The sequence below is a fragment of the Malaclemys terrapin genome, chromosome 20 (assembly GCF_027887155.1).
Source record: "Malaclemys terrapin pileata isolate rMalTer1 chromosome 20, rMalTer1.hap1, whole genome shotgun sequence".
NCBI lineage: Eukaryota > Metazoa > Chordata > Testudines > Emydidae > Malaclemys > Malaclemys terrapin.
The window spans coordinates 13,142,998-13,212,559 of NC_071524.1; the positions used below are offsets into that span (position 1 = coordinate 13,142,998).

At 59.7% G+C, this 69,562-nt stretch overlaps 1 protein-coding gene across 3 annotated transcripts; it reads right to left on the bottom strand.

The window, feature by feature from the left end:
• Positions 1-4,410: 4,410 nt before the first annotated feature.
• EML2 (EMAP like 2) lies at positions 4,411-46,856 on the bottom strand. Of its 3 annotated transcripts, XM_054009933.1 has the most exons (22): positions 46,774-46,856; positions 34,925-35,107; positions 33,904-34,036; positions 31,768-31,881; positions 27,835-27,863; positions 27,425-27,554; positions 25,973-26,122; positions 25,552-25,621; positions 25,141-25,251; positions 24,294-24,389; positions 24,078-24,212; positions 17,331-17,430; positions 16,691-16,845; positions 16,249-16,374; positions 8,601-8,732; positions 8,423-8,490; positions 7,814-7,902; positions 7,056-7,153; positions 6,617-6,704; positions 5,698-5,793; positions 4,915-5,045; positions 4,411-4,551 (listed from the first exon to the last, which is right to left on the bottom strand). In XM_054009933.1, the coding sequence occupies exons 1-22, from the start codon at positions 46,838-46,840 to the stop codon at positions 4,426-4,428; spliced, it is 2,427 nt and encodes an 808-aa protein (XP_053865908.1). In that variant the 5' UTR covers positions 46,841-46,856; the 3' UTR covers positions 4,411-4,425. The 3 variants fall into 3 exon arrangements, with proteins under 3 accessions (XP_053865908.1, XP_053865909.1, XP_053865910.1); XM_054009934.1 differs by lacking the exon at positions 31,768-31,881; XM_054009935.1 differs by lacking the exons at positions 31,768-31,881; positions 33,904-34,036; positions 34,925-35,107; positions 46,774-46,856 and adding an exon at positions 29,269-29,372.
• Between the last annotated feature and the right edge of the window lie 22,706 nt (positions 46,857-69,562).

Below are 69,562 nucleotides of genomic sequence, written 5' to 3' on the forward strand. Positions count from 1 at the left end.
CCGATGGGCCGTCGAGAGGAAGCTGCCCGAGTCCCAGCCGTGGGCCGTGCTGCCCTGTGGTATCCCGCTGGGGGGTTACCCCGCCCGAGCCTCGGGGCAAGCAGCGATTCATGCCCCGGCGCTGCTAGCGGGTGGGAACGGGGAGCCCTGCCGGTGCTGCACAAGGGCTGGGCAGGACGGGCTGCGGCCGAGCGCCGACGTTCCCTTCGCGGATCCCTGGCAGGGACGGCGAGAGCCGGGCTGGATGTGGCTACACGGTGCTCCTTGCACCCTTCCGCATGCCCAATGTCCATGGCACTGCCAAGGGCAGGGGCAGCTAGTGCAGGAGATGTTCCCTAGGGGGCAGAGGGGTACGCCGCACCTCCTCTGAATGGCCCTGGCAGGGCGGGCTGGAAGCCGGCTGTCAGCACAAACAGTAAATCGCCACCATCCCGAGATCTTGTGCCTCAAAAGCATTTGGCCCATTTCCTCTCCAGCGCTCGGAGCCGGGATCTTCTCCGGGTCCCTGGGGTTCATGCCAGGGCCCATCACCGGGGTCTCTGGACAACGCCGGTCAGAAGGAGCTGTTTCCCGCCACTCTGCTGGTTTGTGTCTCACAGGCTTGGCAGGCCCCCGGGGCTGAGATGCCGTAACCCCCTGCGGGGGGCGGGGGGGTGTGTGTGGCACCGTCACTCAGCTGTTGGTCCCTGCCCCCGCCCCCCGAAATCACCATACAGCCCTGGCCACGTTCCAGAGGGGCCTGGTCCCAAGGGTGGGCTAAGCACCTGCTCTTGGATGGGACCCGTCCCCGTCTGGGTTTTGGCTATGTGGGGTGGTACGGCAGTAGAGTGCCACCTCGTGCCCCCCAGCACTGAACCCTAGAGGGGCTGATCCTGCAGGTCTGGGCCCTGGGGGTGCCGGAGGCTTTGTCCCCCAATAGTGGATGTAGGCTGAGCTCCTGCTGGTTATTTAGCCCCAGTCTGACGTCCAGCCCCAGGGGGCGACGCCCAGCTAGACTTGACCCCATCGGGGAGCCCCGGGGCCTCCAGCTGGCTCCATCCACCCCCTGCAGATCACTATCCTGGCCCTTTCCCTTCCCAGCCCTCTGCCCCCCGTGTCGTCTCTGGGCCCATCAGTAGGGTTGCCGGGTGCCCGGTTTCCGACCAGAACGCCCAGGGGAAAAGGACCCGGGTGGCTCCGGTCGACACTGCTGACCGGGCCGTTAAAAGTCCGGTCGGCGGCGCAGTAGGGCTAAGGCAGGCTCCCTAACCGGCCCCGCGCAGCTCCCAGAAGCGGCAGCCTGTCCAGCTCCTGGGGTGGGGGGGGCAGCCACAGGGGCTCCGTGCACTGCCCCTGCCCCGAGCGCCGGCTCTGCAGCTCCCATTGGCCGGGAACGACAGCCAATGAGAGCTACAGGGAAGGTGTCTCCAGGTGGGGGCAGCACGTGGAGCCACCCGGCCGCCAGAGAGACCTGCTGGATGCGAGCGGGAGCGAGCGGGTTGAGGAGGTGAACGGGGAGGCGGGCGGGGGTGGGGGGGTGAGGAGCCCCCCTACCAGAACCTCCCCCCAATGCCTCCTGCCCGCTGGCAGGCCTCGCCAATCAGCGGCTCCCCTCCCTCCCAGCGTCTCCCACAGATCCCACATTTCGCCATGTCAGGAGGCGCTGGCGGGGGAGGGGGCAGAACTGGGGGGGGGGGAGGGGCAGGGTGGGAAGAGGCAGGGCAGGGGTAGGGCCTTGGGGGAAGGGGTGGAGGGGGGCAGGACCTGGGCAGAGCGCCCCCTGGCAGATTAGAAATTTGGTGCCTAGGGCCTGGGCCATGCACCCCCCCAGGGACAGCCCTGCCTGCGCCCCAACCCCCTGCCCCAGCCCTGAGCCCCCTCCCCCACCCCAACCCCCTGCCCCAAGCCTGCGCCCCCTCCCACAGCCTAAGCCCCTGCCCCAGCCCTGAGCCCCCTCCCGCGCCCCAACCCCCTGCCCCAGCCCTGAGCCCCCTCCCGCGCCCCAACCCCCTGCCCCAGCCCTGAGCCCCCTCCCACGCCCCAACCCCCTGCCCCAGCCCAGTGAAAATGAGCGAGTGAGTGTGGGTGGGGGAGAGCAAGCCATGGAGGGGGGAGGGGGGATGGAGTGAGCAGGGGCGGGGCCTCAGAGAAGGGGTGGGGCAAGGACATTCGGTTTTCTGCAGTCAGAAAGTTGGCAACCCTACCCATCAGGACAGATGCCCCCCACCCCTGAGTTGCCCCCCTGGGTTTTCAGGGTCTCCCTGGTAACAAGGGGCCTAGATTCCAGTACAGGATATGTGTGTGTGGGGGGGATTGCCTCTCTCCCCCCAGGCCTGGAGGCCTCCACGGGTGCAGCCCCTGGGTCCCTGCCAGTGAGGGCGTCACCCGCTGCCGCTCCAGCTCTGTGCCCCCAATCCCGCTGCTGTGGGGCCTCCCCCCATTTCCTGTCACCAGGGCACCCCCCACACGAGGGGCCGGCAGTCCCCAGGGGCTTGTGAGCAGGGGAGGGGCGACGGAGCCCCCCTCATGGCAGCCCCATGGCTGACAGGTCGTGTCCCTCCCCCAGGGGGTGCAGGCCAGGGCTCTGCCGCCAGCCCTGCCCAGCCCCTCACCCCACAGCCGGGGGGCGAAAACTGCCCCGGGGTTTTTTCTTCTCTCAGAGGGGAGTCGTGCGGCTCAATGGCACCACCTAGGGGCTGCGGCTGGGACGTCGCTGCTTGGCTCAGGGGAAAATGGGATACGCACCAGCAATTCATTCCACCTCCCCGCCGTGCATGAACCCGAGTGTGTCCCCCCCCAACACACACACACACACACAGAGCCAGCCCCTGAGTGCGTGCCCCCCAACACACACACACAGAGCCAGCCCCTGAGTGCGTGCCCCCCAACACACACACACAGAACTGGTCCCTGGGTGCATCCCCCCTAACACACACACACACACACACAGAGCCGGCCCCTGAGTGCGTCCTCCCCAACACACACACACAGAGCCAGCCCCTGAGTGCGTGCCCCCCAACACACAGACACAGAACTGGTCCCTGGGTGCATCCCCCCTAACACACACACACACAGAGCCAGCCTCTGAGTGCGTCCCCCCCCAACACACACACACAGAGCCAGCCCCTGAGTGCGTGCCCCCCAACACACACACAGAACTGGTCCCTGGGTGCATCCCCCCTAACACACACACACACAGAGCCGGCCTCTGAGTGTGTCCCCCCCAACACACACACACAGAGCCAGCGCCTGAGTGCGTGCCCCCCAACACACAGACACAGAACTGGTCCCTGGGTGCATCCCCCCTAACACACACACACACAGAGCCAGCCTCTGAGTGCGTCCCCCCCAACACACACACACAGAGCCAGCCCCTGAGTGCGTGCCCCCCAACACACACACACACACACACACACACACACACACACACAGAGCCGGCCTCTGAGTGCGTCCCCCCCAACACACACACACAGAGCCAGCCCCTGAGTGCGTGCCCCCCAACACACACACACACACACACACACACACACACACACACACAGCCGGCCTCTGAGTGCGTCCCCCCCAACACACACACACAGAGCCAGCCCCTGAGTGCGTGCCCCCCAACACACACACACACACACAGAGCCGGCCCCTGAGTGCGTCCCCCCCAACACACACACACAGAGCCAGCCCCTGAGTGCGTGCCCCCCAACACACACACACACACAGAGCCGGCCCCTGAGTGCGTCCTCCCCAACACACACACACAGAGCCAGCCCCTGAGTGCGTGCCCCCCAACACACACACACACACACACACAGAGCCGGCCCCTGAGTGCGTCCCCCCCAACACACACACAGAACTGGTCCCTGGGCGCATCCCTCCTAACACACACACACACACACACACACACGGTTCAATCACTTGCCTTTATTGGCTGGGCCGGGCGTAGAAGAGCTCGGTGCCCCCGCTCTTTGGAAATACAGGTTCATGCTTTGGCCCCTGCCCTTCGCCCCCTTTCCCCCCCCCGGCGCCAGGGACGCCAGGACCACCCCCACGTCCACTGCAAATACGGCTGGCTGGGGAGGGGGGCACGACCCACATGCCCAGCAGTCTGGTGGGGGTGGGGAAGGGCAGAGCCAGCCCCAGTCCTGGCTGGGGGGTACATTCTGTGTCGCTCTCCCATCCCCCCCAGGAAGGGGCACATGTCACCCTTGATTCCCCCCCCCATTCCCCAAGCAGCTTCCTCCCCAGTCCTTGGGGGGGGAGGGGAGCTGAGCCCCCTAAGAAAGGGCACCCTCCCCAACAAAGTGCCCCCCCCGGAGTCTGGGCCTGCCCCCCGGGCCCTGTCCCGCCCCAGCCTTTCAATATAGCTCTGAATATAGACTCAATACATATATAGATCTCTGGAAAATACAGCCCCCGCCCCCCGCCCCATGCCGGCCCCCCATGCCCCGCCCTCTAGACGAGACGCCATTGCAGGACACTGGTGTCGGTGCCGCCGGTGGAGAGCAGCAGGCTGTCGTCGGGCAGGAAGGCAACGTTGGTCACGTGGCTGCTGTGCCCGCCGGCCGCGTGGCTCGGGGCCTGCCAAGGAGACGGGCGGGGTCAGGGCCGGGAACCTGCGGCAGCCGGGGCCATGGCTGGGGGGGCCCACGGGCGCTAGAGGGGCTGGGTTGTGGGGGAGGGCAGGGAACGACCCAGAGGAGACTCAGCCTGGAGAAGGGGCCCCCACAGCTAGGGGCAGTGAGAGATGGGGGGGGAGGGGCAGTGCTGCAGCACCGGGGACATGGCTGGCACTGGGGGCACCAGGGGGTGGGGCATGGGCTGGCACTCACCCACAGCTGGCATGGGGCACCAGGGGGTGGGGCACGGGCTGGCACTCACCCACAGCTGGTGTGGGGCATCAGGGGGTGGGGCACCGGGGGTGGGCACAGGGCTGGCACTCACCCGCGGCTGGCAGCAGGGGTAGGAGAACAAGTGCACTTTGCCGAAGTCGTCGGCGGAGGCCAGGAGTTTGCCGTCGTGGGAGCGGCACACAGCGTTGATGTCTGTCCCGTCCGCGCCCTCCGGCCAGATCCCTGCCAGGGCAGACAGGGCAGGGCAGGCCAGGCCTGAGCACGGGGCCACCACAGAGCCCCAACTCCCGCTCCCTAACTGAGCCCCATCCATCCCCCGGCCCTGCTCCCCGACCAGCCCCCCCAGCCGCACCCGCACCCCAGCCCCACTCCCTGACCAGCCCCCCGAGCCCCGCTCCCCGACCTTCTGCCCTACACGCCCAGCCCTCTGCACTGCTCCCCAACCTGCCCCCGAGCCCTGCTCCCCAACCAGCCCCCCGAACCCCGCTCCCCGACCTCCCCTCCAGCACAATCCACTCCCCAATCCCAATACCCAACCAGCCCCCCGAGCCCCGCTCCCCAACCTTCCGCCCCACACCCCCAGCCCCGCTCCCCAACCTGCCCCCTAAGCCCTGCTCCCCAACCAGTGACCCCATCCCCACCCCCGCCCCTAGCCCCCTCCCTGAGCAGCCCCCCCCACCCCCTCGCTTCCTGACCAGACCCCCAATCTGCTCCACAACCTTTTACTCACCTGCCACCCCCAGCCCCTACAGCCACCCCCAGCCCTGGTCCCCAAACAGCCCCCCAGCACAGCAGGACCAGCCACGCCCCACAGCCGGGGTGAGCGTGTCCTGAGTGGGGCTGGCCCCCAGCTCCCTGCTGCCCCGGCACTCACCGAAGACCCCGAAGCCCAGCACGCAGCTGGCCGTGGCCCACTCCAGGTTGCGCACGGCCCCGGCGTTGGGGATCTGCCGGCAGGTGGTGGGGTCCCCTGGAGACAAGAAGGCCGGATGAGCAGGGGACCCTGCCCCACAGAGCAGCCCCAGAGCCCCCAACCCCAACAGCCCAGGATACTCCCCTGGCTGCGGGGGTCTCCCTGTGCCGCCCCGGGGGGGGGCAGTCCCATAATCCCCCCATTATGGGGGGGGACCAGGGTGCAGCCCTGCCACCAGCCAGCGCCAGGAGTGGAACCCAGGAGTCCTGGCCTCCAGGTCAGCCCTGAGCTGGCTGCACCTTGGGCCCCCCAAGTACGTTCCCGTATTAACCGTTTACTCCCCAGGCTGAGGATGTGGGTGTCTCTGGGCCCCGCAGGGAAATGGGGGGCCCTGGGCTACCCACTGCCGAGATGCCCCACTGGGGACACGGGACTATTTCTCTCCTCCCAGGGGGGAAGAACACGCCTGCCCCTGTTTTGATTGGTCACTGCCACCTTGGGGCCAAAGCATCCCAGCCTTTAAAGTGTGGTGCCCAGCAGGACCCCAGCTCCTGGCATGGTGCCCAGTTGGGCCAGGCTCCTGGTACAGCCCCCAGCGGGCCCTGGCTCCCCGGCCCGATGCCCAGAGCCTGGCCCGGAACCCAGCGGGGCCCGGCTCCCCGGCCCGATGCCCAGAGCCTGGCCCGGCGCCCAGCGGGGCCCAGCTCCCCGGCCCGATGCCCAGAGCCTGGCCCGGCGCCCAGCGGGGCCCGGCTCCCCGGCCCGATGCCCAGAGCCTGGCCCGGCGCCCAGCGGGGCCCGGCTCCCCGGACTGATGCCCAGAGCCTGGCCCGGCGCCCAGCGGGACACGGCTCCCCAGCACACCCCAGGCCTCACTCACAGTACAGGATCTCGTAGTCCCCAGAGTTGGTGACGAAACAGCTGCTGTCGGCTGCCCAGTCTAGGTGAGTGATGAAACTGGAATGACCCTGTGGGGGAGGCGCAGAGGGGGTTAATGGGGGTGGTAGGGTGTCTGACCCTGGGGGGCAGGGCAGGGGGCTAGCGGGGGTGGGACCGACCCCAGTGGGAGTATTGGCCTGGGGTTCTGGGGGTGCCTGTGCTACAGAGAGAACAAGCATCTGGTTCCAGAGGGGCACCCGGCTCGCTCCCCGCCCCCAGCCAGGGCAACCCTGTGGTGAGCCTCGCGGGGTACACGCTTGGCAGTGCCCCCCACTGGCCACCCCCTGCGCTGCAGGGCGAGTGGCTCTGCCAGCCCCATGGGCGCCCCTCCAGCAGAGCCCCGGCGAGGGTCCCTCCTTCCCCGCCCGGCCCCCACCTACCGAGCACTTGCCGACGCGGCTGTACTTCCTACCGCCCTCGGAGACGCCGTAGACGTAGACGAAGTTATCGTGGGAGCCCACGGCCAGGTAGCTGCCATCTGGGGGCACAGAGAGGAGGAGCTGGGCAGAGCCACACGGGCTAGCAGGGGCTGCGGAGCAGGGCCTGGGCCAGGGACGGACGGCGGGACGCCCCTCACGGGAGCCAAGGGGCTACTGGAATCGGGGACGGGAAGGGCTGAGGATGCGTGGTCAAGGCAGGCATGACAGGGTTGGCTCCCCCAGCTCTGCCGGTGCCCCTCAATCCCGACCCACAGCCCCTGCTGGCCCAGCCCTGCCCCCCCGAGCCCTGCCAGTGCCCCTCACTCCCGACCCACAGCCCCTGCTAGCCCGGCCCTGGGCTCCCCACCCCCAGCTCTGCCGATGCCTCACTCCCGACCCGCAGCCCCTGCTAGCCCGGCCCTGGGCTCCCCTCCCACAGCTCTGCCGATGCCTCACTCCCGACCCGCAGCCCCTGCTAGCCCGGCCCTGGGCTCCCCACCCCCAGCTCTGCCGATGCCTCACTCCCGACCCACAGCCCCTGCTAGCCCGGCCCTGGGCTCCCCACCCCCAGCTCTGCCGATGCCCCTCACTCCCGACCCGCAGCCCCCTGCCAGCCCAGCCCCGGGCTCCCCCAGTTCTGCCGGTGCCCCTCACTCCTGACCCGCGGCCCCTGCTAACTCAGCTGCAGCTGCCCCCGCAGTGCGCTGGGTGTCCCCTACCTGGCGAGAAGCTGACGACGGAGATGGGCTCGCTGCCGTCCGTGTGGATTGTGACCAGGTCCCGCGTCTCCGTGTCCAGCACCAGCCACCTGGCGGGGAGAACGGGACTGTGGTCCAGGGACCCTGCACCTGCCCAGCATCTGTCCGATGGAACGGGGGGGTAGAAGGGCCTGGCACCCCCTCTCCTATATAATAATCCTTCATCTTGGGGTCTGGCCCTCTGTGGGGCTGGGATCTCAGGAGGGCGGGTGCTCTAGGGTGCAGGCCCCCGAGTTGGAGCAGCAGCAGCGCGTCCTGCCCGCAGGCAGCACGGCCGGAGCCGGCTGGCGAACCCCACCCTGGGGGTGCCCAGACACAGCTGCCCAGGGACGGGGGGGTCACTACAGCGCCAGCTCCCGGGCCAGGCCTGAGCTCTGCCAGGCACTGGGGCTTTGCTGGGCGCCACCACCGTCAAGGGGCTGCCGGCTTGGGGGCAGCGGCACGGACCCAGTGCCCTCCCCCACCCCACGGGAACGAGGCTCTGTGCCCCACTCCCCACCTTGCCCTGGGCTCCCCGTAGGGCTGCAGTGCCCCCCCAGGGCCAGCCCCTTCCACGCCCCACCCCCATACCTTCCCGTCACCGTCCCCACCGCCAGCACGGAGCCGTTGGGATGGAAGCCAGCCGAGCGGGCCGCGTCCTGGGGGGCAGAGAGAGACAGGTTCACTCCAGGCCTAGGAGAACTGCAGCCAATGCCCCACCCTCACTCTGTGGGACCCTCCCAGCTGGTGGGTCCCCCAATCCGCTCACCTCGATGGCTTTGCTCCACAGCGGCCGGCGGGTGGCCACGCTCCACAGATGAACCTGCCTGTCCTGGCCGCAGGTCAGGAACTGGTCCAGGCTGGGGTGGGTGGCCAGGCCCCAGAGCTCCTCTGTGTGACCCTGGGGAGAGATGGGCCTGCTGAGTGCCCAGCCCTTCCCACCCAGGGCTCCCTGGGACTCAGCAAGGTGAGCATAAATCCCCCTCAGAGATGGGGATAGAACCCAGGAGTCCTGGCCCCCTCCCAGACCTGGATAGAACCCAGGTGTCCTGACTCCACAAACCGGGTCGCAACTGTTTTCTATGTGTCCTGTGTATGTCACTATGGCTGTGACCCCCACCTTGCCCCGCTCCCAAGCGCTCACCCCCACACCCAAGGCCCTCATAAGCCCTCCCCTCCTCCCAGGTGACCATAGAATCACAGAAGTGTAGGGCAGGAAGGGACCTTGAGTGGACAACTAGTCCATCCCCCTGCACTCACGGCAGGACCACGTAATAACTCGCCCGCCCCTGCCAGCTGCTCGTCCAATCTGCTCTTAAAAACCTCCAGGGACAGAGATTCCAACCCTCCCTCGGCGATTTGTTCCAGGGCTTAGCTACCCTGACAGGAACTTGTTCCTAATGTCGTACACAAACCGCCCTGGCTGCAAGTTAAGCCCATTGCTTTTTGTCCTGTCCTCAGAGGTTAACGAGAACAATTTTCACCCTCCTCCTTGTAACAACCTTTTATGTACTTGAAACTGTTATGTCCCTGCTCAGTCTTCTCTTCTCCAGACTAAACAAACCCAGTTCGTTCAGTCTTCCCTCATAGGTCATGTTTTCTAGACCTTTCATCATGGACTCTCTCCAATTTCAACAAAGAAATGCAGTAGGTTAAGTGATGGTCACATAAACAGATTTAAAAGTCACTGTCATTGAACAAAAAAACTTCAGAAACAGACTTCAAAGAGAAACAGCAGAACTAAAATTCATTTGCAAATTCAACACCATTAATCTGGGTTTGAATAGGGATTGGGAGTGGCTGGCTCACTACAGAAGCAGCTTTTCCTCTCCTGGAATTGACACCTCCTCATCTATTATTGGGAGTGGACTACATCCACCCTGATTGAATTGGCCTTGTCAACACTGGTTCGCCACTTGTGAAGTAACTCCCTGCTCTCCATGTGTCTGTATATAATGCCTGCATCTGTAGCTTTCACTCTATGCATCCGAAGAAGTGAGGTTTTTACTCACGAAAGCTTATGCCCAAATAAATCTGTTAGTCTTTAAGGTGCCACCAGACTCCTTGTTGTTTTTGTAGATACAGACTAACACGGCTACCCCCTGATACTCTCTCCAATTTGTCCACATCTTTCCTGAAATGTGGCGCCCAGGACTGGAACAATACTCCAGCTGAGGCCTAATCAGCGCGGAGTAGAGCGGAAGAATTGCTTCTCGTGTCTTGCTTACAACATTGCTGCTAATACATACCAGAATATTTGCTTTTTTTGCAAGTGTTACACCGTTGACTCATATTTAGCTTGTGATCCACTAAGGCCCCCAGATCCCTTTCCGCAGTACTCCTTCCTAGGCCGTCATTTCCCATTTTGTACGTGTGCAACTGATTGTTCCTTCCTAAGTGGAGCACTTTGAATTTGTCCTTATTGAATTTCATCCTATTTACTTCAGACCACCTCTCCAGTTTGTCCAGATCATTTTGAATTTGGATCCTATCCTCCAAAGCACTTGCAACCCCTCCCAGCTTGGTATCGTCCGCAAACTTTATAAGTGTGCTCTCTATGCTATTATCTAAATCACTGATAAAGATATTGAACAGAACCGGACCCAGAACAGGTCCCTGCGGGACCCCACTTGTTATGTCCTTCCAGCATGACTGTGAACCACCGATAACTACTATCTGGGAACGATTTTCCAACCAGTTATGCACCCACCTCATAGTAGCTCCATCTAGGTTGTATTTCCCTAGTTTGTTTGTGAGGCGATCATACGAGACTGTATCAAAAGCCTTACTAAAGTCAAGCTATACCATAGCTACCGCTCTCCCCACCCCACCCACAAGGCTTGTTACACTGTCAAAGAAAGCTATCCAGTTGGTCGGACACAATTTGTACTTGACAAAGCCATGCTGACGAAGTCGGGGGGGTTCTTCTTTTCTGTGGAGTTTCAATGGTTTGCATGCGGAGGGAGTGGGACTCAGTTTCCCTGGGTGTTACTGGTTTAACGAGGTGAGGGGAGAGGGAGTTTGTTGTTACAGAGGACTGGAGAGGGAACTTGGGACCCCAGCCGATGGCCTGGAGGATGGATACCCCAGCGACCGGTGACCCGGAGGCCCAGCTTAGGAGACGCAGCCGGTTCTGGCCAGTGGGAGGACAATGGGCTGCAGAGTGAGGACCCAGTGACCTAACCAGCCGGTTCCAGCCATAGGACAGAAGCGAGGAGAGGAGGCTCCGGTTTATGACCCGGTTTACCTGGAGAGAAGACACCGGACAGAGGCGGGGCCTGGGGCCGGTGATATCAGATGCCCAGCTGGGAAGCAGGGGGGCTCTGAGCTGGAGAGGGGGAGCAGGCAGAGCCCATCTGGATGCAGAGAGACTGGGATGTGCTGGGCTGAGGGAGGCCAGACCTGAGACCCTGAGAGTTTCCTGTGCTGTGTTCAACTTTCAATAAACCCTCCTGTTTTACGCTAGCTGAGAGTCACTCCGGTCTAGAGAACGGGGTTGCATCAACCCCTTCGGGAGTGGAGGCCTGGGGGGTCCAGAGCGAGTGCACTCCCTAAGAGGGCTCACGGCGAGAAACAGGTGTGCTAAGGCTCTGAGAGGTGCGGCTCCAGGAGGTGGAGGGGCCTGACCCCGAGAGAGAGTGGACCCCCAAGAAGGGCTGTCACACTGAAAGGGGCACCCCCACGGACCGCATGGGGCCAAGAGTGGGCACGATCTGTGAGTCCGTGACAACTTATCACCTTATTATCTTCTAGGTGTTTGCACATTGATTGATGGCCTATTTGCTCCATTCTCGTTCTGGGTACGGAAGTTAAGCTGACTGGTCTGTAATTCCCTGGGATGTCTTCATTCCCCTTTCTGTCGATGGACACCATACTTGCCCTTTTCCACTTCTCTGGAATCTCTCCCGTCTTCCATGAGGCTTTGAAGATAATCGCTAATCTCCTCAGTCAGATCATGGAGTATTCTAGGCACCCCCGACCCGCATTTGCTCCCCACAGCCTGATGCCCCCAAGAACCAGGCTCAGGATGTGGCATGTGACCCCCAGTATCCAGACCCCAAAGCGCAGAGAGCCCCACCCACACCCCGCCAACCGAGAAGGCAGAGGGAGGGGCTGAGCCAGCACAGACCTCCTCTTTTGGCTGTCAGGGAAGTCTCAGCACCATTTGTCCTGCTCCAGACTCCTACTCCAGGGCATGGCAGGGCATCCTGCATGGGGGGCGGATATGGATACCTGCGCGGGTGTGGGGTGGGGATGGGTACCTGTGTGTGTGCGGGGAGGGGATGGATACCTGCGGGGAGGGAGGGGGAATGGATACCTGCTTGGGTGGGGATGGGTACCTGCGGGGGGCGGAGGTGGGGATGGATACCTGCAAGGGGGAGGGGATGGATACCCGTGGGGGTGCGGGGTGGGGATGGGTACCTGGGGGAGGGAGAGAGAGGGGGAGGGGATGGGTACCTGCAAGGGGGAGAGGGGGAAGGGATAGGTATGTTGAAGTTGGAATTTTCTGTAAACTTTTAGTATGAATACTGTGTGTTCCTCAGTTTCCCCCTATGCTGCACTGTAACCAAGGGGTCAAGAAAGGGCTGGTTTCTCTTGGTAGTGGCCTAGAGATGCAGGTGTGAATGGCGCCTGGCTGTCTCAGGTTGGGGGCCCGGGTCAATGGAGAGTCCCCGAAGACAATAGTCAATCCAATCAGCGGGACACTTGGTACCTAGCAACTAACGACCATGGAGGGCTCCCCCTACGCAGAAAGTTAGCCAGGTTTGAGCAGCTGGGAACGGGAGGGGCCAGGTGGGACGGGCCTGGGAACTTGAACAAAGATGACACGGAGGGACAGGCTAGGAGCGAAGAGGGTCACACTGCTCTGCTGGGCTCTAGGCTGACCACAATGGGCCTGGCGGTAACTTTCTTCTCTCGACTGACCAAACACTTCCTATGCTGGGGTCCAGTCGACTAATACAGCCGGCTGTTTAGACAACGCTGGCTGAGCATCCCTGCAGATGCTGAGTGAGGGGCGTTGCTCCCTAAGATTGTACAACTGTCCCTCAGGGTCTGCCTCAGTGGGTCTGGCGGAGTAGATCTCACAGTGGGAAGCACAGGGGCTGGTGGCCCAGGTCCAGCCTAGGGAGGTGGTGACACCGCGGAGCCTGCTCTGGAGGAAGAGTGAGACCACTGAAGGGTGCCAGAGCACCATCCCTGCTGATCCATGACTGGTGGTGGCAGTAGTGGGATGCTGAATACACAAGAAGCCGTTTGCAGTAAATGACGTGCAGCAGTAAAACAAGGGCAGTTAAAGGAAATGGCGTAGAACCATCTCCCTAAGGACATCACAACCCGGGCAGGGAGACAGGGTTAGGCGTTGGGATGCTCAACAAGGAGCGGCTGATTGCACAGCTGGAGAAGGACGATGGGTCCACGAAGCAGGTTCCAGACCCCAAGCGGGTCTGAGAGTGGCCGAGGCAACAGCTGGGCAGTGACACAGAGCAGCTGAGGCGGCAGCAGGACGTCCTCGAGACCTGGTTCCCCATCCAGATCTTATGACCTGGCTTCCCACTGACAGATCTGAAGTGGTGGGAGCTGGAGCTGAGAGGGAAGGAGCCGTAGGACCCAGAAGAGCAGGGACTGGAGATGGAGGAGTGAGAGGACCCTCTGAGGAGCAAGTGGGAAAGGCCCCGGGATGCCAACTCCACAAGGAGCCTAGATACCACATTGTTGCCCCAGTTTAGTGGTGGTGGGGAGCATGATATAGACGCCGACCTCCCTGCCTGCCTTTGCCCGGGCCTGTGATCTGAACCCGGCTGTCTCACCCCTCCCTCAGCCCCAGAGCCATATGGGGGGATGGGGTGGAGACTGGGGACGGTTCAAACAGGCTCCACTGGAATGGACCCTGCGGCATGGAGGAGCTGGTTTCGGGGCGTGCAAAGACACCTACAGAGAAGCTGGAAGAATCTCTCCGCAGCAGGGGCCCCCAGGCTGGAGGAGCCGGGTAACCTGGCTGGGTTGGAGCTGTGCAGTAAGATCTGTCCCCACGAGCTTAAACCGTGGCTAGCGGACAGGGAGCCGAAGGATCTGCCCAGTGCTGGCTGGCTGGCAGAGGAGGGGGAGGGCAGCAGGGCCGGGTATGGAAAGAGACTGGCCTGAGCATGGGTCTGGGGAAGGGGGAGCCAACGGTGGCATCCCAGGAGGGGGACTCGGGGAAAGCCACAGTTGGGGGAGTATCCGGGGGGGGGGGTCAGACCTCCTCCAAGGGACCTCCCTGACCTGAGGGTAATATCTGCAGGCGGACAGGGTGTAAGTGGGCCAAATGCCCACGGCTGGTTTGGCCAGGACAGAGGCTGAGTCACGCTCCGTCAGCCCAGGCAGGTAGCCTGCAGCTCAAACCCGCAGAGTGAGCGACGTGTGACTGAGCGTGGGGAGGAAGCCGTGACCCAGGCAGCTCCTGGGGCACAGACAGGCTCCCACTCCACGTGTCCGGTTGTACTCCCCCGGGCTCAGACACACCCGAGTGGGTGCGGTCGGCGGGGGAGACATTCATAGGGTGGAGAGGTGCTGGGACAGAGAGAACCCTGCTCAAGCCCTGTGCAGCGTGACCCCACCCGACGCTGAAGGGCTGGGACCTGGGGCGAAGGGGCCAAACGTGAAGCCATTCGCCCTCGGATCCCCGCGGCTCAGGAAGGATTGGGGGGGGGGGGCTGGTCCTTGGGGCTCTCCAAGATATCAGGTTTGATGCCCTTGAGGGAATGACTGTGTCGCTCTAAGACAGGATATCCAGACCCAGCTTCTGAGTCACGCCAGCCAGGTGAGATGCAGCTATCCCTGAGGGAGGGGGGATTTTCCCCCTGGCTCAGGGCACCTGCCGGTCTGTAACCAGACACCTGGATCCGGTCCCCGCCCAGCTCCACACCGCAGATGTGAGCCACACCCCAGTTCCCAGGAGACCCCAGCTGAGCCTGGGCACATGCAGGCGGGGCAGGGGGCAGCCAAACCGGTTTGCCTTGTCCACAGGTGAGAGAAGCAGCTGGAAGGCTGTGGCCAGGGAATCCCAGCCCTCCAGAAGTGTGGGGGAGACGAGAGGACTCTGCCCTGGTGGTGAGGGCAACAGGTTACCCCAAGAGGAGAGATGGGCACCTTGCATATGAGCAGCCCTGGAGTTGGGATCCAGGACCAAAGGGAGGCATGCCCATGGGGGAAGGGATAGCTCAGTGGTTTGAGCATTGGCCTGCTAAACCCAGGGTTGTGAGTTCAATCCCTGAGGGGGCCATTTAGGGAACTGGGGTAAAAAACTGTCTGGGGATTGGTCCTGCTTTGAGCAAGGGGTTGGACTAGATGATCTCCTGAGGTCCCTTCCAACCCTGATATTCTATGATGTTGGGGAGCCCCCTGCATCCTGGCCTCACCAGCCCCTGGGACACCAGAGCCCCAGAGATACGGCTGGGGCAAGGAGTCCCACCCCAGCTGCCCCCGAGACAGCTGGCACATGGCGGAACAGGGGTCACTGCTCTCCTTGCTCCCTGGCAGATGAGGGGGGCAGGGAGTGGCAGGACCCCAGACCAGTTTCAAACCCGAAAGGTCCTGGTAGTGCAGCTACCCGGGGTGGGGGAAGGTGGGGCTGAACTTTCCCAGGTCCCTGGCTGAAGCGATCCCGATCAGTTCGCTCTCGAAGCGGGAAATGATGTGACCAAGTGGGAATTTTCTGCAAACATTTGGTATGAATATGTGCATGCCTCAATTTCCCCCCATGCTGCATTGTCACCGAGGGGGTGGGAACGGGCTGGTTACTCTCAGTGGAGGCCTAGAGATGCAGGTGTGAATGGTACCGGGCTGTCTGGGGGCCCTGGTCAATAGAGAGTCCCCGAAGGCAATGCCCAATCCAATCAGCAGGACATTTCCTACCTAGCACCTAATGACCATGGAGGCCCCCCACTGCAGGACCCCAGCCTGCTTTGAGCAGCTGGGAACAAAGGACTGAGAAGAGGCCAGATGGGACGTCTGGAAACGTGACCAAAGATGACACACAAAGGGGGTCGCACGGCTTGGCCGGGCTTGGGGCTGGTCGGGACGGGCCAGGCTGTAACTTTCTCCTCTCTGCTGACCAAGGACTTTCTACGCTGGGGCCAGTTGCCTAATAACCCTGCCCGCGCTGTACGGGTCTGCGTCAGTGGGTCTCGCTGAGCGGAACTCACAGTGGGGCTGGCGGCCCAGGGGTCCGGCCTAGAGAGGCGGTGAAGCCACGGGGCCTGCCCCAGAGGAAGAGTGAGACTGCGGGGGTCCGGCGCATTGACGGGGCCTCCCAGAGACTGTTCCAAAGCTGGGGCCAGAGCCCCGACCCTTTGGGTCTGTAATGATGAGGACTTGCATGGGGGCGGGGGACGACTTGCATGGGGGGCAAGGGAACCTGCATGGGAGAGGGGTACCTGCACCAGGGAGGAGAAGCCGGTGGCCAGCGAGCCCTGCAGCACAGAGTTGCGGGTCGTCCCCACGAAGAGGGTGTCGTCTTTGCCTTCTGCGATGGTGCGCACGGGCCCGAAGCTCTCTGGGACCTGGGGGAGGGGAGGGCACTGAGCCATGGGCATAGCTGGGGATAGAACCCAGGTGTCCTGGCTCCCAGCCCTGCCCCCCCTCCCTGCTCCAACCCACCAGACCCCACTCCCCTCCCAGAGCTCAAGGCAGAACCCAGGAGTCCTGGCTCCCAGCCTCCCCCAGCCCAAGCTGGGGAGAGAACCCAGGAGTCCTGGCTCCTGGGATTCTGCCCACCCTCCCTCCTGCCCCGTGGTGGCTGCGTGGCAGAACACTGCACCCCGAAGGGGACCCTTGAGCGGGGGCAGTAGCTGCTCCCCCCCCACTGACCCCCCTCACCTCATTCTCCTGCAGCTTCTGGTAGTCACGCCCCCAGAGCACGACCCGGCGGTCCTTGCCGCCGCCCGAGACGATGGTGCCATTGCGCAGCACACACAGCCCGAAGACGCCACCCTCGTGGGCCCCCAGCACCGCCTGGCTGATCCGGTTCCCCCCTGCCGGCAAGGGCACAGTCAGCAAGGAGACCCCCTGCTGGGACCCACCACGCCCCCGCCCCTACAGGACCCACCACGCCCCCACCCCTGCAGGACCCCCCATGTCCCCACCCCTGCAGGCCCCCCCCCCCCCCCCGCTGGGACCCACCATGCGCTCGCCACTGCAGGACCCCCCCGCTGGGATCCACCACGCCCACGCCCCTGCTGGACCCCCCCCCCCCACTAGGACCCACACGCCCCTCCCCCACCCGTGACCCAACGCCCTCCCTCCCCCACCCTTGCAGGGGGAGAGGCAGTTGTAATTTAGGGTCCCCACGGGGTGGTTACAGGGTCACTTGTGCTGCTATGACTCCAGCCCCATCCCTCCCCCCCATCCAAATCCAGATGCTCTTTCTGGTAGCTCCTCCCACCTGTAATTCTCCCTCCCCCAGGCAGCCCCCTGCCCTGGGCAGCTCCCACTGCCCCCCACCCCTCCCGGCGCTGACCTTTGCCCCAGATGTAGAGGTTGCCCCCGGAGTCCCCGGTGACCACGTCCCCATTCTCGGTGAAGGCCACGCACAGCACGTACTTGGGCTTCTCGTGTTTCTGGGGGAGGAGGAGGAAAACGCAGGTGACCCACCCGTAACCGGCCTCTGCGGGCTTGGAACCGAGTCGGAACTGACCAGCAACGGGTGCCAAACCCAGCCCTGATGCACGTCTTGTCTAGTGGGAACCGTATCCCACACGGCAGCCTGGCCGAGCTCGATAAGGGGGCTGTGCTGCCGGTGTAGCTGTCCCTCTAACCAGTGATCTCAGAGAGGAGCAGGAGCGGAATGCCAAGCTGCCCGAGAACACTCTTCGGTGCAAAGCCCAACCTGTCTATCTAGGAAACAGCCTGACCCTTCAAAGCACCTGTCATAAACATACAGCTAAGAGTAGCATAAAATCCTTCCATTGCCTGTAAAGGGGTCAGAAGTTCAAGTTACCTGGTTGGCACCTGACCAAAAGAACCAATGCGGGGAGAAGATACTTTCAAATCTGTGGGGGAAGGTTTTTGTTTTGTGCTCTCTTTGTGTGTTCTCTCCGGGACAGCGAGGAACCAGGGCAGGGAAAATACATCCCCCAAAACCGTACCTGAACTAAAGGCCTCTGAGATTACAAATTGTAAGTAATAGGAAGGAAATGCGTTAGATTATCTTTTGTTTTAGCTTGTGAATTTTCCCTGTGCTAAGAGAGGTTTATCCCTGTTTTTGTCATTTTAAAGTTTTGCCTAGAGGGGAAATCCTCCGTGTTTTGAATCTTTTTGTTACCCTGTAAAGTTATCTTCCATCCTGACTTTACACAGGTGATTCTTTTATCTTTTTTAAAATAAACTTCTTTTAGGAACCTGCTTGTTTTTCAGTGTCCTAAAGACCCAGGGGGGTTGATCTGTGCTCACTTTGTAACCAATTGGGTTAGGATATTATTCTCAAGCCTCCCCAGGAAAGGGGGTGTAGGGGCTTGGGGGGATATTTTGGGGGAGATAGGGATCCAAGTGGCCCTCCCTGAATCTTTGTTTAAATCACTTGGTGGTGGCAGTAGTACTCATCCAAGGACAAGGACGGATTTGTGCCTTGGGGAAGTTTTTAACCTAAGCTGGTAGACATAAGCTTAGGGGGTCTTTCATGCGGGTCCCCACATCTGTACCCCAGAGTTCAGAGTGAGGAGGGAACCCTGACAGCATCCGTATATGAAATGACCTGAATTCTACCTAGAGAATAGGAAGAGCGCTCTTTCCGCATCCACAGAGCGTGATCTAAAATCCCCTTCACTGGTACGAGGTTTAGGAGAAAACCCAGGTAAGGTTACACTTTGATTAACCTGGAAATCCAAAGCTGCCTTCAGAAGGGATGTAGGATGTGGTCTATGCTTTGTCTGGGGAGCGCACCATCAATGCATGCAGAACAAGGAGCAATGGTCTCAAGTTGCAGTGGGGGAGGTTTAGGTTGGATATTAGGAAAAAAAATTTCACTAGGAGGGTGGTGAAGCACTGGAATGGGTTAGCTAAGGAGGTGGTGGAATCTTCATCCTTAGAGGTTTTTAAGGCCCAGCTTGACAAAGCCCTGGCTGGGATGATTTAGTTGGTGTTGGTCCTGCTTGGAGCAGGGGATTGGACTAGATGATCTCCTGAGGTCTCTTTCAACCCAGATATTCTGATTCTATGCAGCTCACTGATTCTCCTGGCGGAAGCAATTGCTCATATAAAGGCTGTCTTGGTAGAAAGATGAAACAGGGAACAACCATAACGGCTCACACGGGGGAGACGTGAGCCGAGTTAATACTCAATTCAGCTTCCACGTAGGGACAGGAGGATAAATATTCAATAAACCTTCTACAACGTCCCTCACCAGCTTGTGTGAGAACATGGATTTACCCTGAAGAGGAATATGGACTGATGCAAAAACTGCTAGATGTACTTTCACAGGAGAAAGATAAAAGGGAGTCTAAGATCAATTGAACATGGGTTGAAACTGGGTCCACATTTCTATTAGCTGCCTGTATAACAAATTTTTCCCATTTAAAGTCATAACTTCTCCTAGTACCGGGTTTCCCAGCACTAATGAGAATTCGCTGGACCTCAATGGAACATAACCTTTCTAGGTCCCTCAAAGTCCTATCGCCCTGGCTGTTAGATGTATGATTTGAGATCTAGGGATAGGACTCTCCTCTCCTGTCGGAGTAGGTCCGCTGACAACTGCAGCATTGTGTATTTGCTGTTGGCTAAGTGGAGTAGCTTGGGGTACCACTATTGTCCCCATCACGCTGCCGCAATCAAGATCATCCAGGCAGAATCCTGTGTCCTTCTCTCTAGAACTTTGGGAACTGGGGGGAGATGCAGACACAAGACCTTTCCCCCAATCTAAGAAGAACTGATTTGCCAATGATTGTCTGTCCAGACCCACTCTTGAGCAAAAACGGGGTCATTTCTGATTGAGTCTGGTGGCAAACAGAGCAATGTCCAGAAATCTCCAATCGTTGAAGATACGCCAAAATACTGAATCCTTTAGCGATCAGAGTACTTAGAGAGGTGATAGTCTCTTGTGGGAAGGATCCTGAAAAGGCACGGGACGCATGAGGAAGGCTGCAAGGAGGAAGTGATTTGAACGGGATGGTATAGCCTTCCCTCACTGTATCTAATGCCATCTGTCCAAGGTGACAGCTGTCCATGCATTGTCAAAACCATAGGTGGGACCTTCTGACTTTGCTTCGAAGCTCTCAACTAACACATCAAACCTGTGTCCTGTTGTTCAATAGGGAAGATGTGACTGAGGAAATCTTTGTTCTCAAAAGGGGTTTGCAGGGTTTCTTTCTGTCTTGGTTCTGAAAAGACATTCACTGTTGACAGTAAGGCTGTCTCCTCTGATTCGGGCAAGAGGAAGATGGTGAGATATGTTGCCTGTGATACATGCACTTGAGTGTAGACATTCTCCTTCTACCAGGAGGTAGAAGTTCTTATCTTCCTGTGGATCAAGTCTCTCTCAGTCTTGCCACTGTCTCATCTGTTTTTGCACCAAATATGCCATCCCCTGCAAAGGGTAAGTCCTTTGTTTTATATCAAACGGGACAGAAGATGAACATAACTAAGGATGTCTTCACAGAGCTACTGCAGATGCCACCGAAGTGGAAGTGGTATCGGAGACACGAAATGATCATGCCCTAAGAACATCTTTGGCCTCGTTTTGGCCCTCCTTAATAGGGGCTGATGTTAATTTCCTCTGCCATTCTGGTAAATGTTCAATAGACTTCTGCTCCCATAACTGAAGCTGACACCGAGCCATTACGGCTTGGTAGCTAGCTATGCGCGTGTTTAAGGATGCAGGAAGAAAATGATTTTTTGCCCAGCGTCTCCAATTTCCCCCCGTCTTTATCCATGGAGGTGGAAAGTTGAAAACCTTGATCTAGACTTTCAAGAGCTGCTGCTATAACCAAAGAGTCGGGCTGAGGATGCACATGCAAACAAGAAAATCCCTCATTGGGGATAGGACATAATTTGTGGCCTTTCCAGAAACTGGTTGGCATGAAGATGGTCTGGGCCAAAGGGACTTTGCCAGTTGCCAGAGCCCTTCTACTACAGGCAAGGAGGCTGTAGCCTTGGCAGTAGGTGTGGGACTCAGTTTCCCTGGGTGTTACTGGTTTAATGAGGTGGTGGGAGAGGGCGTTTGTTGTTACAGAGGGCTGGCGAATGGCCTGGAAAATGGATACCCCAGCGACTGGTGACCTGCTGACCAGGAGGCCCAGCTCCATCCGGTTCTGGCCAGTGGGAGGACAATGGGATGTGAAGAGAGGACCCCAGTGACTTGACCAGCTGGTTCCAGCCAGAGGGGAAACAAAGGACGGATGAGAGGAGAGGCTGGGAGGAGAGGAGACCCAGGCGACCCTGTTTACCTGGGACAGAAGACAAAGGACAGAGGCAGGACTTGGGGGACGGTGGTATTGGCTGCCCAACTGGAAGGAGGGGGTCCTGGGCTGGGAGGAGGGAGCAGCCAGAGCCCACCCGGAGGCTGGACAGACCTAGATGTCCTGTGCTGCGGGAAGCCAGGCCTGAGGCCTGAAGAGTTTCCTATGCTGGGTTCAGATGCTCAATAAACCCTCCTGTGTTACGCTGGCTGAGAGTCACTCCAATCTAGAGATCAGGGTTGCATTATTCCCTCTAGGAGTGGAGGCCCCGGGGGTCCAGAGCGAGTGGACTCCCTGAGGGGGCCCACAGCGAGAGACAGGCGTGCTGAGGGCTCAGAGAGGTGCGGTTCCAGGAGGCAGAGGGGCCTACGGCTTAACCTCCGAGAGAGAATGGATTCCCGAGAAGGGCTGTTGCACTGAAGGGGGCTCCCGCCAGGGACTGCACGGAGCCAAGAGAGAGCACGAGTCCTGTGAGTCCGTGACAGTAGGACCCAGAATATTGAAAACTCCACGGGACGTCTCCTCAAATGCTACTGATGCCATCCTACCAACCAATTCGTCAAACTGAATTGCAGCCTCAGAGGGAGACAATGCTGTCGCTACTCCAACGTTGTCATCAGCTGAGCCCCTCTGAGTCTGGAGTATGACGTCGCATTCAAAGTCACCCCGTGGAGATCCCTCCTGGGAATCCTCTTCCGAGAATACCTCCTGGTCTGGGGTGGGGGGGCTGTGACGAAGTGGGGGATTTTCTTAGCGTTTTGCATGAATACTGTGTGTGTCTGATTCCCCCGTGTGCTGCGTGTTTAACGAGGTGGTGGGAGAGGGTTTGTTGTGGCAAAGGACCAGGTGTGACCTTGCCTAGCAGCCGGGACCTCAGACGATGGCCTGGAGATTGGGGACCCCAGCAACTGCTAACCGGGAGGCCCACCCCAGCTTGGGAGTCAGCTGGTTCTGACCAGTGGGACGACAGTGGGCTGAGGAGAGAGGACCTCGGTGGCCAGTTTCAGCCAATGGGGAAACAAAAGATGGAAGAAGAGGCCCAGGCGGCCTGTTTACCTGGGACCGAAGACAAAGGCAGATGGGGGGGGATGCTCGGCTGGAAGGAGGGGGCTTCTGGACTGGGAACAGAGAGAGCAGCCAGAGCCCATGGAGATGGAGACAGACCCAGTTGGACTGGGCTGAGGGTTGCTAGGCCCCAGGGCCCTGAGAACTTCCTGTGCTAGGTTCAGTCGTTCAATAAATCCTTCTGTTTTACGCTGGCTGAGTGTCACTGCAGGCAGAGAACAGGGTTGCATTATTTCCTCTGGGCGTGGAGGCCCTGGGGGTCCAGAGCACGTGGACTCCGGAGGGGCCCACGGCAGAGACAGGTGTGCTGAGGGCTGTTCCAGGAGGCGGCGGAGCCCAGGGCTTAACCCCCGAGAGTGGGCCCCCAAGAAGTGCTGTCACACTGAAGGGGGTTCCTCCCATACGGAGCTGAGAGAGCCCAAGCCTGTGAGTCTGTGACATGTTCTGTAACTCTGAACCGAATGGCCTAGATCTACAGACTGCTTTCCGGCACCGGAGAGTCCAGCCTTCTAGTCTGGTAAGGGGATAGAGAGGAGGAGTTGGCCAGTGCGACTAGGCCATCCAAGGAGGCACAGGCCAGTCCTGCCAACTTCCCCAGTAGGACACCGGATTGCCGGCGTATTACCTCATGCACGAAAACTTCACTTGGGGAAAGACCATCTCTTTGGCACGAGCACGCAATCTCGTTCCCTGTCTGACAGCGGATCCAATCCTGAAGCCGATAGTGTTGGTGAACGCTGCGATGTAGGGATCCTAACCACAGAACGGAGGAGAAAAGGTCTCTCCCGGCGACCCAGGAAGGGTTCGAGGCAGTGGCGGCAATAACCCCGGAGACCTCTCTCTCGGCACCTCTCGTCTCGGTCTTTTGGCCGGCAGGAAATACAATCTGATTGGATCTGAAGAGGGGTGATGAATTTAAGCCATAACCTTTATCATTGGCTTTGTCCAACCAGATCTGAAAATCTCTCCTGAGTCTTCAGACTTCGGATCTGTGAAATGTGAGTGATCCGAGGAGCTGCTGGAGACAGGCTGCAGACTGGCCTCTCTCTTCTGGGGAACGGAGGGAGACGCTCCGAGGATCCATTGGTCGCTTGTCCAGACCCGGGCCAGTGGGGAATGTACCGAGGTTAAAGCCAGATTTGAGGATGAGCTGGGGCTACAGCCTGGCACCGGAGCCAAGCTCCTGTTTCTGATCCGGAAGGTTTCTTGGGTCCGGACATGGTCAGAGCCGATTCTAGTCTCCTATTCTTAGCCTCAGATCCCTTAGAGCTACTGGGTCCCAACGCGTTAGTGACCGAGGCCTCTTGTCACGCAAGAGCCTGCCGTGTGTTCTGCCTCCCGCTCCTGGCACGAGGAGCGAACGTGCTGCACACCTGACAGCCTGCCGGGAAGTGGTTTTCACGCCAGCATTTCAGGTGCCAGGCGTGGGCGATAGAAGATGGGAAGACCATGGGACATGATGAACGTTTCTTAAACCCTGCTTCTTCGCAGGGACCTGCCTCGCCCAGCTTGGGGCAAACACCCCCAGGCCAGGACCCCCAAGTCCCCATTATCAGGTACTTGACCCCCCCCCCCAAAAAAACCCATTACTAGGACACAGGCCTCAGTACCCCCCGACCTCCAACCTTGAGGGCACAGAAACTGAACGCCCTCACCCCTCACGAGGGCAAAGGCCTCCCAACTCCCTCTGGCGCAGCCCTAGTGGCCCCCCCAATTCGCAGCCCCGGCTCAGCTCCCCCGGGCCCCCTCACCTCGAAGATGCCCTGCCGTTTGCTCAAGCTGCCCTTGTCCAGGCTCCAGAAGTAGAGGTGCGACTTCCCGCAGGTGATGAGCAGCGTCGGCTCCGTGGGGTGGAAGGTGGCGGCCAGGACCGACTCGTTTGAGCACTGCGGGGGAGAGCGAGCGTGAGGGGGGGGGCGGGTGCCAGGGGAACGTGGGGGGAGATCTCGGGGGGGGGGGGAAGTTACCTTGACATCAGCGATTTTCTGCTCCTTCTGCCAGTCCCACACAGACAGCACATGCTCGTTGGACTCATCGACGGCACACAGCAGCCCCCCGCCGTTCTGCGGAGAGGTGGGGGGCTCAGGTGGGGGTCACCCCCCACTGTACAGATGCCCTCTGCCTGCTGACCCCCCCACTGTGCACATAGCCCCCCCATGCCCTGTGCCCCCCCACCCTAAGCCCTCTGACCCCTCAACGCTCCCTCCATTCTACTGTCCCAGCCACTCCCAGCCTTCAGACCCAGCCCCCTTCCCTGCTGGGGGGGGGGGGGGGGGAAAGAATGCAGTTGGATCATTGGCTCCCTTTTCAAGGGTGGGAAGGGCTGGCTCAGTAGGGCGGGGGAATCCCCCCCCCCATCTAGTGCAAGGCAGTTGCCCCTTGTGTCCCCCCAGGACCCTGCAACCAGGAGACTCACCCAGGCGAGCACCAGCTCCCCCCCCACCAGGACTGAGAGACAGAAGGGAGCCCCCGCCCCCCACTCCTTGCACCCTAGAACCCCCCAGCCCAACAGACTCCTCCTGCACCCCCAGAACCGCTAGCCCCATGCATCCCCTGTAGCGCAATGCAGTCCCTTGCACCCCAAGACAGGGGGCAGAGGGAAAGGGACCGCCAGATGGGGCAGGCCATGGGGAGGGGCCTGCGAGGGGGGAGTGGTGAAGGGGCCAAAGAGAAGGGTCAGGGGAGGTGGAGGGGGAGGTGAGAGGGCACAGCTGAGGTGATGGGGCAGATAATAGGTGAGGGGGCGGGGCCAGGTAACTGGCAAAGGAGGCGGGGCCAGGTCACCGGCGAAGGGGGCGGGGCCAGGTCACTTACGGACTTTGAGAATCCCACGCAGCTCACGGCTCGGTCGAAGGCCCCCAGGCCCAGCACGTGCAGCGTGTTCAGGCTGACCGAGTCCCAGACCCGCACGTGGGGCAGTAGCGGCTGCAGGAGAAGCCGGGGTGGGGGAGACCATCAGCCTGGCCCAGCCCCCGCACTGCTCACTGGGGGCGGGATCAAATCCTCCCAGCAGCCGCTGGGCCCGGGGAGACACCCCCGGGAGACCCCTCCCCCCATCCAGCCCCCTCCCCCACAGCCCAGAGAGCCTGAGGTCTCTCCCTTTGCTATTGCCACCTCCATAACCCCACACCCAGGGACTGGCATTTTCCTGGCACGACCCCCCCCCTCCCCATAGGCATCTGCCCTGTCCCCATTGCAGACCCATGGTGCCCCCCATCTCCTCACCTTGCCGTCCTTGGATGTCCCGGCCACCTGCCCGGTTGCTATGGTGACCATGTCGGGGTGCACAGCCAGGCTAAGGAGAGAGAGGAGCAAGTTCAGGCCCCACAAGTGACACGAACTGCTGGATCTCAGCTCTCCATGGGCGCTGGGGCAGCTCTCCCTCCCCCGCCATCCAACCCACTTTGGGGCAAGACGAATGGGGGGGGGGGGCAGGGACTGAAGTTCTGTCCTCCCCTTCCCCTTCATTTGCTACCCCTAATGCCCTGGGGGGCTGCTTGGGGGTGGGACACGGGGCCTTTCCCCTCTAGGGGGCGCTGGTTCTGATCCAGGACAGAGCCATCTGCTGCCTGTGACACCTCCCCCCAGCAGCACATCCCCACACCGGGGCCCTCCAAGGAATGGCTCACCGGGGGCCCCCCCTCACCACTTAATGTCGTCGTTGTGGCCCAGGTAGTGGCGCTGCCGCTGCTCCTCCACGCTGTACAGCACGGCCACGGCTGCCACGAAATAGACGATCTCCCCCGTGGGCAGCAGGAAGAGGTTGGCCCGGCAGTCGCGGCCCCGGTACCCGTAGCTGGGGCGACAGGTCAAGGAAAAGAGGGGGAGGTGGCTCCCCATCCCCCCTGCCCACCCTGCACCGTTGGGATCTTCAGACTGCGGCCAATAACCCTGCAGCCCCCTCAACTACATGAGAGGAAGAAACTGAGGCACCAAGTGATGCCCCTTCCCAGTCACCCAGGAGTCCTGGCTCCCAGCCCCCTGCTCTAACCACTAGCCCCCACTCCCCTCCCAGAACCAGGAGTCCTGGCTCCCAGCCCCCTGCTCTAACCACTAGCCCCCACTCCCCTCCCAGAACCAGGAGTCCTGGCTCCCAGCCCCCCTGCTCTAACCACTAGCCCCCACTCCCCTCCCAGAACCAGGAGTCCTGGCTCCCAGCCCCCCTGCTCTAACCACTAGCCCCCACTCCCCTCCCAGAACCAGGAGTCCTGGCTCCCAGCCCCCCTGCTCTAACCACTAGCCCCCACTCCCCTCCCAGAACCAGGAGTCCTGGCTCCCAGCCCCCCTGCTCTAACCACTAGCCCCCACTCCCCTCCCAGAACCAGGAGTCCTGGCTCCCAGCCCCCCTGCTCTAACCACTAGCCCCCACTCCCCTCCCAGAACCAGGAGTCCTGGCTCCCAGCCCCCTGCTCTAACCACTAGCCCCCACTCCCCTCCCAGAACCAGGAGTCCTGGCTCCCAGCCCCCCTGCTCTAACCACTAGCCCCCACTCCCCTCCCAGAACCAGGAGTCCTGGCTCCCAGCCCCCCTGCTCTAACCACTAGCCCCCACTCCCCTCCCAGAACCAGGAGTCCTGGCTCCCAGCCCCCCTGCTCTAACCACTAGCCCCCACTCCCCTCCCAGAACCAGGAGTCCTGGCTCCCAGCCCCCTGCTCTAACCACTAGCCCCCACTCCCCTCCCAGAACCAGGGATAGAACCAGGAGTCCTGGCTCCCAGCCCCCCACTCTAACCACTAGCCCCCATTCCCCTCCCAGAGCCAGAGATAGAACCCAGGAGTCCTGGCTCCCAGTCCAGTGCCAATTGTTAAACTCTGTTTGCCGCCCCGGGCTATCCGGCAGGCATCACAAAGTGCGTGGCCTCTAGTTATACTGGTGTAACCAGTCAAACATTTCTGTATAAACAGGGCTCTAGGGATCACAAAAGTTTTGCTTAAAAAATGTCATTTCAAACTTGTGGTTGTTCAGCCCGCCCGCCCCCGTGGAGCCAGCCATGGGGCCCAATCCACCCATCCGTAGTGGGGGGGGGAGGGCGGGCACCACCAGAGGCACTGGCTGGCAGCCCCCAAGCCGCGGGCCAGGGCTCGCAAGCGGCGGATACACCCAGTCCAGCTTCAGCTTCTTGGGTGGCAGCTCCAGCTTGGTGTCCAGGCTGTAGGTGGCGACGAGGGCATCGGGGACATACATGGGGACGGGACGGCCCCGCAGGAACATCTTCACGTAGCCATCCTCTGTGTAAGGACAGGGCTGGTTGGGGCGTGGGGGGCGGGGAGGGAGCCACTGCCCCTGCCCCCCGGCACTCCCTGGCTCAGATCTACCTGCCTCCCACGTCCTGCAGCCAGCCCCCTGCGCACTGCTCCCCACCATCCCACACAATCCAGGGCACAATCTCCTCCCCACACCTGTTCATCAGGGGCCTCCCCATCCTGCCCCCTCCCAGCTGCCCCATAATTCCCCCCCCCGCCTCCCCCTGCCCAGCCCTTTCCCAGCGTGCACGGGGCACCCACTCACCAGCGCTGAAGGTGGCCTCCTTGGGTTTGCTGCAGGCGAGAACCGGAGATATTACATCCAGGGACCCTGACTAGCACGCCATGACACCACCTCCTCCCCCCACCAGCAGGGAGCGGCATCCCCACCCCCACCCCAGCGTGGGCCATGTCCTCTGCACTCGGGGCCAGCAGAGCTGGGGATCCAGACCCCCCAAAACACCCACGGCCACCTCCCTCAGGCCTCTGATGGCCAATGCAAGAGTGTGGGGGGCACCCTCTTACTAGGGGGCTCAACTAGCTTGTCCCAGAGATCCCTCCCCCGCCCCACAGACGCGCCCATCCCCCCTGTGGCCAGGATGGAAACTCCCAGCAGAGAAGGGGTTAAGGCTCCGGGCACAGGGCGGTTCTGCCCATCTGCCGCAGCTTTTATCTTTTATCTTCCCTGGCCAGCCCCACAACTCTTCCCCACTGGGCTAGCCTGCCCCTCCCCCCTTCCCCAGCCAGCCCCACAACTCTTCCCCCACTGCGCCAGCCTGCCCCTCCCCCCTTCCCCAGCCAGCCCCACAACTCTTCCCCCACTGCGCCAGCCTGCCCCACAACCCTTTCTCACTGCTCCAGCCTGCCCCTCCCCCAGCCAGCCCCACAACTCTTCCCCCACTGCGCTAGCCTGCCCCTCCCCCCTTTCCAGGCAGCCCCACAACTCCTCCCCACTGTGCCAGCCAGCCCCACAACTCTTCCCCCACTGCGCCAGCCAGCCCCTTCCCCAGCCAGCCCCACAACTCTTCCCCCACTGCGCCAGCCTGTCCCTCCCCCAGCCAGCCCCACAACTCTTCCCCCACTGCGCCAACCAGCCCAGCCCCTCCCATCCCCCTGGCACCTTCCAGCCCCACTGCCCTCCCCCGCCCTGTTGCACCACCTGCCCCATCCCCATTACACTAGCCTGTGTCATTGCCCCTCTTCTGCCCCACCAGCCTGCCCCCAAGATCCTGACTGTGCCAGCCAGCCCCATAGCCCCTCCCCCACTGCAGCCAACTGCCCCACATCATCAACTCCCCCCCTGCACCAGCCTGCCCCACGACCCCTCCCCCACCCACCAGTCTATCCCATCAGCCTGTCCTCCCCACTGATCCCCATTGCACCAGCCGGCCCCACCACCTGCCCTTCCCTGCTGCACCAGCTTGCCCTGCTCTCTCAGCCAGGCCCCCCCCCCACCTGCCCCACTTCCCCTGGGCACCCTGCACCGCTCCCGACCCCGGCAGTCTCTGGAGAGGCGCATTGGGGCCAGACCCCGCTGCACCCCGGGGGGGGGGGGACAGGAGGCTGAACTCCAACGATGGGGGGACGTGGCTCCCTACAGGCTGCAGCGGCGCCCCCGGGGGGGGGAAAGGGCGGGCCCGGGGCCCCATCAAGGAAGCGCGGGCAGGCGGGGGGAGAGGTGGGGGTGCGGGGGGGTTACCTGGGGCTGGCCCCGGCCCCTGCCCTTCGCATGGTGCCGGCTGCGCTGTGCTGGGGTCCCGGGCTGCGGGGCGGAGCTGCGGGCCCGGCGCTTCCCGGACGGGCCGAGTCCGGCTCCACCCCCGGGAGGCTGGACGGGAGCCCCGGCGCGGTCCCTCCTCCCGGCCCGGCTGCAGGGCGGAACGAGACCTCCCGCCCCAGCGCCGGGACCCGAGTCCCCCCAGCACCCGCCCCAGCACCCGGGTCCCCAAGTCCCCCCAGTACCAGCCCCCCCACCCCCAACACCCGGGTCCCATCCAAATCCGTCCTCTCCAGCGCCTGGCCTTCCAGTCCCCCCCTCCCCAGTACCAGGGCCCCGAGTTCCCCCAGTACCTGGCCTCCCAGAGTCCCAGTCCCCCCTCGTCCCCCAGCACCCCCAGCGCCTGGGTCCCCCCCAGTTCCTGGATCCTGCACTCCCCTGCAGCACCTGGACCCCAAGTCCTCCCCCAGCCCGCAGGTCCCCCCCAATCCCCTGGTCACCCCCAGTGCTCGGCCTCCCAGTCCCTCAGTCCTCCCCAGTGCCCGGATCCTAAGTCACCACCAGCACCCAACCCCCCCCTCCACACACCTCTCCCCCCCACTTCCAGTGCCCAGATCCAGAATCAGCCCCAGCCCCTCACAACCCCAGTACACCAGTGCCTGGCCCCTCACAACCCCAGTGCCCCAGCACCTGGCCCCTGACTCACCACCAGTCCTGGACCCCCATGCCTGGACTTAGTCACCCCCAGTGCCAGCCCCCCCCACATGAAGTCACCCCCAGCCTCCAGTGCCAGCCCTCCAGTGCTGGACCCCCATGTCCTGAATCACCCCCAGTTTTCAGATCCTCTGCTTCCTGTGTCACCCCAGGCCTCCCCCCCGTGCCCGATCCCCATGCTCCAGGTCACCCCCAGTGCCAGCCCCCCAGTGCCAGCCTGAGTCACCCCAAGTGCTAGCCCTCTAATGCCAGGGATTCTGCTCCCCAAGGAATCCCGACCCCCTCCCAAACATGCACCCCTGCCCCTCCCATAGTGCCGGCCTGCCCACACTGCCAGTCACCCCCAGACCCTCCCTACTTCTCTGGACACTCCTAGCAGCAACCCCCCAGTGCTGGGCCCCACCTTCCTGTCCCTCCTGTAGTGCCAGGTCCCCAGGCCCCCAGCCACACAGTGTCAGGCCCCCCACACCCATGAGTCACCCCCAGGCCCTCAGACATCCCTAGGGCCAACCCCCCAGTGCCAAGTCTTCCTGGCTCACCCTCAGCCCCCCATCCCTGAATCACTCCTCCCAGAAACCCTCCAATGCTAGGTCCCCAGCACCTTCAGATACCCCTTCTAGACACCTCCGGTGCTGGACCACCCAACTCCCAGGGCCCCCAGCTCCCCTCAGTCTTAAGTCACCCAAGGACTGGACCCCCAACCCACTGAGCACCCTTAGGCCTCTCCTAACCCCCACAAAGGGCCCCTGCCACCATGCCTCCAACTCCCCCAGAGTCACACTGGGGCCTGAACCCCAACGCTCCCCAGCATCCTGACCCTCCCCAGAGCCACCTCAATGCTGAGCTCCCCCAGTCTGGTGCTGGGGCCTGGTACCCCACCTGCACAGTATGCCCTGCACCTGCCCCCCAACACGAACACCAGAGCCAACCTGGCACTGGGTCCCAGCCGCCCCCCTGGACTGCCCCAGCTCGGGGGGCTTCACAGCGTCCCGGGAGCGGTTTCTCTCAACCCCGTCTGGCTGGGTTGCCCCAGGGCCCATCCCTCTGAGCCTGGCCCACCCCAGTATCCCGAGCTCAGGCGGGGCCTGGCTCCCAACCCCAGTTCCACCCTAGAGCCTGGCTCCGAGCCGCGGGCCTGGCCTGGGGCTCTCCCTCTCCGACCGCTCACAGCCCTGCTGGAGGGCCTGGGTGCCACTTGGTGACTGGCTGGCTGCCCACCCTGTACTGGAGCCTGTCCCAGTGCAGCCTGGCCTGCCCAGCGCCCCATCCCAGCCCCACCGGGGGGCTCTGGGAGACAGGCCTGACTGAACTACCCACTTGCCACTGAACCGCTTCCAGGGACAGGCTAGTGCCCTCTGGGAGCCCTAGGAAGGGGCAGGGGGCCCTGCAACAGGATGGGGGGGCCTGTCCCCAAAGGGTCTCTCTGGGCATCAGGGCTAGTGCAGAGCGGCTTGGCGCCCTCTAGTGGCCGCAATCCGTGTCTGGCCACTCTGGGGCCCGATCCTGTAGCTCCGGCGCAGGGCCTCAAGCCGTCAGATCCTGAGGTCGCAGGTTTGGTCCCCGCCGCATGGTCCAGCAGCGCCGGCGGTTCCTTGGGCGCAGCGCCATGGCACAGCCAGGTCCTAGCGCGGCCAGGAGGAAGCCCAGCCGGCACTGCCGCCAATAGCAAGGAGGACGCAGGGCTCAGAGCACGGGTAGGAGCCTGGTGGAGGGGGGGTGCAGCCGGGGGCAGGGGTGCAGGAGAAGGGTGGGGTCTGAGACACGTACCCTTCGCGCTGCCCACTGCAGGAGCTGCTGGACGAGGTGGTGCGGCTCCTCTGCTCTCTGAAACAGTCGCGTCTGAGCGCGGCCGGCCGCTCCAGGGAGGGGCACCTGTGCCCGCTGCAGGAGAGAGAGCATCAGCCAGCCAGAAGGGGGCCAGCCAGGGGGTGGGGGGCAGCCAGCCAGACAGCAGGGGGCACAGGACATGAGCGTGCAAGAGGCACGGTGTGGGGGAGCGAGTGGAAGAGGAGGGGTGAGGGATGGGCTGAGTACCGGGATGGGGCCGGAGCCCCGTGTCATTGCTGGGGGGCTGCACAGAGGGTCAAGCTGGGCATTTAATTTCCCAGTGCACCACTCCCCTGCCCCCCCATTACATCTGTGAAGGCGCCGCCCCGTCTGTGTGTGACCGGGCAGCAGGGTCCATGGTGAGACACCCCCCCCCAGGAGCAACCGGCCGCGGTGGAGGAGCAGTGGGTACAGCAGGAGAGCAGGCGGCACGAAGCAGGACGTGAGCCCGAGGCTGCTGGCCCCAGGGGGTGCGACGGAAGCCATGCCACAGCGACAGGGGGCCTGGGCACGTCAGCGCTGACAGACGGAGACACCCCCCCTCCCCAGCTACACACGACCCCGGAGCCCACACAGCAACCTCCCCCCCCCCAACACGGGCCGGACACACGGACACACAGACAGCCCCAGCCCAGGTCCCCAGACACACACTGCAGAGATACAGACCCTCCAAAGCTGCTACAGCCCCCCCATGCACTGTACGTATACAGGCACCCAGCACCCCCTGCGCCTGCCTGGGTCCCAGCTACACCCCAGCGTCCAACACGTGCACCCCCGCTCGGCAGCCCTTTGTGAGTGAAGAGCCCCCAAGCAGCCGGCTGGCGCCAGGCGGCATTAACCCCTGGAGTACCGGGCGCTGGGTAGCGGGGACGGGGAAGCCGGTGAAACCTAATTTCCCTCCCACCTGGGGCTGGGGCTGAGCCGGAGAGCACGGGGAAACGCAGGCCCAGCCAGGGTCACACAGGATCTGGCCCCCCCGGCCCCCAGGGACTCGCACGCCGGCTGTGCTGGGAGAGACTAGAGCAGCAGGAGCAGATGTTGCTGTGGAGGATTTGGGGCCCAATCCTGCCCCCACCAACTTGGCGGTGGGGCGGATCGGTGCTGCTCACCCCAGTGGGAGCAGGACAGGATGCCAGCTGGGGTTGTCGCCCCCCGCTTGCTGCAGCACCGCTCACGGGCCTGGGCGCCTGGAGCTGCTCAGTCGGTTCTAGGCCCGTTAGCGGCTGGCCCAGCCCTGCTGCTGCCGCTCCCAGGGGAGCGATGCAGGATGGGTCTGGAGAGACGGGGAGACCTGCCAACAGCATCTTCCCCCCACAGCCGTTGGGTGCTCCCAGTGTCTGAGCCCTCATCTGCCCAGCCAAACCCCAGCACCTATACTGCAGCCCCCAGCCCCGCCCACTGGGCCACGCTGCAGCCCCCAGCCCCGCCCACTGGGCCATGCTGTAACCCCCTACCCCTGACCACTGGGCCACGCTGCAGCCCCCAGCCCCACCTACTGGGCCACGCTGCAGCCCCCAGCTCCACCCACTGGCCACGCTGCAGCCCCCTACCGCCGCTCACTGGGCCACGCTGCAGCCCCCTACCCCTGACCACTGGGCCATGCTGCAGCTCCAAGCCCCGCCCACTGGGCCATGCGCAGCCCCTAGCCCCACACACTGGGCCATGCTGCAGCCCCTAGCCCCGCCCACTGCACCACACTGCAGCTCCTAGCCCCGCCCACCACACCATGCTGCAGCCCCTAGCCCCGCCCACTGTGCCACGCTGCAGCCCCTAGCCCCGCCCACTGTGCCACGCTGCAGCCCCCTAGCCCCGCCCACTGGGTCACATGGCAGCTCCTAAACCCTGCCCCATGTTGTACCACAGCCCTGTAGCACTGCCCACTGGTCCATACTCGAGCCCCTAGCCCTGCCCCTAGCCCCCATCTCTGAGGCTGTACTACAGCTCCCCCTTCCCCAGCTGCCCAGTGTCCCAAGGGGCCTCCCAGTCAAGGAGGGGAGCGTGACCTCCGCCCCAGCAGCCATCCTGCGTCTCAGCCCCCCACCCTCCAGCGCAGGGTGGGCTGGGCCCAGCGCCTACCTTCTCGCGGCACCGTGGGCCGGCTCTCTCTTGGGGGACGACGGGGAGGTGGAGTAGCCCCCGGATCTCTTCTGCGGCAGGATCCCGTTGCTGAGGGTGGGCTTGGAGGGCAGCCCCTTCAGCAGCTGGCACACTGCGGGGGTGGGGAGACAGAGTGGGGGGTGGGGGGGTCACTGCTCAGAGCCCCAGCCCCCGCCGGCCCCCCCACTGCCGGGGAGCTCTTTCCGCAGCCTCCGTTGTTCCCAATGGCGGAGGGGTGGGAAGGGACCCTCAGGAGGTGGCTGGCTCAGCCCCACAGGCTGTGATGGGAGACACTTGGCTGGGCTCACCCGACAGCCCCCCCCCCCCCTCTGCCGGCATGGCCTCAGCCCCAGGGTGCTGGGTGTGGGGAGCGAGGGCAGCACAAGGAGCCCTTACCTCCTTCTACAGCAGGAGGGGTCCAGGCTGAGACCTCGGGAGCGGGGGGCTACCACCAGCTGTGGGTCTGTCAGAGCCGCCCTCAGGGTCTGCCTGTGGATCTGAGGTGTGAGGGAGGGCACACACCTTTGCCCAGGCCCCAGGGGGCTCCGTGGGGCTCAGCCCTTCCCCTCACTCCTCAAGGCGGGGCTCGGCCCCTCCCTCCAGGCGCCGGGGTAACCACCCAGCCCTCCTGGCTCTGCCCTGGCATCGAGGACGGCTCCTTTCAGAGCTGCTGATGGGGAAGGGGGCCGCTGCATAGGTGGCAGGATGGGCCCTGGGCCTGCAGTGCTGTGTGGGCAGGCGGCTCGCCTGGCCTGACCCAGCCCCCTTGGGGCTCTCAGTCTGAGCCGAACATGTGGGGCAGCTGAGCCGGTGCAGGGGCTGCCGGATGTTCCCCACGTCAGGGATAGCTTCAAATGGGGACGAGGGTGCTGATCCTGCTTGGAACAGGCTCGGTGAAGCAGGTGACTGGATCCAAGGGAAGCGAGAGGAGCTCTCTGGGAAGAGAGCACCCAGGGTGTGGGCTGAGCGGCCCAGAGGGAGGAGCTCTGGAGCCCGGTACCTTTTGTGGGCCCCTTCCTCTGCAGGCTGAGTCCGGTCTCTTCACAGGCATTCAAGCGCCGCAACACGTCAGCCAGCGCCGCCTTCAGCACCTGGATCTCGTCTTCCTGCAGCTGCAGCCGCTGCTCCAGGTACGAGATGCGGTCGTCCACCTCCATCCCGCTGGTGCCTGACAGGTTATCATCTGGGGGGGGGGGCAAGCAGAGGGACCGATGAGCCTCTGCCCTGGGATCTGGGCCCCTCCTGCTCCCCCCAACAGAAACGCCCCCCTGGGATCCCCACCCACAGCATAACGTGGTCATCAATGCCCTGGAAGCGGGGGTGGAGGGAGGAGCTCAGACTCTCAGCTGATGCGAGAGTGAGAGGAGCTGCTGGCTCAGAGGTGGGGCCCAGGAGCCCAAGCTGTGCCCCAGCCTGTCGCACGGGCCTGGTAAAACATGACACAGGCTGGACACAAGGGAGCCCTGCGGCCCGGGGAGGGGCACTGAGCTGCCAGTGGGGTCTCTGATCCCAGCTCCTCATATTCTGTGCACTGCCTCACCCTTATTAACTGGGCCCCCCGGCCCCCACCTCCCCACCCGGCCTTAGTGCAGGCAGCGACCCCTCCCGCACAGCCAAGGTAAGCGAGAGGATAGCCAGGGTCGCAGCAGGCAGAGCTGGGAACAGACCCCGAATTCAACAGGCCGAAGTCTCCGCTGTTTTGCTTCGCAGAAAAGACCATGCAAAGCTGTGCTGGTGTAACCCCCGCTAACACGGTTCCTGAGGCTGCGCCGGCCTCCGCGCTAACCGGCATCGTCCTAGTGGGAGGGGTAGACGCTCAGGCTTTCAGGTACAGAGAGCCCATGTCCAACCCCCTGCAGATAATCCAGACAGGCATTGTTACACTTGGCTGTGCTGTCTCTAACCACTAGACCTCACACTCCTTCCAGAGCCAGGGGTAGAACCCAGAAGTCCTGACTCCCAGCCCCCTGCTGTAACCACCAGACCCCATTCCCCTCCCAGAGCCAGACAAAGAACCCAGGAGTCCTGACTCCCAGCCAGCCCCACTCTAACCGCTAGACTATATTCTGCCCCCAGTGCCAGGAACAGAACCCAGGAGTCCTGCCACCCAACACTGCAGTGTTAGTGCACAAACAGGTGGATAAATGGGGAGTGACAGGCATGCTGGCCCTCCCTCTCTGGGCTGCCCCTCTGAAGGCTGGGAAGATTTAGTTGATTTAGTTGGGAATTGGTCCTGCTTTGAGCAGGGGTTTGGACTAGATGACCTCCTGAGGGCCCTTCCAACCCTGATACTCTATGATTCTAGGGCTGACAGCTGGCTGGCTGCTTCTAGAGCTGAGAACAAAGTGGTCTAGCTGTGGGTCAGGGGTTCAAGTCTGCACGATGCCCCAGGCTGGAGCAAAATGCCTCAGAGCCGGCGGGAGGGGCCTGGACTTGCTGATGCCCCGACCGCGGATGCAGGCTGCCCTGTGTTGGTTTAGTTGGTGCTGACAGTGTTCGGCTAACGGGAGCCAGCCCTTTGCCAGGGGGCTGGGCGTGCCCAAGGATCCTATGCCGCCTCCCAGCGATGCCGCCGTGAGGCGCCCTGGGAAGGGCAGCACGGGATTTCCTAGCTGCACTTCCGCAGAGGGCAGCCTCCTTCCCCGAGGTGGCCTGTTAGCGCCCCGGGACTGGCTGCCACAAGGCAGCGCTGATGAGCCACAGAGCCTTTCGCCCGCAGTGCCCTAGGGGTGGGTCCAGCCCAGCTGCGCAGGGACTGAAGGCTGCTAATGGGGGAAGCTCTGGGTGAGATGAGTTTGGGGGGGGTCTCAGCTCCAGTTCCACATCACATGATTACAATTCTGCAGAGAAGCTGAGAGCTGCCGGGGCCATGGGGAGTGACCTGCCTCTGTCATGCCCAGAGGACTGCCCCCGATCCCCCCCAGAACAGGGGTGCTGGCAGGGCTGGGGGAGGGGGAAGCTCACCCAGCTGCTGCCCTGTGGCTAGACAGAGGGGTTCACTCTCAAGGCGATGCCCTTCACTGACACTCGCCTTTACAGTTATATGTAAATTAGATCATTACATAATTGGCACAGGCACCCCAAACGTTGCAGCTCTGGGGATCTGGGCAGCGGGGGAGGTGTTGGAAAGGAGCGTGCACGGGGGTGCAGCCCCTCAACTCGGCCCCAGGGAGACCCCAGCTGAGATGGGGGAATCTGTCTTGATCGGCAAACGCGGCATGCCTGTGAAGGGAGTGAACCCCATGGGGGGAGAGGGAGGCATGGAAGGGGGGACTGGAGGGAAGAGGTTGGCAGGGGAAATCGAGGCTGCATGAGATGGATCCAGCGGGGGCATTGTCCCCCAGCCCCGAGGAGGGAAGGGCTAGAGCTGGGGGAACGGACAACCAGAGAGCGCAGAGTCCTGGGGATTGGGCTGGAGGGGCTGACCCTGTCCCCGGGGATGGAGGGGGTGATTCTGCCCTGGGGGATGGAGGGGCTGATCCTGTCCCCGGGGATGGAGGGGGCGATTCTGCCCCAGGGGATGGAGGGGGCGATCCTGCCCTGGGTGGTGATGGAGGGAGCGATTCTGCTCTGGGGGAGAGGAGGCAATGTTCGGGCCCTGGGGGATGCAGGGGATGAGCCTGCCCCAGGGGGAGTGGAGGGGTGCTCTTGCCCGGGCCTGTGGGGCGGCGGTGGTGGAAGGGGTGAACCGGTCTGAAATGAACGAGATGAAATTCAATACAGACAAGTGCCAAGCACTTCCCTTAGGAAGGAAAACTCCAACGCCCAAGGACAGAGTGGGGCCTGGCTGGGTGGGTGGCAGAGCTGCTGGACAGGCTCGGCTTCTAGTGGATCACAACGTAAATATGAGCCAACAATGGCATGCAGCTGCAGACAGGGCCATCTCACTCTGGGTGTGCTGCTAGGAGTGCAGGTAAGACATGGAAGGTACAGGTAGTCCTCGACTTTACGACGTTCAAGTTATGACGAATGGCACTTACAACGCTTCTACAGTGACACCCTGATTCGACTTATGACGATAGGTTTCGAGTTTACGACACTCGGTCCTGCAATGGAGTCCGACGTTCCGACTTATAGAATCATAGAAGATTAGGGTTGGAAGAGACCTCAGGAGGTCATCTAGTCCAACCCCTGCTCAAAGCAGGACCAACAGCAGGTAAATCATCCCACCCAGGGCTTTGTCAAGCTGGGCCTTAAAAACCTCTAAGGATGGAGATTCCACCACCTCCCTAGGTAACCCATTCCAGTGCTTCACCACCCTCCTAGTGAAATAGTGTTTCCTGATATCCAACCTAGACCTCCCCCACGGCAACTTGAGACCATTGCTCCTTGTTCTGTCATCTGCCACCACTGAGAACAGCCGAGCTCCATCCTCTTTGGAAACCCCCTTCAGATAGTTGAAGGCTGCTATCAAATCCCCCCTCACTCTTCTTTTCTGCAGACTAAATAACCCCAGTTCTCTCGGCCTCTCCTCATAAATCATGTGCCCCAGCCAGGGCCGGCTCTAGGATTTTTGCTGCCCCAAGCAAAAAAAATGTTGGCCGCCCCCCCTTTTTTTTCGTGCCCCCCTGCCCCCGGCCCCGCCCCAACTCCATCCCTTCCGAACCCCTTCCCCAAATCCCCAGCCCTGCCTCCTTCCCCGGTGTGCCGCATTTCCCCCCCCCCCCGATTGCTTCCTGTGGGCCCCCCGTGACCTCCCGCCCTAGCTCACCTCCGCTCTACCTGCTCCCTGGGCGTGCTGCCGCTCCACTTCTCCCCCTCCCTCTCAGGCGAGGGAGGGCGGAGAAGTGGAGCAGTGGCACGTTCAGGGGAGCAGGTGGAGCGGAGGTGAGGTAGGGTGGGGTGGCGCAGGAAGTAACGGGGGGGGGGTAGAGGAACCGCTCCCCGCTCCAGCTCACCTCCGCTCCACCACCACCACCTCCCCCAAGCGCCTGCCACTCGGCTTCTCCTCCCTCCCAGCCTTGCTGCGTGAAATAGCGGTTTCGCGCGTGGTAAGCCTGGGAGGGAGGGGGGAGAAGCGGAGCGGCGGCGGCACGCTCAGGGGAGCAGGCAGAGGCAAGCTGGGGCGGCGGGGGCACTTTTTCCCCATGCCCCGGAGTCGGCGCCTATGATGGCCAGCACCAGAATGCTGCCCCAAGAAATGTGCCGCCCCAAGCACCTGCTTGTTTTGCTGGTGCCTGGAGCCGGCCCTGGCCCCAGCCACCTAATCATTTTCTTTGCCCTCCTCTGGACTCTCTCCAATTTGTCCACATCCCTTCTGTAGTGGGGGGACCAAAACTGGACGCAATACTCCAGGTGTGGCCTCACCAGTGCCGAATAGAGGGGAATAATCACTTCCCTTGATCGGCTGGCAATGCTCCTACTAATACAGCCCAATGTGCCGTTGGCCTTCTTGGCAACAAGGGCACACTGCTGACTCATATCCAACTTCTCGTCCACTGTAATCCCCAGGTCCTTTTCTACAGAACTGCTGCTTAGACAATCGGTCCCCAGCCTGTAGCGGTTCATGGGAGTCTTCCGTCCTAAGTGCAGGACTCTGCACTTGTCCTTGTTGAACCCCATCAGATTTCTTTTGGCCCAATCCTCCAATTTGTCTAGGTCACTCTGGACCCTATCCCTACCCTCCAGCGTATCTACCTCTCCCCCCAGCTTAGTGTCATCTGCGAACTTGCTGAGGGTGCAATCCATCCCATCATCCACATCATAGATAAAGATGTTGAACAAAACCGGCCCCAGGACCGACCCCTGGGACACTCCGCTTGAAACCGGCTGCCAACTAGACATCAAGCCATTGATCACTACCCGTTGAGCCCGACAATCTAGCCAGCTTTCTAGCCACCTTATAGTCCATTCATCCAACCTAACTTGCTGGCAAGAATACTGTGGGAGACCGTAGCAAAAGCTTTGCTAAAGTCAAGATATATCACATCCACTGCTTTCCCCCTGTCCACAGAACCAGTTATCTCATCATAGAAGGCAATCAGGTTGGTCAGGCATGACTTGCCCTTGGTGAATCCAAGACTTACGATGCAATTGTAAGGAACCAATTGTGCTGTAAGCCCGAGGACTGCCCGTAATTGTCCCTTGGGAGGGCTCAGCTGGAGGGCTGGGCCCAGCTCTGGGCGCTGCCCTTTAGGGCTGTTATAGAGCGGATGAGGATTGATTGTTCGCCATGCCCACCGAAGGGGGCTTTTACGCTGCAGCAGGGGGGCTCTACGGTAGAGATTAGCACAAACGCTCAGGGGAGTTCATCTCTGGCTCGGACCCCGAGGGAGGCGGGGGGATCCCTGTCACTGGAGGTTTTTAAGACCAGTTCGCACTGACCCCTGCCAGGGCTGGTCTAGGGTGACTTGCTCCAGGGGGCTGGTGATCTCTGGAGGGCCCTTCCAGCCCCACATTTCTATGATTCTGTCCTGCCCCAAGGCCTGGGGCAGAGGAGCTAATGGTCGGTCCGGGCACAGACCCCTACCAGCTGCTCCCCCTCCTGGGGGCCCAGCATTCTGCTATGAGCCCATCAGCGGGTGCGGCCAGGTCCCAGCAGTTCCCCGTGGCTGGAGCAGCAGCAGGACCCCCTGGTGGCTCGAAGTGAGTGTGTGACAGGCCCACCCAGAAAGGGAGATGGGGGAAGGCACTGAGGGATGGTGGGAGAGCTCACAGGGACGGATGGATGCTGCAGAGGTGTGGACAGACAGAGGTTGTTTGGATAAGACTCACCCCCTGGCTGTCACCTATCCTGCTGCCCCCCAGAGGGGGCCGTGCTGCAGGGCCGGTGCTTCCATTTAGGTCACCTAGGCGGTCGCCTAGGGTGGCAGGATTTGGGGGGCGGCAATTCTGCGGCGGGGGATCCTTCCGCACTCCGGGTCTTCGGCGGCAATTCTGCGGCGGGGGATCCTTCCGCGCTCTGGGACCCGCCACCGAAGTGCCCCGAAGACCGGGAGCGCGGAAGGACCCCCGCCTAGGGCGGCAAAAACCCTGGCGCCGCTCCTGCCGTGCTGTAGGGCTGTGTAGCATACGAAGTGCTCTGAGATCCCATTGGATAGCGGCTGCCAGGTGTGCAGCACGACATGGTGCCCATCGCAGAGGGAGGAGCCTCGGCCCTTCATTCACAATCTCGGTTCTCAGTCGGGATTCGGATCCCCGCTACCTGTTCTAGGGAAACACCTGCTCTCTCCGTGGCTGCAAAGGGGACGTGACCCCCGCAGCAGCCTCTGCCCAGCCTGGAATGACAGCTCTGAGCAGGCGAGCTGCCCCCATTCAGTTCAATTGGGCGTTAACTCTGAAACCTGCTGATGACACGGGAATGGTTGTTGGTAGTTATTTCACTGCAGACGCACCAGTTTAGAGGGTTAGTTTGTCAGTGCAGGATGCACTGGCAGATGGAGGGGAGGCAACAGCTGGCTACAGGCAGATCTTGCTGGGGGTCGGATGAGGAATTCATCTCCTCCCCCTCACCAAGTTTTAAGTCCCCTCCACTTGGCCCAAAATGGGAAGAGAGGAGTCGCCTCCCCGCCCCCAACTATAACCCCCTGCTGCCCCATGGATCCCAACCCTGCCCTGGGAACGGAAAGCCCCGATTGTACTCTCCCTGGCCGGCCTGGCACCTTCTATGGGGGCAATTCTAGGCCAGATCCACCGGGCCCCCATCCTCTCCCCATGAGCTATTTCGGTTTGACCTGATATTCAGCCTAGGTTTCATTTTCTAAACACCACCCCCATGGGCTTTACACCCCTCATCCACTGACTCCCCTCACCCTGCGTGTACCAGGACCCTGCCCTTTGCAGCCAGGTTGCCCCCCTCCCCTTAAAGGGAAAGCAGCTGTAGTCACCCCTGCTCCTGGAGTGTCTCCATGGCCCCGTGGGGAGGGGTTTGGCCTTGTGGGGGAGACACCATCTGTCCCTCTCCCCACCTGGCATGGGACAAGAAATAATCCCGTCACCTGCCCTTCGCCTGCCAGAATCCTGCTGCTCAGTGGGAAGTGCCAGCCCCTCCCTGCCGAGGTTGCTCTGGCCCCACACTCATCGCTCACCCTACACGGGGACCCCAGCCCTAGGGCCCACAGGCCGGGCAGAAAGCGGCCTCCCTGCACCTGGGACCTCCATGCTGGGAGGGGCCAGATGCTGCGGGGGGGCACAAAGCTTAAAGTGTCCCGCAAGATCTGCCACCCTGAGACAGACAGACACAGAAACCCCCCGGGAGACCCCCAGACACTCAGCTGGGGAGCACCCATGGGCCTTGCCCAGCCTAGATGGGAGCACCCATCTGAACCAGCCTTGCCTGTCCCCGACACCCCCCCGACCAGCCATGCCTGTCCCTGAGCAACTCTCCCCAACCCACCATGCCTGTCCTAGTGCAACCCCCCCCCAACTGGCCATGCCTGTCCCTGAGCGACTCCCCCCAACCCACCGTGCCTGTCCTAGTGCAACCCCCCCAACTGGCCATGCCTGTCCCTGAGCAACTCTCCCCAACCCACCATGCCTGTCCTAGTGCAACCCCCCCCAACTGGCCATGCCTGTCCCTGAGCGACTCCCCCCAACCCACCGTGCCTGACCTCACGCAGCGCCCCTAATGCCCGTCCCCGAGCGACCCCCCCGACCGGCCATGCCTGTCCTCGACACCCCCCAGCACAGGCCATTCCCACTCCCAAGTGCCCATCCCCTTGTGCCCCCCGACCAGCCGTGCCCATCCTCAAGCCACCGCCCCATGGTCCGCTGTGCCCATTTCACGTAAGGGGACTATGATCCCGGCTCATCCTGCCCCAGGGGTGGGAATCTGTCTCTTGCAGGGGCCGTTGCCCTGTCTGAGATCAGCAAAATCAGATGCTGATGCCTCCCCAGGCCAGGGCAGCCGGGTCCTTGTGACGCCTCCCTGCAGTGACTTTGGCCCCCAGGCGTGACACCCCCAGAGCATACGAGGGGAGCAGATGGGTGACAAGTGGGGTCAGACCGATGGGCCCAACTAGCCCAGTCATGCCCCCAGTCCTGGGGGGGGGGCATTTCCTTCCTGCCTGAGTGGGGGTAGGTCTGGGCCCTGGAGCACGCGGGGGGGGGGGAGGGGAGGGAATGGGGGGGGGGGGTGGTACCTCCCAGCCTGGCTAGAGAGTTCATCTCTCTGCAAGGTCAGGCTCTGCAGAACTTTACAGGTCCCCATCAGTGCCGGAATCATCCCCGCTTCTTCCCCCTCCCCGCTGCAGCGCCCCCTCCCCACTGCCACCCACTGGGCAGAGCCCGCTAGAGCCTGGCATCCCCCCATCCCCTACAGATGCTCCCTCCCCAGGGCCCCCATCCCCGGGAGCTCCCCTTGACATGCTGCAGCTCTCTGCAGAGCCAGGCTCTGGGATGGGCATAGGGGCTGGCACCCACCTGTTGTGCTGGGAGCCACCTGGGGGCCCCATGCCCTGCCTGTGCTGCCCGCCCCCAGCCCTGCTCCCGGCCTCTGCAGTGGCGGTTCCTCTGTCCCTGCCTGCTCGCTCCTCTGCAATCGTATTTCACTCCTCGGCCCGCCCTCCCTGCAGCATCCCGGCGGCCGGCCCAATGGCAGCCGCCCGCTCCTCTCTGGCTGGCACTGCTCCCGTGGGAACAGCTGGGGCTGGGCTGGGGGCAGCACTGCCCGTCCGCTGCAGCCAGAGCGCCTGAGCTGGGCACCGCTGGGCTCCACCTTGGCCCTGCCCTGGGGGGAATCAGCTGCAGGGGGGCCGAGGAGGGGGCCTGGCACTGGGGGCTGGGATGCCAGGCAGCCCAGGGCATAGGAAGGGGTTGGTATGAGAGAGGATGGGGAATGGGCTGTCACTGGGGGGGGCAGGGAGGGGAACTGGTGGCCCTGGCACCAGGGGAGGGGAGCGCTAGGCACTCCAGGTGCCAGGAGGGAGTGGCTGGTTCCTGGCAGTGGGAAGGGGCAGAGCTGGACTAAGAGCCGGGTGCAGGAGCTGGGCCAGGGATCACTTGTACTGCTGCCTAGGGGTTGGGGGGCCCATGTATGCCAGCCAGGGGGTGGCAGCCCCAGAACTGTCTCCTCTGGGGAAAGGTGCCCCCACACCCGGCCAGTTTGCTCTGTAGTTCAGGAGGCTGAAGCCAGGCTCCCAGGGAGTGGCATTGATGAGGGGCGCTCCCAGGGAGTGGCATTGGTGAGGGGCACTCCCTCCCCTCCCGGCCGGGCACAGCAATGCCCTAGGCCTGGGCACGGACCCGTCAGCTCCCCAGCTAGTCAAGAACGTGGCGGCGTCTCCTCAGTGACCCGGGCTGCCGTGAGCCCATCGCCCTGCCCTGCTTCCCTACGCTGGCTGCCCACAGGCCGGAGACGAGGCCGAGGGGCTCGTTCCCGATCCCCGGGACCTGTGCCCGGGGTTTACAAGAGCCCAAAAGCTCCAACCCCTCTGGTCTAGAGGGACCCGCCCCCATCTGTGCAGGAGCAGAGCGGCCTTGGGGGCCTGTCCCCCAGGAGCTAAGAACCACCCCAGCCCTCCCACCTCCCAGTCCCAGGGGCCCTTCGCTGAGCGGCCTGCACAGAGCAGAGGCCGTGGGGACAAGCGCGGTAAAGGAACATGTAAAGGATAGAGCAGCTCCGAGGTGCCCCCTCAGCAAGCCCCATAACCCCCCTCCTTCCCCTGCTCTCCCCACTGCTGGGGCTGGCAGTGCCCCAAGGAGACGGGGCAGCGCCAGAGTCTAATGAAGCAGGACCTAGCAGAGCCCTTTCCCCCATCGATCCTGGCTCCAGGCCTGGAGCCCCAGCCCTGGGGAGCCCTGTGCTGGGCACCCCCACGGGCTGCATCACCGTCAGGAGTGGGGGTGCGGGTAATTCCCTGTAGGGACCAGGGCTGGCCCTACAGACACTGGGATCGGGGCAGGGGGTCATATCATGAGCGGGCCCGCCCCCTACTCCAGGGCCTGCTGTAGACCCTACTTTGGGTTTGTTGCCATGGGGATCAAGCCAAGGTGCCTAGGCCCCACCAGAGAGCAGACAGAGCCCCAGAGCTAGCACAGGGCAAATACTCCTGCCCCACCCTCACATGCCTCCCCTTTTTTCTTGCCCCTGGTGCATCACCGCAGGGTGGCACCACGGGGCGCTGTGCTACAGGAGATGCCTTCTTCCAGAGGAGGGTCTGGACGCTCGAGGTGTCTGAAGATGCCAGGACAGGTCACTAAGGATTTCGCCCCAGGATCCTCATCAAATTCCAGCCCCCTGTGCCCCCTGCAGTTTCGACTGGATACAGGGGGGGGCCCTTCTACACTTCCTGCCCTGTCCTGTTGTGCAGCGGGGCAGGGTGGCTGTTAAATGGCTTGTGCGCCCCACCCCAGAAACAGCGACCACCCAGCCTCAGGAGAGGAATCCCTGTGTACACGGTCACTGTGCCCCTCCCCTCCCCACAGGCAGCTGCATCTCAGTGTCTGGCAAAGGACCCCGGTATAAACAGCCCCCACGCCACACCCCAGAGGAGGCTGCATCTCAACACCAGTCAAGGGAGCCCTGTATAAACAGCCCTATGCCCCACCCCAGAGGTGGTTGCATCTCAAGGCCGGGGGAAGGATCTCTGTAGAGACACTGCAGCCTGTAAAAGGCTTAGAAATGGGGGAAGCTGAGAAAAGCCATCGAACGGGGCGGTATTGCAATATTCTACTCACAGTGGAGTCTGGGGCAGTGCCTGGCAGCACCAACTCCGCCACTTGGGACCCCGGCAACGGGATCTGGGGGAACCAGGTTACATTGTCCTCAGCAGGATGTGAAGGAACCTAGTGGCTGGCTGGCCGTGCCCAGCATCTCGGGCGGGCAGCAGATGAGCCCCCCACTGCACCCAACGGGGAGGCACTGAGGGTCACGCGCCATCGCGCCGGGGCAGATGGAATTTCCAGGCTGCTTGGACGTGGGCCCCAAGTCCTGCTGGGGAAAGGAGTGGCTGCAATCCGCAGAGTTCTGGGGAAAGGCTGGTGAAGGGCACACGTGCAGCGAGTTTGGTGGGTCTCAGACGAGCCCCCAAAGGACGTTTATTCTGGCCATTAAGCAAAAGCAATCCAGCATCCGGACAGGATCGGCAATGTGAGATCAGCGCAGGAGAGGGCCCGGGCGGCAACAGCAGTGGGGGTGGGGGTCGGGAGTGAGGGGCATCAGCACAGCTGTGTGTGGGAAGATTGGAGGGAGCCCAGGGCTGGGATAGCAGGGGGCTGGAGGTCAGGGTTGAGGGGCACCCACTGACAGAGAAGCCCCTTTCTCTGCAGCTTTCTGCCCCACGCTGCAATCAGCTCTGGTGCTGCCCGAGCGCGAATCCTGCCCAAATGCCATTCTGCCACATTGTCCCCATAAACCTGCCTCCTCTGTGACCCAGCACGACCCCCAAGCGCAGGGCAACACTGGCCCCCCGGAGCACCCGTGGGGTGATGGGGGGACTCACAGCTCCAGGCGGATGAATCTGTGCTCCATGACCTGCACCCACAGCAGAGCAGAAGGGTGCCAGTGCCGGGCATGGCTGGGGGGCTGCAGGGGGCCAGCGCCGGGCACAGCTAGAGGAGGTGCTGGGTGCCAGCCCTGGCATGGCTGGAGGGCGTGCTGGGTACCAGCGCCGGGCACAGCTGGGGGGCTGCAGGGGGCCAGCCCTGGCATGGCTGGGGGGGGTGCTGGGTGCCAGCGCCGGGTACAGCTGGAGGGGGTGCTGGGTGCCAGCCCTGGCATGGCTGGAGGGGGTGCTGGGAGCCAGCGCCGGGCACGGCTGGAGGGCTGCAGGGGGCCAGCGCCGGGCACAGCTGGAGGGGGTGCTGGGTGCCAGCCCGGCATGGCTGGGGGGCTGCAGGGGGGTAGCGCCGGGCACGGCTGGGGGCAGTGAGGGGCAGGCTGGCAGCAGGGCCCGGATCGCGCTCACTCACCGTTGCAGAACTGGAGCAGCGTGGCCGTGTCGTAGGGGCCAGCGCAGCCCGGAGCCCGCTCGGCCATGCCCGCACCCGGCCCGGCCCGGCCCCGCCGGCCGCTGCCCCCCGCCCCGCGCCTCCCTCCCTCCCTCCCGGTCCCTCCCTGCCTCCCGTTCCCATGGCAACCGCCTTTCTCCTGCATCATCTCTGCCTGGAAGGGGAGACATCGCGGAGCGCCCCGCCCCCTCTCTAGCTCCGCCCCCTGAAATGCGCCCCACTCCCTCAGCCCCCCATTCTGCCCCCGCCCCCTCCCTCAGCCCCCATGCAGTCCGCCCCATCCCTTCAGTCCCCCTTCTGCCTCCACCCCTGCCCCCATGCGGCCCGCCCCCTCAGCTCCGCCCCCACTCCAGCCCCGCCCCCTTCAGCCCCCCCCGTGGCCCCTCCCCACCCTCTCACCCACCCTTAGCCCCCCACTGCCACTGCTCCTTCCCGCCCTGAACCCCCACTGCACCCCCACCACCCCCTCAGTCCCCCAACTGAGCTCCCCCCCCTCCTGTCAGCCCCCCAGAGTCCCCAGGGCGGCTCCCCACTCAGCTCCCCCCCGAGCTCCCCCCCGCGTCCCCATTCCCGAGCTGCCCAGCGCGGGGACGGACAGAACTTAGAGCTGTGGGGGGGAGGAGATGCCAGACCAGATGCTGATTGGCGGATTCCCTCCCTCCAGCCCCACTGAGAACCAGGGGGCGGGGCCAGTGGGGCGCCAGGTGGGGGCGGGGGGCTGGCCTGAGGTGCCGCGGGGACACACCACACTGATTGGAGAGTCACTGGCGAGGCTCCGCCCACCCACCCACCAGTAGCAAATGAGAGGAGCAGCTGGGGAAAGGTCTGAGGGGGCGGAGCCGGAGGCGAAGGGGCGGAGTCAGCATGGACATGGCAGGTGTCGCCCAGTTTTTGACGCCTTTTCTCTCGCCGATTCCCTTGCTGGGCTTGGTCCCCATTCCCCCTCAGCCCCTCCCCTCCCCTCTCAGCCTCCCTCATCCCCTCTCCCCTCAGCCCTCCTGCATTCCCCCAGCCCCTCCCCCTCAGCGCACTTCAGCCCCGCCCCTCAGCCCCCCATCCTCTCCCCTCAGCCCTCCTGCATTCCCCCAGCCCCTCCCCCTCAGCGCCCTTCAGCCCCGCCCCTCAGCCCCCCATCCTCTCCCCTCAGCCCTCCTGCATTCCCCCAGCCCCTCCCCCTCAGCGCCCTTCAGCCCCGCCCCTCAGCCCCCCCATCCTCTCCCCTCAGCCCTCCTGCATTCCCTCAGCCCCTCCCCCTCAGCGCCCTTCAGCCCCGCCCCTCAGCCCCTCCATCCTCTCCCCTCAGCCCTCCTGCATTCCCCCAGCCCCTCCCCCTCAGCGCCCTTCAGCCCCGCCCCTCAGCCCCTCCATCCTCTCCCCTCAGCCCTCCTGCATTCCCCCAGCCCCTCAGCCCCCCTCATCCTCTCCCCTCAGCCCTCCTGCATTCCCCCAGCCCCTCCCCCTCAGCGCCCTTCAGCCCCGCCCCTCAGCCCCCCTCATCCTCTCCCCTCAGCCCTCCTGCATTCCCCTAGCCCCTCCCCCTCAGCGCCCTTCAGCCCCGCCCCTCAGCCCCTCCTGCACCATGAGCTACCCCCTGCCTGCACCCTGAGCTACCCCCTGCTTGGACCCTGAGCTACCCCCTGACTGCACCCTGAGCTACCCCCCGCCTGCACCCTGAGCTACCCTCTGCCTGGACCCTGAGCTACCCCCTGACTGCACCCTGAGCTACCCCCTGCCTGGACCCTGAGCTACCCCCTGCCTGCACCCTGAGCTACCCCCCGCCTGGAGCCTGAGCTACCCCCCGCCTACACCCTGAGCTACCCCCTGCCTGCACCTTGAGCTACCCCCCGCCTGCACCCTGAGCTACCCCCCGACTGCACGTTGAGCTACCCCCTGCCTGGACCCTGAGCTACCCCCCGCCTGCACCCTGAGCTACCCCCCGCCTGCACCTTGAGCTACCCCCTGCCTGGACCCTGAGCTACCCCCTGCCTGCACCTTGAGCTACCCCCTGACTGCACCTTGAGCTACCCCCTGCCTGCACCCTGAGCTACCCCCTGACTGCACCTTGAGCTACCCCCTGCCTGGACCCTGAGCTATCCCCTGCCTGCACCCTGAGCTACCCCCTGACTGCACCTTGAGCTACCCCCCGCCTGGACCCTGAGCTACCCCCCGCCTGCACCCTGAGCTACCCCCTGCCTGGACCCTGAGCTACCCCCTGACTGCACCTTGAGCTACCCCCCGCCTGGACCCTGAGCTACCCCCCGCCTGCACCCTGAGCTACCCCCTGCCTGCACCCTGAGCTACCCCCTGCCTGGACCCTGAGCTACCCCCTGACTGCACCTTGAGCTACCCCCCGCCTGCACCCTGAGCTACCCCCGCCTGCACCCTGAGCTACCCCCGCCTGCACCCTGAGCTACCCCCTGCCTGCACCCTGAGCTACCCCTGCCTGCACTGTGAGCTACCCCTGCCTGCACGTGAGCTACTCCCCTCCCAGTCCCCATCCCCCTCACCTTATTGCATGGCATCCACCCCCCCACATCCTTGTAGTATGGCATGCATCTCCCTTCCTCCCCCCCAAAGCAGTGCACCCATCCCCCCCCCATCCCCTATAGGAGGGCATCCCTCCTTCCCCCATCCCCTATAGCAGGGCATCCTCCCTCCCCATGCATACAGACTGTGGTTTAAAATTCATTTCCTCTAAGTCCTTGGTTCCTACTGCAAAATAACACCCCCTTTGGTGGGAGCAGGCAGCCGGGTCACTGACCCCCAATGACAGGAACAGCAGGGGACCTGCTGGGTCAGTGTGGTCAGTAAATGGGGTGCACGCTCTGAGCTCAGGAGAACTGCGGGATCCCAGCCCAGGTGGGGGTAAAGGCCCAAGGCTTGACATTGGAGGGATGGGTAAGGGGTGGCCGGCCCTCTAAGGACCAGTGGCCTGGGCCCAGCCACGCTGCTCATTAATCAGACACGGCTGAGAAGGGGGCAGGTGTAAAGACCCTGTAAGGCGCAGGGTGTCACTGAGGAGCAGGAGCGGGAACGGTGCTGGGAGAGGCTGCCAGAGGCCCTGGCGAGGCAAAGCCAGACAAAGGGAGAATTTTGGTAATATGTTTAAGATGCCTACTTGTGCCTCAGTTTCCCCCTGGGCTTTGCACTGCCCTGCACAGAGTGAAAAGGGTTAAACAGCGGCGGTTGGGGCAGAGCAGGGCACAGGAGGGGTATGTGTCACCTCGCTGTCTGGGTCCTTAACGGACTGGCTCGATTCATCATTGCGGCTTCTGAAGCAGCTCAAGGCAACGGTTCACAAAGTTTGGGAGCAATTAAATACAGACACTGCCAGACACCCGGGAATATCGATTCCCCGACAAGAACTGCCCCCACTGCTTGGAGCTTGCAATCAGCCCGGAGCCACAACCACAATCTTTACAATTAAGGTGAAATTTAAAAAGTCCTGATACATTAAGATCTGCGAATGCACAGGCCGGACACCCAACAACCTTAACTCGGCCCTGCCACAGAACCTGCTCGCCCAAACCGCCTGACATCTTGTGTACGTAAATACTTCGGCGCTAAGGGTTAATGATCAGTTCCCCTTTATGCATAACGGAAAGCGTCTCCTTCGGCAAGAACCTTGACTCACCCCAGCTGAGGCAACGCAAAACCAGCTGATTACGGCATTTCGGTATCTTTGGGACCACTTCAGCTAAAGCACATCAGGTATTTCATCGAATCATAGAATATCAGGGTTGGAAGGGACCTCAGGAGAGCATCTAGTCCAACCCCCTGCTCAAAGGAGGACCAATCCCCAATTAAATCATCCAACAGACTTTTGCCCCATATCCCTAAATGGCCCCCTCAAGGATTGAACTCACAACCCTTCATTCCCTCTCCTTAAGCAGTATCGCTCCAGCTGTGCGTTTCTAGGAGTCAGCACGTTGGGATATCTTTTGTGTTGGACGGGAGTTGGGTTTCGAACGCACGGTTCTGGGATAATTAGCACATCCCCGTCAGAGTTCACCCTAGAGGGCTGATACGGGCGCTCGCCGAGCAATTCAAAGAGATGGTCACCTCGGGCTATTGACGTCATGAAGTACCAACCTTCAGTCATTTGTCATGTTTGAACATTCATGGAGTGGGGTGTGACAGAGTCGCAGGCCCGATGCTCTGGAACTGGTCTGGATGAAGCTAACCAGGACTCTGGGGAGCGTGACTCCCTTCAGGGCACGTTGTCCTCAGCAAGGGCCTTCCTGGTCTGATCTCAGAGCATTCAGCATCCCTGTTCTCACCATGCTCTTCCCATGGTGGGTCCACCTGGGGAAGCCAGGGGGCCCTGCACCCCCACTCCGCAGGCAGCCGTGACTCTCAGCCAGCGTGTAAAACAGGTTTATTAGTCGAAGGAACGCGGCATAGAACGGGGCTTGGTAGCACAGAAATCGGTGACTTTCAGCAAAGTCCATCTTGGAGAACCCCGGGCCAGATGCCCTGGACTCCCCAGGGCCGGCACAACCCATTAGGCGACCTAGGCGGTCGCTTAGGGCACTGCGATTTGGGGGGTGGTGACCGCGGAGGTATTTCCGCAGTGGGACCTTCCGCTGCCTCTGTGGGGGGGGCGGCATTTTGGGGCGGGACCTTCCGCCAAAGCTGGCGGCGCTCCTGGGACTCCCCCACCCTCTCCGAGTCTCCCAACAATCGGCTGCCCAGGTTCCCACTGCCCCTCCTCCGGTCTTTGTCTCGCTTCCCAGGCAAAGTGTTACCTGGTCACATACCCCTCCTGGGTCTCAGCTTACGAAGGACATGGTCCATCGTCCATCGCTTACATGCAGGCAGCCTCACCTGCCCTCGAGGGCCTCAGCAAAAGCCACACACCCATATTCCCACCACCTAAGCATTGGTACAGTACCCAGGGAAACTGAGGCACACAGAGTATTCATGCCAAACGTTAAGACTCCCATACAACACAACAAGGGGGAAAACCCCACTTCGTCACCCGGGGTCATACACAGGTGCTAGAGCAGACTGGCCAGTTAAACCAAGTCTGTAACAGGTGTGTTTGGTGTCTGGCCTGCAAAGTCCCCTGAACCTCGTGCACCTGTGGTGGGGAGACGTCTGGAGGCCAGGCGGAGGTGAGTTTTGCACTGACAGCAGGGAGTTGAGGTCCCTGACATCCCTAGGATGGTGCCTTGAGACTGGACTCTGCCTTCTGAGAGTCGCCAAGTAAATCCGCAAACTGGTTGATGAGTTCAAATGGGTCCTTTTGGAAAAGGAGCTTCTGGGGCCAGTCTGGAGTGAGCCTGGGGCGATGGGGTTAATGGAGTTAGGTGCAATGGTCTTTATTAGCATGGCTCTTCATTGTCAGAAGTTCCCTCCTCACCGGAGGCTGGCGAATAACGTTCTCCTGAAGAGACATTCATGAAGAACTGGCCTCTTTTGACATGGCTGCTGTCCCCTGAGGCCACAGGCTGGGCCAAAGTGGAGGCCCCCTCCCGGCTGCCCTGTGCGGGGGGAGCTGAACTCAATGGCTGGATGGCTGCAAAGAGCCCCTGCCTCTCTGGTACCTGCCTCCATCCAGAGCAATGCCAGGGATTCTGGATCTTCTCCGGTACGTTGTGCAGCTGGGACGTGGGCTGGAAAAGGAACTGACTCGGAGCTCCGGGGGATGGACCAGACCCCGCTTCTTAAGAGACACGGGTGTCTCCGTAAAGCCGGGGAGCCCATGAGGAGTACCCCGGTGTGGTGACTGGACTCTGCGGGGGGTACCCATCGTGCCGACCTGTGAGTGATCCATCCAGGGGGGTGGCCGGGGGTCTACCCCAGAGCATCTGTGAGTGGGTGCTAACAGTGGGGGTGGGAAGCGGAGCCCCGTCGGAATGACCTGTCACAGTGAGACGCCAGGAGCTCACCCTCTTTAGCATAACAGAGAGCTTAACTTCTCCCTGCTGCAAGTCCCCTCCCAATGGCGCCACCCTGCAGGGCTTCGGTGCCCTCCCAATGGAGCTATACTTAGGGTTACCATATTTTGTGCCTCCAAAAGGAGGACATTCCACGGGGCCTGGGGCCTGGCCCCGCCCCCAGCCCCGCCCCAACTCCGCCCCTTCCCCAAAGTCTCCGCCCCCTCCCCTGCTTCCCGCGAACATTTGATTCGCGGGAAGCCTGAAGCAGGTAAGGAGGGTGTGGGGGGAGGAGGCACGGCCCAGTCTGGCCCCCCTGGCGTCTCCAGCCTGGGTCGGCTTGGGCCCTGGGGTGCCGGCCCCCGGCCGAGCAGCCCCGGCCTGCCCAGCACTGCCGGTCCCCGGCCCGGCCCCGCACCGCCGGCCCGGCCCCCGAGCCCCCAGCCCGGCCCCGCGCCGCCGGCCCATCCTCGCGCCGCCGGCCCGTCCCCCGAGCCCCCGGCCCGGCCCGGCTCTGCTCCGCCGGCTCGGCCCCCGAGCCCCCGGCCCGGCACCGCACCGCCGGCCCGTCCCCCGAGCTCCCGGCCCGGCACCGCACCGCTGGCCTGGCCCCCGAGCCCCCGGCCCGGCCCGGCACCGCACCGCCGGCCCGGCCCGATTTTCCCGGACATGTCTGGCTTTTTGGGATTTCCCCCCGGACGGGGATTTGGAGCCCAAAAAGCCGGACATGTCCGGGAAAATCCGGACGTATGTTAACCCTAGCTATACTGCAGGACTAGGGTGACCAGACAGCAAGTGTGAAAAATCGGGACGGACGTAGGAGGTAATAGGAGCCTGTATAAGAAAAAGACCCAAATATGGGGACTGTCCCTATAAAATCGGGACATCTGGTCACCCTATGCAGGACCTACCTGGGTTCCTCCAGCCGCAGAATCAGACACACGTCTGAGCGGACCGGGTTAACCAGCGCTCCCAAGCTGACCCCTTACACGCCCCTGGACTCAGCAGACTGGATCAACCAGCACCTCCAAGCTGCCACCCGCACATGTCCCTGGTGCCGCAGGCCCCTAGCCCCCCGTTCCCGTCCCAGCTGCTCTGGGGCAGCCACCCCCCTGACGGGCAAACCCCACAGGATTTGGGGGCGCTGCCAGGATCTGTCGCTCGGGTAGGCGGAGCCTGGCTGCGGGGCCAATGGGGAAGCCCCAAACCCCCCCAGGCCGGGAGCGGGGCGGTGCTTACACACCCGCCACTGCAGCTGCACAAGGCCCCGGTGTGTGTGGGGCCCCACTCTGCCGGGACGGGACGGGAGCGGGGCTGGGTCCTAGAGGGAGCCGGGCTTGGCGCGGGCGGCGCATTCCGAGGGCGGAGACTGGCTGCGGGGGGAGGGGCTCTGGGTCTGGGGCGGGGGCAGGGGAAGGACTCACCTGGGTGTGAAACTCTCCCCGGCGTGAGGCCAGGCAGGTTGGGCGGCTGTGGTGGTATCCTCTGTTGCTCCCCATAAGGTGCATCGCCCCCCTGCAGAGGAACCCCCCTTCTGGCAGGGCTGGGTGGGGGAGGTGCTGCTCGGGCTGGAAGTGAAAGTGACTCACTCCCCCGGTTGCCAGCCCAGCAGCAGGGGCTGGTTTTGGAGCCTGCACACGCAGCTGGCGGAGCTGGGGTGGGGAGTGGGTCTCTCCCCCGCCAGGCCGCGAGCCATCCGATCCGGGGGGAGCTGCGTGGCCCCCGCGGGTCCCCCGTCCCGGAGATCAGATGCTGCACTAACGTCACCATGGTCCGTGGTGCCCGGTGGTGTGGTGACCTGACCTGAGGGTTTGCTGCTGCGGTTGACATTCTGCACCCCAAGAGGTGGATTTTGGGGTCCTGTAGCTTTCCACCTATCTCCTCCTCTACTGCAGCTGTGGGACCAGCAGGCCGGGGGTGAGCCAAGCAGGACTGTGTTGCCGTTTAGAGTGTCATTTAACAATTTGGTTTGCCAAAAATGCTTGCTAACGAGCCTGAATCCAATTTCAATATTAGGGGGAAAAAAACACACACAATCAGTATCTTAGCCAAAAACAGAAAATTAAGTTGTTGACAAGTATTTGTGACAAGTTTGGTTTGGGGCAGGGGTTGGGCCAATTTTCATCAGAGAAACAAAAAATGTTGACAAGCTTTCCTCTAGCCCTGTTACTGCTGAATAGAGCCCTCCACCAACCGTAATATGCTCATCCCCTGACTAGTGTACAGAGTGACCATATGTCGTACTAAGATTCTCTTGCTTTTTTTTCCCCCCAGTGAGTCAGTATAGTTTGCCAGCCCAGAGGTTGGGCAGCCAATGTCTTAAGTTTTCACAATGTTTTATCCAACTTTCATAAAGCAAATACACGGTTAACGTGAGTCAAACAGGCCAGGGACACCTTGCGAAGAATCTGCTAGAGCTGTGAAGATGTCCGGTTTTGATGGAACTTTAGAGGCAGTGATTTATCACGTATTTCTGGCAGTGCCCAAAATGTGCTGCTATTGCTAACGTCTTTCCCAACAAAAAGGCACAATTTAAGGACTGGACAACGTTAAGGTCAGACGTATGGACAGGCAGAGCTTAGAGGTGTGGGGGCAACACAGAAATATGTCAAAGATTTTTTTTTTTTCTGAATAAGCTCTTGATGGAAAAGAGTGGCTCTTCAAGCAGTCATCCTGCTAGCATAGTACTCTGATATCCAGTCACGATTGCAAGTGATCAGAAGTTCTCATCATCTGATTCTTCAGCGGTCTGTGTAAAATGAACTGGTGATGGAAGTTCAGTGTCGTAATTGACATTGTTGATCAGAAAGGATGAGTGACAAAACCTGGAGAGGGTCCTTCTGTAACAAGGGCACATTACGTTGGAAAAAGAAATTGGCTTGTCTCTGTCCATGCTTTCCATGACTTCTGTAACATTTCTGTCCTACCTTAATCTAGAGGAGATGATTCTGTGCTGACTTCATTTTGGTCTCTTTGTGCTTTACCTAGGAGTAAAACTAGGGTTATATTTTCCCACTGCTTGGAAACCCAGCTCATTAAACTGGATAATGCCATTAATCTATTTACAGTATAAGGTTGATAGAGAGTTGTCACTAAAATTAAGACTGATGCCCACTATACATTTAAAACTAAAAAGTGACTTTGTAAAAATGGCCTAGGTTTCCAACTCTACCGTGTCTCAGTCAGGGTGGAGCACCTTGTGAGGTGTCTTCACACTCGCTCAAGGTCACAGACTCACGGCTATCCTATATTAGTTATTTTAAATAATATTTCTGATAATCTGACAAGAATTTGAACAGTTATTTCCTTTAACAAAACACCCTTATAAATTATGTCCTATCGAAAACAACTTTCCGGGTCACAGAAAAGAAAACGGAAACGTGAAATAGGATTAGCAATACAAGCACAGAAGGGTTCTATACTTAAGTTTGTACGTCATGAAAACAACGAAGTTGATCAAGATCATCAAGTAACTGCTGAAGAAAATTTTTATGCTGACGAAGCTCAAGAAACGCAACAAAACACAGAACAATCATTTGAAACAGACGCAGACAGAAACCAAGAAAGTACAAGAGTTGAAACTGTACTAGCATGGGATATAGATGACATTGGCGCATGGCCGCAATCTTTAAACAATGAATTCCGTGCCATTATACTTGAGAGAGGCCCTGTGAGAATAGAAGGTCTTGAATATCCTAAAGACATTAGAGGTAGGAAATTCACAGAAAACAATTACTACAAAAGACTTTCTAACGGTGAAATTGTCAACCGACGGTGGCTTGTGTACTCTAAATGCAAGGATGCTGTATTTTGTTTCCCATGCAAGATTTTCAACAGTTGCAATTTTAAAATAGCAACCATGGGTATTAATGATTGGCAAAATCTTAGTCACGCGTTACCGCAACATGAAAAGAAACAATACCACATTGAAAGTGTGCACAAATGGTGTGAGACGAATGTAAGGTTAAAAAAATCAAACAACTCTTGATGCCCAAAATCAAAGATTGCTGGAGTCAGAGAAGCAGCACTGGTGTCTTGTTCTTGAACGTCTCTTATCTATCGTCGAATAGCTATCAACAAACAATCTTGCTTTTAGAGGAAGCATTGAGAAATTATACCAGCCCCAAAATGGCAATTTTTGGAGCCTTGTACAACTGCTGGGAAAATTTGACACAGCGATGAGGGAACATCTCCGAAAAGTAACTGAAAATGAAATACATGACCACTATTTGGGACCAAGAATTCAAAATGAACCGATCATGCTAATGAGTGGTAAAGTGAGAGACAAAATTGTTTCATTGGTTTCTTTGGCAAAATATTTTGCCGTAATTCTAGATTGCAGTCCAGACATAAGTCATCAAGAACAGATGTTGTTAGTAGTGAGATTTGTCGACATTAGTGATTCAGCACAGATTACAATTAAGGAATCATTTATCACATTTTTAGAAGTAGAGGACACTACAGGTTTTGGACTTCTTCAGGCTCTCCTTGATGAACTAAAACGAATGGGATTGTCTGTAATGAACATTAGAGGACAAGGCTATGATAATGGCGCCAATATGAGAGGATGCATTTCTGGCGTGCAAGCTAGATTGCTGGCAGAAAATCCACCAGCCTTTTTTGTTCCGTGTGCATGCCACAGCCTTAATTTGATTTTGTGTGATATGGCCATGTCTTCTGTAGAAGCGATTTCTTTTTTTGGGTTGCTGCAACGCATTTACGTGCTCTTGTCAGCTTCCATTCAACGATGGCAAATATTCAAATCACATGTCAGTGGTATTACTGTTAAGCCTCTATCTGAGACACGCTGGGAAAGCACAGTAGAGAGTGCAAAAACATTGCGATATCAACCTGAGGAAGTTTACGAAGCACTGGTTGCTCTTTCGGAAGAAGCCAGAGTTCCAAAAGCTAAAAGTGAAGCACGATCATTGGCCTCTGATATATCCAGCTTCAAGTTTCTAACATCTGCTGTAATCTGGTATGACATTCTTGTTAAAATCTCAAGTGTAAGTAAAATAATGCAGCTTGATTCAACACTTACCTTACGAAACAACACACGAGACTTTTTAGTGAAATACAGAGAAAACGGATTCAAAGAAGCACAGGTTACAGCGAGAGAGCTTGCACAAGCACTCGGTGTAGAACCAAACTTTTCATGTCCGAATGTGACAAGAGTTTCGAGGAAAAAACGGCAAGCGGAAGATGAAGGAGCAGATGAGCCCATAGACAATCCAGAAAATAAATTTGAGGTTGAATTTTTTAATGTTGTGATGGATAAAGCAATATCTGCCATTGAGGAAAGGTTTAATACGTTACGAGCACACCATGAAGAGTTTGGATTTGGTATGACAGAACTAAATTCAACGAAATAGGAAAACAAGAGGCAGGGCCGGCTCTGGCTTTTTTGCTGCCCCAGGCAAAAAAGCCGCCGGGCGCCTCCCCCCCCCCCGCGGAGGGGGAGGGCAGCCGGAGCCCCGGGGGGAGGGCGGTGAACCCCGGCGGGGGCTCCGCTCTCCCCCCGGCGGCCAGAGCGCAGGGGGCAGGGCGGTGCGAGGGCAGCGAGCCCCAGCCAGGGCTCGCTGCTCTCCCCCTGGCGGCCAGGAGGAGAGCCCCAGCCAGGGCCCCGCTCTCCCCGGGGGCCGGAGCGCCGCGCCGCCCCCCTCCAGGTGCCGCCCCAAGCACAAGCTTGGTGGGCTGGTGCCTGGAGCCGGCCCTGACAGGAGGAACTAATGACAAAATGCAAGAACCTAGAGCGCTTCCTGAAGCACGGGGATAGTTCTGATTTAAATGGACTTCAACTGTACAAGGAGTTGAGTATATTGTCATCAATGTTGTCACATGCAAAATCGGTGATGGACATTGTACGTTTATTCATAGCAGCAAACGTGTTGACAAATATCCTAATGTGTACCTTGCCACTCATATTCTATTGACACTTCCTGTAACAGTAGCATCGGAAGAACAGAGTTTCTCAAAACTAACGCTCATTAAAAACTATCTCCGCTCTACAATGAGCCAGGAACACTTGACTGGTCTTGCTGTTCTTGCAATCGAACAAGACATCACTTTGTCTTTGTCAGACGATGACATTATTACTGATTTTGCGGCCAAAAAAGCCGGAAAGATTGCTTTGAATTAAAAACAAATCCTTGTTTCAATACCTCTTCATAGAAATTTCCAATCAAATGTTGACAAATTAAAAAAGTTATATTATTTGCATCATTCTGCCAAGAAATCAGAATTTTTTCTATAGTGCTACTCCTTTAGTGCAAGGATAGTCCATCAGCATTACAGTGTGCTTAATTAGTTTAAACTGGTTTTAATAAAGGGCATGTGACAAGTTTTCCAATACTGTCAGCTTATGTTTGTGTTGCTAAGAGCAAGTCGGGCACAGGGGCACCAGTTTAATAATCCTGCGTAGGGCCCCATAAATCCAAAGGATGGCCCTGACTTCGTCAATGGAAAGTGGACATACACCAGCCTTTGCAAACCTGAGCAGATGTGCCACACGCTTCAGGCAAACTCACTGGTAAAGATAAACAGCAAAAGAAGTTTATTGACTACAAAAGAGAGATTTTAAGTGATATTAAGTGATAGGCAAAAAGTCAGAGTTAGTTACCAAAATAAAATATAACCCCACAGTCTAAACCAGTGGTCTCCAAAGTGGGGTGCGCGCACCCCAGGGAGGGCACAAGAGGATTCTTGGGGGTGCGCGACGGGAGGAACGCTTTTTTTTTTTTTTTTTTGCTTTGGCAAAAATGGTAGAGCCGGCGCGGCAGGGGGGTGCGTGCTCAAAAACTTTTTACTGATAGGGGTGTGGGATCAAAAAAGTTTGGAGACCACTGGTTTAAACTCTGGGCAACCTCTAGATTAAGCAGTTTTTCTCACCCCAGTGGATATTGCAGTTCATAGTACACAGGTTTCACCCTTGAAACCTGGGCCAGTCCCCTCTGTTGGAGCCTTCAGAGTGTCCTTGTTGCTTGCAGCGTAGGTGGGGGAAGGAGAAGGGCCCAGCCTGGGCCCCCTGTGTTCTGCTTTATATCCTCAGTCCCATGTGCTTGGGGAGCACAAGTCCAGGCGTGTTTTGGGGGCATTGCTGAGTCTCCAGGCCAGACTGAGCAATTCCTCTGGTGTGGCCTCATGCAGGTGAGTCGTTGCATGGTAGCTCCCTTGCTGGACAATGGCTGTTGATGGTTGTTTGACACCCACCCGGGAGTTGGTTACTTTCCTTACAGTCGTCTCTGGGGAGCTAATATCTGGCTGATTCCCCAACTTAGAGCATGTTTTAGTGACAATCTCATAACTTCATATGCACTAAAGATAAACATATTTAGATAGACCAGTGGGTTTCTGCTGATCATAACCTTACCTCTGATACCTTACAACGCATGCTTTATATGCCAGATCACAATGATATAAAAACGAGGAATATGGGGGTTCCGGGATGCTCCCCCAAGGTATACAACCAATTTGCCTGGTACTGAAGTTAGCCTTATGAGCCTGTAATAGCCAGGATCGCCTCTGGAGCCTTTTAAAAATATTAGCATCACGTTAGCTATCCTCCAGTCATCTGGTACAGAAGCCGATTTAAGAGAGAGGTTACATACCACAGTTAGTAGTTCTGCCATTTCATAGTTGAGTTCCTTTCTCTTGGGTAAAAACCATTTGGTCCTGGTGACTTATTACTGTTTAATGTACTGATTTGTTCAAAACCTCCTCTTATGACACCTCAATGTGGGACAGTTCCTCAGACATATCACCTAAAAAGAATGGCTCAGGGGTGGGAATCTCGCTCACATCCTCTGCAGTGAAGGCCGATGCAAAGAATTCATTTAGTTTCTCCGCAACAGCCTTATCGTCCTTGAGTGCTCCTTTAGCACCTCGATCGTCCAGTGACCCCACTGATTGCTTAGCAGGCTTCCTGCTTCTGATGTACTGACATTTTTTTTTGCTGTTACTTTTTGAGTCTTTGGCTAGTTGCCCTTCAAATTCTTTTTTTGGCCTGCCTTCTTATACTTTTACACTTGACTTGCCAGAGTTTATGCTTCTTTCTATTTTCCTCAATAGGATTTAACTTTTAAAAGATGCCTTTTTGCCTCTAACCACTTCTTTTACTTTGTTGTTTAGCCACAGTGGCACTTTTTTGGTCCTTTTACTCTGTTTTTTAATTGGGGGTATGCATTTAATCGGCGCCTCAATTATGGCATTTTTTAAAAGTTTCCATGCAGCTTGCAGGCGTTTCACTTTGGGGACTGTACCTTTTAATTTCCATTTTCCTCATTTTTGGGTCATTCCCCTTTCTGAAACTTGTTGGTGGCTGCCAGGCATCTTTGCTGTATAGACAGTTACAGAGGGGGTTGAAGCTACAGGGTTTGCTAATCAGGCCATGTGTTCCCCATTTTCCCCGCCTGGTTTTCCGCTCTCCCCCCCAGATCAGGAAGGTTTTGCCTCAAACATCCCCTGGAGTTCTGGGAGTGGCATTCGGAAGTTATCGCGTTACAGACACATGCTGTCGAGTTGCGTGCAGGACCGTGCTGTGCTCGGCCAATAAGCAACCAAACACCCTGATCCACCGCCCAGGAGTGGGGTGAGCCACCCCAGCTTAATAGTGAATGTTCGGCTGCCGGAGGGCCAGAAAACCTGCCTCACCATGAGGCTACGCCCCCGGGGCGTCAGTCTCCGGCAGTCTCCACTGCTCTGCTCCAGTCTGGATAGACCTACCCAGGAGCGGCACCAGGGTTTTTGCCGCCCTAGGCGGCAGCGCTCCTCCTCTGAGCATTCAGCGGCGGGGGTCCTTCTGCTCCGCATCTTCAGGGCACTTCAGCGGCGGGTCCCGGAGCGAGTGAAGGACCCGCTGCTGAATTTCCGCCGAAGACCCGGAGCGGAAGGACCCCCCGCCACCGAATTTCCGCCGAGGATGGCAAAATGCCGCCCCCCAAATCCTGCCACCCTAGGCGGCCGCCTAGGGTCGCCTAGTGGAAGCGCCGGCCCTGGACCCACCCCACCATATCCCTCCCTAACAAGCAACCTGGCCCAGTTCAGCTAGTTCATCTCTGTGCCCACAGGCCAGCTGGGCCGGTTCGTGGTGCAATCGGTCACTGCTGCACTGATGGAGTCAGCTCTGCTCTGCTGTTGCCCCGACCCGGGCAGGCCTGCTGGAATCCTTTGCACAGAGACCAGACGCTTCAGAGGACCCAGCGTGACCCAGACCTTCAGCCAGGGCTTCGGCTGGACCAGACCCCTCATTGCCAGGACAAAGCTGTGTCCCCTTTATTGCGTCAGCACCGGAGCTGGGCAAATAACAGATTTTCTGGTTCTTTGGAAATTTCCAAAAGAATTTTTAAAAATTGGTTGCGGTTGGATTTAAACCAAACCTTGCTGGCATTTCCGGGCAATGGAAAAGTCAAATCTCTGTTTTGAGTTGGACAAAATATTTAGTTTTGATTTTCACCATTTGTAAACAGTTCTGAATTTTTCAAAAATAAAATGAGAGAAAATTTTGCAACAAACCAAAACATTTTATCTCAAAAACACACACATTTTTTTGCGGGGAAAATCCTTCATGTGCCAATATTTGTTACTAGCCCAAGTTTGATGCTTGTTCAGTCAGGGTGACCTTTACCCTGGCCATATCCAGCACAAATCCATCTGTCCTAGCATGAGCACATCCCGAATAATCCTCAGTTATCACAGTCACACATCAAAATGGAAACAAAACTCAGCCAAAACCACAACCCTGAGTCAGTGGAATTATGGGTAAATCCTATTTGAATTCATGTAAATGAGCTTGCAGGGCTGGCTTTCTCCTTTTCTCCAGTAGAGGGAGCAGAAGGCACTGTCCCTCGATGTCTTCTAGCTCCTCCCAGGCCAGCCATGGCATTGGCAGCTGGATTCAATTCGGTCAATAACAACTGTTTCCCCTAGGAGTGTCTGAGAGAGAAGATGCAGCCCCCCCAGAGACATTGGCCCCCAGTGTGGATGATAGGAATACCATCTTGGTAAGAAGACAGTTCATAAGTGATTTCTTTGCAGTGCTATTCATGTTGATTCCTACACCTCTCTCATGTTGGCTTCCACCTGAATATAACACTGTTTTTTCTTCAGATGTTATCATGCCTTGATCTTTCCATCTAACTTCACAAAGTCCTCGGATGACAATTTTATATCTATCCATTTCTTGGATTGCCTGTGCTAATTTTCCTGCACTATTCAGGGTTCGTACGCTCCAGGTAGCAATGGATGTACTCTTTTTGGCCGTCAGAATTTGGACCCTCGAGCGGGTGACTTCCCGATGGATTTGGCCATCTGCTGTCGTATGTGCATCCAAACGCTTTCCATCCTCCTCAGGCCGTGAGCTTTGGTTTATGGGAGTAGTTTCTGTAGCTAGAATTTTTTTTTTTACGGTGACGGGAAGCTGCCCCATTGACCAACCCTCCTCCTTTTTGATCTGGGCTTGGGACCGGCACTGGCAGAGTGAGGTATTCAGCATCAAGACAGGTGTAAGTCCTGTCTCCTTTTTTGTTTATACTAGTCATTGGCTATGATTGCAAACAATGTGACAGTGATACATATGGCCTACAATGGAACAATTCAAGGCTATTTGATCTAGACTTCGCTAACAACATCGTTCTTATCAATGAAGATGCCAACGGGCTACAAAAATGCACAAACCAAGTAAAAGAAGTAAGGGAGAAGATAAGTTTGAGCTACAATGCAAAGAAATGTAAAGTCCTGTTAATGGGGACTACAGGGACAGAAATCAAAATTGAAAAAGAGAAACTGGGGAAGGTGGACAATTTTACGTATCTTGGAAGTACCATCAGCCAAGATGGTACCAGTTCTGAGGAAATAAGAAGAAGAATCGGGAAGGCAAACGCTGCATTTGGAAGACTCAAAAATATCTGGCAACTCAAAAACAGCTCCCCCGAGACAAAACCGAACGTGTACCAAGCAATTGTTATTGCCATCACAACGTGGCAACTTACCAAGAAAGAGATGCAAAAGCTGGATGCATTTAATCACAACTGTCCAAGAAGAATATTGGGAATAACATCTAGAGGTAGGAAGACGAATGAAGGCACCCTCTCACAAATCATCTACAAAAGAAGACCTCAGTGGCTGGGACATGTGCTGAGCATGGAAGGAGAACGCCTACCAAATACCGCCCTTGAATGGAAGCCAGAAAACGCAAGAAGAAAGAGAGGAAGACCGAGAATAACATGGAAACGAACAGTTCTGAATGACATCAAGCACCTGCACATGAAATGGGAAGATTTAGAGAGAAGGGCAGTTGACAGGCAAGGATGGCAAATGTGGGTAGTCCAATGTGCAGCAAAGCACAGGATGGACCAAGGTCTAAGCCAGGGGTGGGCAAACTTTTTGGCCTGAGGGCCACATTGGGGTTCCAAAACTGTATGGAGGGCCAGGTAGGGAAGGCTGTGCCTTCCCAAACAGCCTGGCCCCCGCCCCGATCTGCCCCCTCCCACTTCCCGCCCCCTGATTGCCCCCCTCAGAACCCCGACCCACCCAACCCCTCCCACTCCTTGTCTCCTGACCGCCCCTCCCGGGACCCGCCACCTCTAAGCGCCTCCCTGGGACCCACCCCCTATCCAACCCCCCCTGCTCCCTGTCCCCTGACTACCCTGACCCCAATCCACACCCCCGCCTCCTGACAGACCCCCCAGGACTCCCACCCCTATCCAACTGCCCCCTGCTCCCTGTCCCCTGACTACCCCCACCCAGAACCTCCGCCCCATCCAACCACCCCCTGTCTCCTGACTGCCCCCCGGAACCCCCTGCCCCTTATCCAACCCTGGTCCCCACCCCCTTATCGTGCCACTCAGAGCACCAGGAGCCAGGAGCACCAGGAGCCAGCCACACCGCCATGCTGCCTGGCAGGAGCTCTCAGCCCTGCCACCCAGAGCGCTGGCGGCACGGCGAGCTGAGGCAGGGGAGGGAGAACAGCAGGGGAGGGGCCGGGGACTAGCCTCCCTGGCCGGGAGCTCAAGGGCCGGGCAGGATGGTCCCACGGGCTGTAGTTTGCCCACCTCTGGTCTAAGGTAAGAAGACAGTATGGTGGGAGTGGACTAACACCTTCTATTAGCAGATCTGCTGTCACCACCAGGCATCTGCATCTCTCCATGCTGTGTCATTTATAGCTAGTATTATTATTAATTGTGCCTCACAGGTGCCAGATAGGATCAGGGCTCCCTTGTGCAAGGTGCTGTACAAACACAGATCACAAGCTGGTGCCTGACCCCAAGAGCTGACCCGACACACACCATGTGGGGGAAGGGGAGTAGCCCTGGATTGAGCATGCTGACCTTTCGGGGTGGATGTGGGAAGAGCACCTTGCCGGTTAGGTAAGGACAGACAGTGCTCTCTGATGTCCCCCAAGGGAATGGCATTTTGTTAGTACCAATTGTAGAGCAGGGCTTGAAAAGAGAAATCTTCTTTTCACCTGGCAAGTAGCGGATACGGTTCCGTTTCAAAGTGATCCAACTTGACCATAATTTGGGGCTTTTTTTTCACAAACCTTTAGACCCGGCTCGACTTTGAAATCTTAACCAAACCCTTTATCAGAACAGTCCTAGGCATTAAAAACGGGTGGTTTTGATAAAAGTTTAGCACAAACAAACAACAGCTCTTCAAGAGGCACTGAACTTTTTGCAACAACCCCCTAAAAAAACCCCACAACCCCCCTGAACTTTCCCCCAAAGGCCATTCGTCTACCAAAACCAAAACGTTTCATTTGAAAAAAATTTGGCCAGCTCCCATGAAACCTAACACAAGGCCCGCGCCTCCCCGGGGTTAGTTGATATTAATCAAGGAGTTATTCCCAGAGACTCCACTGGTGCTGTCTGTACAGCGCCTTGCACAGTGGGGCCCTGACCCTTGCCCACGCTCAGGCATGATTGTAATAAACCAGCGGTTGTTAACCTGTGGCCCAATCCGCACACAGCTGTGGCCCACGTGACATCCTCAGGGCCCTACAGGTAGTATATATATCGTGTGGCTGAACCCACGTAACACCCACAGCGCGGCATATGTGGCTCACACCGGGGAGGGCAGCATCTTACCCATATTCTCAGCCATCAAAGTGCTGTTCCTCCTGTCACCACCAGAGGCCAGTGCCTACCCCGGGGAGTCCCTGTTCACCAAGGGGCTATTCCTAGTGGGATGGCCTGCCCGGACCCCCTTATGCCCTTGGGACTGCGCCGGTGTCAGGGAAAGGGGAGTTGGGAGCAGAGACCCCTGTGCTCCGCATGTGGGAGGAGGCTCCGAGCAGGGAACGTTCAGGGACTCAGCACCACAGAGACAGCATCTGCCTGAGCAGGGAGGGTTTGGGGGGGGGGCTTTACCCACCCAGGGTGGGGCAGAGTTAATGAATTGTAAAGCATCTGGGGCACGATCCAGCCATAGGTCCGACGAGATCTGGGCTGTTCTGGGGGCAGCTGCTGTCTGTGTTGGGCGCAATGTTAGGGAGATTCATGGCATCGCACTGGAGTGCAGACCCTCGTGGAAATGCCCTGCGCTTGAGGGAGGGATAGCTCAGTGGTTTGAGCATTGGCCTGCTAAACCCAGGGTTGTGAGTTCAATCCTTGAGGGGGCCATTTAGGGAACTGGGGCAAAAATCTGTCTGGGGATTGGTCCTGCTTTGAGCAGGGGGTTGGACTAGATGACCTCCTGAGGTCCCTTCCAACCCTGATATTCTATAGTGCAAGGCTCCTATGCTAGGTGCACTCATCTTATAGGATGCGACTCTGGTTTCCTGTCCATCTCTAATAGTAACATGAGAGCACCACCAGGTAGGCGCACTGAGCCAGTGCCCACCCATAGAGGGGACACCTGGCATGAGTGCAGGGTATTTGCATGAGTGCGACGCCGTGTAGAGAAAGGGACATCTCAGTGCCACGGCTCTGGTATCCGCTGTGTCCCCTTTGAGAGGAGTTCCCACCAGAGCAGGCCCAGAGCAGGGGACCGGAGAGCCAAGAGGGGATGGAAAGAGCTGGGCTCGGTTAACCTGGACCGTGGGTGGGCGGGTCTGATTGCTCTGTAGAAATACATGGCGGGGAGAGCCACTGAAGCTAGAGGCGGATGTTGGTCCAGCCACTGAGGTGCGAGATTAGAAGGTTTCCAGCCATCCGAGACAGGAGGGTCTGGAAGGGCCCCCTAAACCGAGCGGTGTTGCAGCCTGGCACGCCGGGTCATGATGCCACTCACTGACACTTGGCCCGGCGGCCCCTCCAGCGTGACCGAGGGGTCGCCGGCCCAAAGCTGAGTGGGATCGCGCTAAGTGAGACGGGCTCAGCTGTGGGTACCACGGGCAAAATTTCTGGGAGTACCCCTGCCTGTTCCCTTGCCCCAGAGCAGCCAGCGGCAAGACCCGCTTTGCAGAGATCGCCTGCTCTGTGCAATTTCAGGGAGCCCCCACCCCTACTTCCAGCCTCTGACTCAGGGGAACATGGGCTCCTCTGGGGCTAGTCACATGAGCAAAGTCCACCTGCCTGTCCCTAACTGTGGACTCTCCCCCACTGCCGGCCATCGACTTGTGGAGCAGATGCCAGGAACAAGGGGAATGTCACCCCCGGCCCAGCCTTGCTCTCTAAACAGACACCGGCTCAGCCCCTGGGTCTAGGCAGTGACCAATCCCGGGGCAGACACCCTCCTCGAGCAGGAGAACCCCGAAGTCTGACCACCTGGGCCCCAGAACCAATGTCCCAGCCTTCCTGAGCCCCCAGCTGCTTAGACATGTCCCTGCCGTGTCCCTCGGGCTGGGGAAGCGCTGGTTGCTAGTTAACCCCTTCAGGGGCGAGGTGGCACCAAACAAGGGACATCCAGCAGAGGGATTTCTGAGCCTCAGACACCTGACTCTCAAAAAAGCACAAGAGCGTTACGGCTCTAGGGAAAGCAGCAGACTTTGCAACGCAGCCCCCCAGTGTCCTCGCTCCAGGTTGCTGGGGTTGGACCAAGTCCTTAGGGGAACCAAGATGGGCAGGGACCCGACCCCGTGCTCCAAGTGTCCCTAAGCCTCTTATACCTTGGAATACAGATGCTGCAGGTGAGATTAATGCCGGCAGCAACTCACACACATTTCATAGAGTCTAAACACTCGATACATTATTGTTAGACTGGGACGGTGCTGCCTGTGGGAGCCCGCTGAGATCACTCAATCAGGGTGAACTGCAAACAGAACGGGGCAGACAAACCCCAAATGCTGGTGGATATTCCAGGATTTAGATTTACCAACCAGCACAAAACAGCTTCTGTAACCTCACTGGTTACGCAGACGTCCAAATAACGCAGTTCTCTTAAAGTGCCCAGCCTCAGGCCTCCATCCAGACACACCTGTCAGATATGATGATGATGACTGAAAATCTTATCTCATCATATAAAAGAAAAGGTTCTTCCAACCCCAAAGGATCAGCCACACACCCAGGTTCAATTATAACTCAGATCTTATCCAAAATACACACTATAGTCAATCCTGCTTAACTAAGCTAAAATTTATTACAAAAGAAAAGAGAGAGAGTGTTGGTTAAAAGATCAATATACAGACAGACTTCAATTCAATTCTTGAGGTTCAGACACATAGCAGAGGTGAGCTTGTAGGTGCCAAAAATCCTTTTAGATATAGTCCAATGATCATATTCAGGGTGGCTCCAGTCAGTGACTGGGGATCTCAATCCTTGTGGCTTAAGGTTTCCCCCTCTTGAAACCCAAAGCAGATCTGAGATGCAGAAGGATCGTGTCCCAGGGTTCTTATACATTTCCAGCAGCCTTTCGGCCTGAGAAAACAATAGGCCTAACTCTCCTTCTTCCAAACATCCTGGCAATTAGCACAGGGTAATTTATCCATTAAACAGTTCAGATCCAGGTTACCACAACCTTCAAAGAGACATAGAGACAATAATACTGTTTCCCTCAAGTATCATCACAAATGTTAATATTCGTTTTTGATCTTCGATTAAAGTTACAGCAATAGACAAGACTTGTTTGCTTACATCACAAGACCTGAGCAAACATCTACCCTTGAGATCTCTAACAATGCAGACTTGCATTTCAAAGCTCTATTCATTTACCTATCTTCCTAACCAGTCCTTAAGGTTCACCCATGGGTCAGGTCAGTCTGAGTTAATTAACTCTTTCTGGCCCTGTCACCTTCCAATGAAATATTATCTTACACTCATAACGTCACATAGACTAATGCCTATTTTGAGCAAACCCAACATACAGATGACCTGGTCTGGTCCCCAGCTATGAGTCTGTCAGTTCTTAGCTAACGCCTGCAGTCTTGCCGAGAGCTGGCACCTGTCTCTAGCAATTACCCTGCTCGCTGACCACTGCTCCATGCCATCCTTGACTTGTGACACTAGCCATGACCACTAGGCCAGACTGCCTATGGCCCAGTCCCTGATGCTTTGTCCCAACCACTTTCAACTCCCTCCACAGAAGCGCCTTAGCTGGGATATGGAAGGGGGAGGTCCTCCACCTCCCGCTGGTCACAGGAGGTACCGGATCTGCAGAAGCAGGTCCCTCATCTCCAAACTGAGAACCATCTGCTGCGGGCCCAAGTGCTGTAGCTCGTAGCAGAAAGTCAGATGCTGCGTGAGCCGCTAGGTCAGTCCGGGAAGAGATGTCCATGCCCCAGGCTCAGGGTCACTGCCCTCTGAACAGGGTCCCGCGGTACCACTACCCAAAGGTTTTGATGGGAACCACCAAAAGTACAGAGGCTCCTGAATCAATCTTCTCCTTCTTCTTCTTCAACGCTTACCAAATGGTCGGCTGTAGCAATCGTTCAGCGTTTGGCCCGTTCCTGTGCACCTGCAAGGGCCAAAAGTCCAATGTCGGAACAGACTCAATGGACC

Excerpts from the sequence above, each read along its gene's own strand:
- EML2 (XM_054009933.1), bottom strand. The coding sequence starts at position 46,840 with ATGGCCGAGCGGGCTCCGGGCTGCGCTGGCCCCTACGACACGGCCACG. Across the intron at positions 35,108-46,773 it reads GCTGCTCCAGTTCTGCAACG|ATGATAACCTGTCAGGCACC; the intron begins GTGAGTGAGCGC and ends CCCCCCCCCCAG. Across the intron at positions 5,046-5,697 it reads GCTGGGCTTCGGGGTCTTCG|GGATCTGGCCGGAGGGCGCG; the intron begins GTGAGTGCCGGG and ends CTGCCCTGGCAG.